This window comes from Aristolochia californica, unplaced genomic scaffold (genome assembly GCF_029961685.1).
Source record: "Aristolochia californica isolate CCGP_79_NKW_82.1479 unplaced genomic scaffold, dmAriCali1.0.hap1 SCAF_4, whole genome shotgun sequence".
In the NCBI taxonomy this organism is placed as follows: Eukaryota; Viridiplantae; Streptophyta; class Magnoliopsida; order Piperales; family Aristolochiaceae; genus Aristolochia; species Aristolochia californica.
Window position 1 is genome coordinate 7718225 of NW_027182103.1, and position 72089 is coordinate 7790313.

Genomic DNA, 72089 nt, shown 5'->3' on the forward strand with positions numbered 1-72089 from the left:
GTTTTGTTCTCTCATAGAAGACTGAATTTGATGTGATGTGAATTGCAACCTGATTATCGCAATATAGATTCGTATGAGCTTCTTTGTAAAAATCCAGTTCAGTTAGGAGAGATCTGATCCATAGGAGTTCACTGACTGTGTGTGCCATGGCTATGTACTATGCTTCTACACTAGACCGTGCAACTATATTCTGTTTCTTGCTCCTCCATATAGCCAAGTTTCCTCCAATCATCGTACAATATCCCGAAGTAGATTTTCTATCATCTGGGGATCCGGCCCAGTTTGCATATGACAATCCTTCGATGTTGAAGTGTCCATGATTTTTATTACCTTGCCCTTTGGTGTGTCTTTGATAAAGACAAAGTGATCTCCAGAGCATCTGTGAAATCCGACCCGTATGAGTGCTTGGCTAAAATTTTCAAACCATGCACGAGGCTATTGTTTGAGACCATAAATAGATTTTGCAGTTGACATATGAACTCCCCCTCAACTACATACCCAAGTGGTTGCTGCATATAAATGTCCTCCTTTATATCCCCATTTAGAAAAGTATTTTTGACATCAAGTCGATAGACCTACCAGGAAGAGTTAGTTGCCAGAGATAATAACAAACGTACCGAGTTTAATTTAGCCACTCGAGAGAAGGTTTCTTCATAATCAATGCCATAACATTGTGTATAGCCTTTAGCAACAAGGCGAGCTTTCAACCGAGCCACAGACCCATCCGGATTGTGCTTCACCATAAATACCCATTTGCAACCGACGGGTTTCTTATCTGAAGGAAGGGGGACTAAAGCTCATGTATGATTTTCATAAAGGGCCTGCATTTTTTTATCCATAGCCGACTTACACCTTGGATGTTTGAGAGCCTCCTGGTAGAACTGTGGTACAGGTACGGAGGAAATAGCCGATAGAAATTGACAAAAAACAGGGGATAGACGATGATGACACAAAGTTTGTTATGGGATGAGAAGTAGAAGGCAGGGTGCATGATCTGGGCTCTTTCCTAACTACAATAGGATGAGTATCATATTCTAGGCCAAAAATAATCGAAGAAGATGGACTTACCTCGGTAGGATCCAACAACTCAGCAAGTGTGGTGTTAGCCAGTGTTTCTGGGGGCTGAGTAGTTTCTACAGCACGGGGCACAATCGACCGAGGAGAACCTGGTACTGAAGATAAACCTAGAGGAGCATTATCAGAATAATATGGAGAGTCTTCAAAACATATGATATCCCTAGACACAAGTAAACGCTGAAGAGAGGGATTATAGCAAACTTAACCCTTTTGTGTGTGAGAGTATCCTAAGAAGATACACATCACATATTTGGGATCAAGTTCACTGTGCTTTGGGGAGTAAATATGGACAAAACATTGACATTTGAAGGCTCTCAAGGGCGGTGAAAAAGGATCATCATCAGGCAATAATAGAGAGTAGGGAGAGTTTTTACCAAGAACGGAAGAGGGTAACCGGTTTATAAGAAAACATGTGGTAAGAACTACATGCACCCAATAAAAGTATGGAACTTGCATGGCATATAATCAACTGTGAGTTACCTCAAGAATATGACGGTTCTTCCGTTCGGCTACACCATTTTGTTGAGGGGTGTAGGCACATGATGTCTGATGAATAATGTCATTTTCTTAACAAAACGAGTCAAGATCTTTGGATGTGTATTCTTTGGAATTATCTAACCGAAGGACTTTAATTTTCTGCCCAAACTGAGTGAGTAACATTGCATGAAAAGATTTAAATATCAATGGTATCTTAGAACGCTCTTTAAACAAAAATAACAATGTGGTATGAGTGAAGTCATCAATGAATGTAATAAAATATTTCACTTGTGACACTCAAGGGTCTCCATACATCAATATGAATTAACGAAAAAGGAGAGACTTTTAATTTCTGGACGAGGTGAGTATGTAGACCTCTGATGTTTACTCATTTGACATGTTTCATAATAAAGGTCCGACCGCGCTTTAGGAAAAATATGATGAAGAGATTGGGTGGACGAATGTCCCAACCGGTTGTGCCATAACCTAGTTTCATTGTCATAGGTGGATGCAATGTTTATTTGTGCACATTCAGGTAGTAGAGCCCCCTTTGTTCACGGCCTCCACCAATCACCCGGTTCATTGTAAGATCATGAAACACAAATGAAGTGGGTGAGAAAGTGATAGAGCAATTAAAATGTTTCGTGAGTTGACTAACCGATAAAAGATTCAAAGGGAAAGTTGGAACGAAAAGGATATCAGTGAGTGGAAGTGATGGTGTAAGAAAAATGGATCATTTCCCTTGAACTTTAGTTTGTGAACCGTCAGCAATGGTAAAAAATTTATGTGAAAGACATGGTGAAATTGAGTATAGTAGATGTCTTTTACCTGAAAGATGTTCAGAGGCTCTAGAATCAATTATCCAGGATGAAGAGGAGGCAGAAAACATACCCGAAGGGATGGTGGCAGCGGTTGGTGAAGAAGTACTTTGGGAGGACTCCATCATGGTCTTCATTTTCTAGAATAGTTCATAGTCTTTATCAGTAAAAGTATGTTTTGCAGTTGTTGTGGTAGAGTGCTCTGCTTTTGTATCACTCACTAAGGCTTGGTTAGCCTTATTCTCATTAGCTTTATCACATCTTTCACGAGAGTGGCCCAATCTACCACATATAGAGTATTCTTTCAGATGAAAGCATGTGTCTCTAGTGTGACCATATCCCTTACAATGGGTGCATTCCTTCCCATCTGTTCGGTCAAAACCAGTCCTTCCACCTCTTCTTCTTCCTCCTCTACAAAAATCTGCCTCAGCCTCGGCCTTGGTCAGATTGTGTTCCCCTATGTCCAGAGTACATAGCTGATGGTATTTTAGTAGTAGAGAGAGAAGCGTCTGGAATATGGACAAGTGTTGCACATACATCATCAAAAGTTGAAACCACGGAAGAGCTAAGAAGGTGAGTCTTAGCAACTTCAAGATGTGGTTTAATGTTTGCAAGGCATATGGCAGTTATCAAGGCCTCTTTCTATTTATCTTGGACAAAGATATTTGTAGGGGTTGGCTGGGCAAGTTTCCGTTCTTGAAGAAAGCCTCAAAAGTGGGCTAAATATTCTTGTATATTGTCTCCTTGTTTGGTGGTAAGCATCCGTTATAAAATATCATATGGCCTTCGTAAGTTGTCAGAGCTTGAATACAACTTGGCGCAAGTCTCCCAAATTTGTTTAGCCGTCTCTAGATGAATGACATTATTGGAGACATGTTCTTCCATACTATTGATAAGCCAACTAATAACCAATGTATCTTCCTTTAACCATTTGGTATAGAATATATCATCTTCATCAATATGTGGTCCACGGTTGGTGAGATGACCAACTAGGTCTTTTGTGATAAGAAACTGAGGAACCGATGTGAACCAGTTCATAAAATTTGATACCCTCTGTAAGGGTACAGTGGTGATTATGAGTATGTCACTCTTGTGACTCATATTATCTTCAGCCATAGTAGGCAAATCAAGTAGAATAGTTCTCAAATCAAGTAATCAAAATATGACCAAGTGGAAGGCTTTAACCAACTCGGTTAATGGAGATGCTTAGCATAAAAGCTAAGTAATTCATTTTAATAGATAATGACTCATAAAATGCTCAAAATAATACTTCTTTATATGGGAATCTTGTTCCCACAGATTTATTAAAAAAATCCAATACGCACTGGTCTCGGTCAAAGTATTGTGCAAACTGACAAAAATTGCCTTGATAATCTCTTCTAATCAAATATGATCCAAGATGCATATATTCTCATAATTTCAAAAGATGAAAAAAGGCATAAGGACATCTGTAAACCACCTCTTAATACTGAAAACCAGTAGCATAAAATTAATAATATAAAAAATAAATATTTATCTCATGAGCTTCAATCTTGCTTCATAAGGAGCCTTCTATGAGTAGCTTTTAATCATATCTTCATAGAGCATAGTGGGGATCCTAAATTGGTAGTTATGATACCATGTTGAATTTAGGACCCCAAGAATAATACCTCGAGCAAGGGGAGAGAGAAATAAAAAATAAAAAAAGAGAAAGGCTCTCTGGTAGAGAGAGAAGAGAAGGAAAATAAAGTAGATTAGAGAGAGAGAGCACTTCACACAAGAGAGGAGAAAAAACCAGAAGAGACTTGCTTGCTATTTCTGAGTTACAATCACCCCTATTTATAGTTGAGGAGGTGATAGAGTCCATGTACAACTAACCTTAGGACTCCTAATTACATTCAAACTAGAACTCTCTATGATAAGCCTATCATTATAAAATTACACTATCTATTTGAGAGACTAATTTAACTCAACTACCAACACCTTCTTTAAGGACGTGAGTCAAGCTAGAGAGCCAGCTCATGGTCTTATATTGTAGGTCCCACATGGTCTTCCAGCTCATATAGATAGAAGTATCAGCTCGTGGTATCTTTGTGGGTCTCACTTGATCTTCTAATCTTCTATTCTATTTCAGTGCATGTTGCTTATCTCTTAGCTCCCACTTTGTATGAGGACTCTTATTGACACCTCTCGAACTCATGGTGGGTCCCACCAGCTTGTGTAGCCATGGAGGGTTCCACATTGTAATAGAGAGATAATATGCTGATGTGAAATTTTTCTCGTATGAAATGGCAGTCTACTTCAATGTGCTTTGTTCTCTCATGGAAGACCGGATTTGATGTGGTATGAGATCTGCCAAGGGTTATGGGTCTTCCAGGCATTACTGTAGGGATAGTAAGAAGACATGGGGAACGAAAACGAAAGATCAAGCCAAAGGAAAGCTTGAAAACCCTAGAGCTCGTTGAGGAGAACTCTAAGCCAGTTTACACTAGATTTAACCTAATTCTTAATACTTCAATGTTTGTGTTTCTCATTACTCTTACCCCTTAAATAGGGTTCACCCTGCTAGGGTTTACAATAAATATTCTAAAAATACCCTTATAAATAAAATATTCCAAAAATCCCCCTATAAATAAAATATTCCAAAAATACTTATATGACCTAAAAATAAAATAAAATAAAGTAAATTAAAGAAAACAACTAAAATAATGATGCTATTACGTGCATAACATTACACCCCCTGGAAGACGAGTTTGTCCTCAAACTCGGAAGTAGTGTTTGCGAGCCTGTGTCGATGGTGCCATCCCTACGCAAGTGTCAACCGTAGTATCGGAGAGCCTCCAGCCAGAGAAAGATTTTGTTTTTTTCCAAGTTGACCTGGTCCAAGTTGGCCTGGGTTGACTCAATTCGGTCCGCCCAGTCCGGCGTGAGAGTTAACGTACTGCGTTGACTCTGACTAAATTTTCCTAACTTAAGAAAATTTAATCGGAACTCGTCTTCTTCCTTTGGTAGCTCTTGAACAATGCGGCCGGCGGATCCTTTCCTCATGACACCGACGAAGGGAGGCGACGGACGTCTCCTTCCTCTCTCACGACACCGACGGAGTCGCCTGATTTTTCGGTGGCGAATCGCAACCCATCGGGGCTTTGCCGCCTGGATAGTTTCCGAGACAAAGGGCTCTCGGAAACATGTAAATCGTTGTTGCTCAGCCCCCCGGAATCGAGATCCCTTGCAGAAAAGTCGCCTACGGCACTGACGAAATCTCCTGCTTCGCCAGTGGCAAAGCAAAGCCCGTTGGGGCTTCACCGCTGGGAGCATTGCCGAGACAGAGAACCTCTGTTTCTCAGCCCCCCAGAACTGAGGACCTGTGAAAATTTTGCCTATGGCGCCGACAGAAGTTCCTGTTCCCCTCCGATTTTAGATTTGAGGTCACCCCCAAATCATCCAGTGCCGACGATTTCGGAATTTCCTCTGTTAGGAAATCACACCCCCGCTGCAGCTTCGGTTCGGAGAGACGCACGACGTCCATTGGGAAAGGGTTATGCATGCAATAACATCATTATTTTAGTTGGTTTCTTTAATTTACTTTATTTATTTCAGTTTTAGGTCATAGGGGTATTTTTGGAATATTTTATGTATAGGGGTATTTTTGGAATATTTTATTTATAGGGGTATTTTTAGAATATTTATTGTAAACCCTCACAGGGTGAACCCTATTTAAGGGGTAAGAGTAATGAGAAACACAAGCATTGAAGTATTAAGAATTTGGTTAAATCTAGCGTAAACTGGCTTAGAGTTCTCCTCAACGAGCTCTAGGGTTTTCAAGCTTCCCTTTGGCTTGATCTTTCATTTTCATTCCCCATATCTTCTTACTATCCGTACAGTAATGCCTGGAAGACCCGTAAACCTTGGCAGATCTCAGATCCTCCCAAAGAATCCTTATGTCAGATCCGGGACTGTAACAACTGGTATCAGAGCAGGAACACAAGGATGAATTCTTCATCCATGACAGAGACCAAAAAAAGTGAACAGGAGTTGCAGGAGTTTATTGGCGCATGTCAAGAGAGTTTCAACAGAAGGTTGCACGAGGTACAAGCTCGCATGGAGAAGGTATAAAATTCCGCGGACAAACTATGCAAAGAATTTGGAGAACCGCGAGCATTGTATGAAATTTTCATGGAATGTTGGACAATGGAGCCATGCGCTGCCGCAAAACAGGTCACACGACCTGAATTCTTCGAGCAAGACAGCGGCACAGAAGACTGAGTGGGAGCTCTCTTGGACGAACAGAAGAAAAAGTATGAAACCGAGAGTCCTCTGTCTCGGAAAAGCTCCCCAAACGTCCAAAATCTGACGGCGAGGACACCAATTTTTAAAAAACGGAAGGGTATTCAGCTCACCCTTTCCCAATGGACGTCGTGCATCTCTCCGAACCGAAGTTGCAGCGGGGATGTGATTTCCTAACAGAGGAAATTCTGAAATCGTCAGCACTGGACGATTTGGGGGTGACCTCAAATCCGAAATCGGAGGGGAACAGGAAATTCCGTCAGTGCTATAGGCAAAATTTCTAAGGGTCTCTGTTCTGAGGGGGCTGAGAAACAAAGGTTCTTTGTCTAAGCAATGCTCCCAGCGGCGAAGCCCCAATGGGCTTCTCTTCGCCACCGACGAAGCAGGAGATTTCGTCGGCGCCGTAGGCGACTTTTCCACAAGGGATCTCGGTTCCAAGGGGCTGAGCAACAACGATTCACATGTTTCTGAGAGCCCTTTGTCTCAAAAACTATCCAGGCGACGAAGCCCCGACGGGCTGCAATTCGCCAGTGGAAAATCAGGCGACTCCGTTAGTGCCGTGAGAGAGGAAGGAGACGTCCATCGCCCGCCTTCGTCGGTGCTGTGAGGAAAGGATCCGCCGGCCGCATTGTTCGGGAGCTGTCGAAGGAAGAAGACGGGTTCCGATTTAAATTTTCCTTAGTTAGGAAAATTTAATCAGAGTCAGCGCAGTACGCTGGTTCTCACGCCGGACTGGGCGGAACGAACCAAGTCAACCCATGGTACCTCGGACCAGGACAACTCGGAAAAAAAAACTCTTTCTCTGGTTGGAGGCTCTCCGATACCACGGTTGACACTTGCACAGGGATGGCGCCATCGGCACAGGCTCGCAAACACTAATTCCGAGCTTGAGGACAAGCTCGTCTTCCAGGGGGTGTAATGTTATGCACATAATAACATCATTATTTTAGTTGCTTTCTTTAATTTACCTTATTTATTTCAATTTTAGGTCATAGGGGTATTTTTGGAATATTTTATTTATAGGGGTATTTTTAGAATATTTATTGTAAACCCTAACAGGGTGAACCCTATTTAAGGAGTAAGAGTAATGAGACACACAAACATTGAAGTATTAAGAATTAGGTTAAATCTAGCGTAAACTAGCTTAGAGTTCTCCTCAACGAGCTCTAGGGTTTTCAAGCTTCCCTTTGGCTTGATCTTTCATTTTTTGTTCCCCATATCTTCTTACTATCCCTACAGTAATACTAGGAAGACCCGTAACCCTTAGCAGATCTCAGATCCTCCCGAAGAATCCTTGTGTCAGACCAGGGACAGTAACATATTGTTGCCTGATTATCGTAATATAGATCCATAGGAGCTTCTTTATAAAATCCCAGTTCAGTGAGAAGGGACCTAATCCATAGAATCTACTAACTATGTGTGTCATGGCTGTGTACTTTGCTTCTGCACTAGACCGTGTAACTACATTCTGCTTCTTGCTTCTCCATGATTAGAGGGAACCAAGTTTCCTCCAATCATTGTACCATATCTTGAAGTAGATTTTAAGTCATCCGGGGATCCGGCCCAGTCTGCATCTGAGAATCCTTCTATGTGTAAGTAAGTAACCATGGTTCTTATAGAGAAGCCCTCTTCCTGGAGCTCCTTTCAAATATCACAATATTCTTTCTAGGCCTTGCCAGTGACTGAGTGGTGGTTTGTGGATGTATTGACTTACCACACTTACTGCATATGATATATCTGGTCTTGTTACGCATAGATAAATAATTTTTCCCACAAGTCCTTGATATTTTCCAATATCCACATCCTCTCCAGTACTTGCACATAATAAGTAGTCCAAGATCTTTTGTCTTGAATTCTGTACATATTTTTTCCTTGGTTTCTTGGATACCCTCAGGTTCACTACTAGTTAAAATAATATCATCAACATATACTACCAAAATTACCTTGCCTTTAAGCGTGTTTTTAATAAATACGGAGTGATCTATCGAACATTTGTGAAATCCTGCCCGTATGAGGGCTTGGCTAAATTTTTCAAACCATGCTCAAGGAGACCGTTTCAGACCATACTGACTCCCCCTCAACCACATAACTAGGTGGTTGACGCATATAAATTTCTTCCTTGATATCTCCATTAAGAAAAACTTTTTTCACATCAAGCTGATATACCTGCTAGGAAGAATTAGCCGCCAGACATATTAAAATATGTACCGAGCTCATTTTCGCCACCGGAGAGAATGTTTCCTCATAATCAATTCCATAACACTGTGTATAGCCTTTACCAACGAGGCGAACCTTACGGTGAGCAAATGACCCATCTGGATTGTGTTTCATTGTAAAAACACACTTGCAATCGAGAGTTTTCTTAGCTGATGGAAGAGGAACTAGAGCCCATGTCTGATTTTCATATAGTGCCCGTAATTCTTGTCCATTACCACCTTACACCCTGGATTTTTTAGAGCCTCCTGATAGGACTGTGGGACTGATATGGAGGAGATAGATGAAAGAAATTGACAACATAAAGGGGATAAACCATGGTGAGACACAAAATTGGATATGGGGTGAGAAATGAGGGTCTAATGCAAGTTATGGGTTCTTTTCGCTAGGCAATGGGTTGAGTATCATATTATGGGCTAAAAACAAAAGGAGAAGATGGACTTACCTCGGTGGGATCCATAAACTCAGCAAGTGTGGTATCAGCCAGTGTGTCTAGGGGTTGAGATTTTTTCGTAGCACAGGGCACAACCGGTCGAGGAGAATTTGGTACTGAAGATAGAACTGGAGGAGCATTGTCAAAATAGTAAGAAGAGTCTTCAAAAAAAGTGACATCCCTGGACACAAGTAAACGTTGGAGAGTGGGATTGTAGCAAACATAGCCCTTTTGTGTGCGAGAGTATCCTAAAAAGATACACTTGATAGATTTGGGATCAAGTTTATTGTACTGTGGGGAGGTAATATGAACAAAATATTGACAACTGAAGACTTTCAAGGGAAGTGAAAAAGGATCATCATGTGGTAAAAATAACAAGTATGGGGATTTATTACCTAGAATGGAAGAGGGTAGCCCATTTATAAGAAAAATTGCAGTAAGAATGGCATGCGACCAATAAAATTATGGAAATTTCATGGTATATAGTAAACCGTAAGCTACCTCAAGAAGATGACGATTCTTCCGTTCTGCTACACCATTTTTTTGAGGGGTGTAGGCACACGATGTTTGATGGATAATGTCATTCTCTTGACAAAAAGGAGTCAAGGTCTCTGGAAGTATATTCTTTGGCATTATCAGACTGAAGTACTTTTATTTTCTGACCAAACTGAATGAGTACCATATCATGAAAGGATTTAAATATGGATGGTATTTTAGAATGTTCTTTAAAGAGAAATAACCAAGTGGTACGAATAAAATCATCAATAAATGTAATAAAGTACTTGACTCGGGAAATATTTGAGACACTCAAAGGTTCCCATACATTTGTATGAATCAATGAAAAAGGAGTAATACTTTTAAGTTCTGGACGAGGTGAGTATGTAGTCCTCTGGTGTTTGCTCAGTTGACAGACTTCACAATTTAACTTTGAGCATTCTTTAAGAGTATGAAAAAACACGATGAAGATATTGTGTGGATGGATTTCCCAACCGGTTGTCGCATAGACTTGTCTCAATTTTACTGGTTGAAACAGTATTTATTTTTGGCACGTCCAGGTTGTAGAGCTCCCCTTGTTCACGACCTCCACCAATCACCTGCTTAATTATAAGATCCTGAAACACACAAGAAGTGGGTGAGAAGGTGATGGAGCAATTAAAATATTTTGTGAGCTGATTAATAGATAAAAGATTCAAGGGAAAAGTAAGAACAAAAAGAATATCAGTGAGCAGAAGTGATGGTGTAACAGAAGTGGATCCTTTCCCTAGACCTTTATTTTGAAAGTCGTTAGCTATTGTAACAAATTTATGTGAGAGACCAGGAGAAACTGAGTGTAGTAGATTTTTGTTACCTGTGAGATGCTCAAAGGCCCCTGAGTCAATTATCTAGGATGAAGAGGAGACAGATAGTGTACCGAAAGTGGTGGTGGCAATAACAGTTGAGGAGCAACTTGGAGCAGAACACATCAGTGTTTTCATTTTCTGGAACAAATCATACTCATCATCGGTAAGGGTTTTCTTTTTTGTTGATATAGTATCCTGGTCCTCCTTTTTATCACTTACTAAGGCTTGATTAGCCTTCGTCCAGTTCGGTTTGCCATGGACTTTATAAGATGTCTCTATAGTGCGGCCATATCTTCCACAATAGGTGCATTCCCTATAATAGCACGTATCTATCATATGGCCATATTTCTCACACTTAGTGCATTCCTTGCCATCTATTCTAACAGAACCATTCCTTCCCCTCATCCTCCTCTATAATTTCTACACGGCCTCGGCCGCGGTCGGATGATGTTCCCCTATTCTCGGAGTACATAGCGAATGATACTTCAGTAGCAGAAGAAGAAGCATCAGGAATACGAATTAATGTGGCACTCACATCATCAAAAGTGGGAATAGTAGAAGCGCTAAGAAGTTGACTTTTAGCAACTTCAAGATACGATCTAATGTTTGCAAGGCATATGGCAGTGACTAAGGCTTCAATCTGTTTGTCTTGGACATAAACATCCGTGGAGGTAGGCTGAGCTAATTTCCAATCTTGAAGAAGGCCTCTAAAGCGAGCCAAATATTCATGGATTTTTTCTCCTTGTTTAGTGTTAAGCATTCTTTGGAGAATATCATATGGGTGTGTAAGTTGTCGGAGCTAGAATACAACTTAGCACATGTCTCCCAAATTTGTTTAGTAGTATCAAGATGAATAACATTGTTGGAGACAGGTTCTTCCATGTTGTTCATAAGCCAACTAATAACAAAAGTATCATTTTTTAACTACTTGTTATAAAAAAATATCTTCTTCATCAATAGGTGGTCCACAGTTGGTGAGGTGACCAAGAAGGTATTTTTTATAAGAAACCTGTGAACTGATGTGGACCAGCTCATGAAATTTGATACCCCTCTCAAGGGTATAGTAGTAATTCTGAGTTTATCACTTTTGTGACTCATATTTTCTTCAACCATAATAGGCAATTCAATTTAAAAAAATTCTTCAATCAAATACTAATAAAAAAACCAAGTAGAGTTCTTCATCCAACCCAGTTCATGGAGAGATTTAGCATAGAAGTTAAGTAATCATATTTTTGAAATTCAATGAATAACCACTCATAATAGGCTCAATACCAATATTCTTTATCAGGGAATCTTGTTCCTATAGAATTATAATTTTTTATGCATAAATCTAAACATAAACTAGTCTCAGTTAAAAAAAATTTCAAACTGATAAAACTGCCTTGGTAACTTCTTCTAATCTGAGATACATATATTTCCATAATCTCATAAGATGAATACAACCATAAAAACATCTCTAAACCATCTTCTAATATCCAAAAACCAAGAGCATGAATCAATAATATCAAAAACAAAAAAAACTTATCTCATGAGCTTCATTCTTGCTTCATAAAGAGCCTTCTATAAGCAGCTTTGATCATACCTTCTTAGAGCATTCCTTTGACATGGGGATCATAAATTTGATGCTCTAATACCATGTTGAATTTAGGACCCCTTTACTGATATCTCGAGCAAGGTGAGAGAGGGAAAAAGAAAAGGAGAGGGAGAGAGAGCTCTCTGGTAAAGAAGAGAGAAGAGAAAAAAAAAGTTTAGGCAAGAGAAGAACTCTTCACGAGAGAGAAGTGGAGAACCACTTCAGCACAAGCACCTCTATTTAAAGTAGAGAAAAGTAGTAGAGTCCAAGTATAATTAAACTACCTTCTCCTAATTACATTCAAACTATAACTCTTAAAGATAAGTCTATCATAATAAATTAACTCAACATAATTAGAAGACTAACATAACTCAAACTAAACCTCTTCTATGAGGATGTGACCATAAGACAAAGATGCTAGCTCATGGTCAACTTTGTGGGTCCATTTTGATCTTTCAATTCATGTGGCAAGGGTACCAGCTCGTGGTATCTTTGTGGTTCCCACTTGATCTTCAAATCTTCTTATCTTCCAACTCATGCAAAGTCGTGTGATGACTCCTCTTGGCATCTCACATCCTCATGGTGGGACCCACCAGTTCATGAAACCATGGTAGGTCCCACATTCTAACATTATACAAGCTGGTGTAAGTCCTTTTATATATTTTTCTTTTTGAAGCATGTAGCCTTAAAAGCTTTGTAGTCAAATACAGCCTATAAATGAAGAAGATACAACCTCAAGGTATGGGGTATAGCATTGAAGTTTTTTCCTTCTGGCTCAAATTCGTTCTTACAACTCTCTCTCCCCCTCGGTTTCTTCGCTCTTATCCCACAAGATCTAGAGTTCATCTCTCTCTCTCTCTCTCTCTCTCTCCTTCCCTTGAAATCTCTTGTGTTTATGTGTTGATTAGGCGTTGATTAGGAGAGAAGAGAGGAACTCTAACTCTTGGGTGAGAGTAGAGAAGAAACCAAGGGAGAGAAAGAAGAGAAAAAGAGAGAGAGAGGCATAAGGACGAATTTGAGCCAAAATGAAAAGACTTGAATGCTCTACCCCATGAGGTTGTATTTATAGTTGTGAGAAGGTGTTTACAATAACTACAATGCCCTTAGAGCTACATGCTTCAAAAGGAAAAGGACATAAGAGCACATACACCAACTTGCATAATTATAATTTTATGCCATCTCTATGAAAGTCCTCCTTATTTACTAGTCATGCCACCCCTAAACACGTGAGTGTCTCTTAACACATGGCAAGGAATTTTTTTTGACAAGAAGATTGCTGAACTCAGCAACATTTAGGTCGTTATAATTAGGACTATATTTTTTAATTTCATTCTATAAATACTTAAGAGCCAATGGAAAGTCTAAAGGCTAAGATTTCTTTACATATGGGACATGCGCTTAAGGAGAAAATTGGACTTCTTTGAAATTGACTTATTTTTAAGCAAGATTTGATTATTTGATTTGATATTCTTTTGGATTTAGAGAATTTTTTTATTAAGAATGATATGAGAATCCTTCTAGATTGCATGGACCACGTGGAAGGTTTATTCTTGTTTAAGTGCATGCATAAATTGAGGTTCAAAATTTAAGAAAAGTAACAATCGGTATGTGCTCTCATTGGTTCATTTGTTGCTCTCTTAGCTTAATTCTGGATTGTAGCACCTTATACATGAATCTAGTTTGATTCTCTCTTAGTTTTACTTCATCTTTGGCTTTAAAACCAAAAGGACATGTGGTTATGGGATTGTTGTCCCATGTCAAAGAAAAAGGGGTGCTGAAATTTCATCAAGTGTGATTGATTCTTGAAGTGACCTACTCAAAATCCCCACAATTCTTCTTAAGAGGGTATCAAATTACTTGAGTTGGTCACAATCCGTTAAGCAATTTTTCATCACTCATTACTTGTTGAGTCACTTGAATAAAATGAAGAAGATACCATATACACCATGTAGCTTAAGGAGGATACACTTGTCTTTAGTTGGTTGATTAACAACATGTAGCTTAAGGAGGATACACTTGTCACTCATTACTACACTGAGATTTTCTCTCCAGTAGTGAAATTGACTACTATTAGAACAATGTTTGGACTAGTGGCAAATGAAGACTTGCACTTAGAGCAGTTAGATGTAAAAATAATTTTTCTTCATGGTGATTTGGAGGAATAAATTGTTATGGTCCTGGATCTGACACATGGATTCGTAGGAAGGAAGAAGAGGAAGACGAAAATCAAGCTAAAGGGAAGATTGAAACCCCTAGGTTCGTTAAGGAGAACGCAAACCTCTGAGCTCATTGAGGAGAACTCAAAACCCTGTTTAACCTAAAATCAATGCTTAACTTTCTCATTACTCTTACCCCTTAAATAGGGTTCACCCTTACAAGGTTTAAGATAAAATATTACAAAAATACCCCTATAAATAAAATATTCCAAAAATGCCCATATGGCCTATTAATTCTTTAACTGAAATGAAATAAAGTAAATTAAAGAAAAAAATTAAAATAATAATTTTATTGTGTGCATAACATAAATTTACATGATGCAGCCATAGGGTTTCAAAGCACAAGGAGAAAATGGTGTACAAACTTCAAAAAAGTTTGTATGGTCTTAAACAGGCTCCAAGACAGTGGTATAAGAAGTTTGACATCCTTATGAGTAGTATTGGTTTCTTGAGGTGGCAGGTTGATCATTGTTGTTATGTGAAGAAGCTTGATGACTCCTACATCATTCTACAGCTATATGTTGATGACATGTTGATAGCAGGTGCTTGCAAATAGGAAATAAATAAGTTGAAAAGGGAGTTGTCCAAGAAGTTTGCAATGAAGGATTTGGGTGCTGCAAAACAAATCCTTGGGATAAGGATTACTAGGGATACTGATGTCTTGAAACTGTCACAAGAATAATATGTGAAGAAGGTACTAAGCAGATTCAATATGAATGATGCAAAACCAATGAGTACTCCTTTGGCTAGTCACTTTAGGCTATCTAAGAAGCAATCAACTTCTACATTGGCATCCAAGTTTATTATAATTTAAGCTTGTTGTTCTTCCATTTTTTTAGTTATTATATCGGTTAAGCTGTTGTTACTCTTGACTCTTCCCAAAAAGCTTTGCAAAAGATTGTTTGAGGGGGTATCGAGAAGGATTTTTTTTTATGAGGTTGTTGGTCTTTGTAATGGTTTTTTGGTATTTAATTGGCTTTCTTATCCTCTTTGGTATCTTACCTAAAAGATGTGAGGGAAAAAGAAAAAAAAAAGGCCAAAGAAGGCATGAATCTATCATCCAAAGCTGGCCCATAATAAGAAAGGGAAATTTCCTTCTTAAAGCCATCTGAAAATTGGTTGTTTTAAGAAAATAAAGTGTCACTATTTTGGCTGATTTGGAACTTTTCTTTATTAAAATATTAATTGGTGTTTATTTCCTAATCAATTTAAGGAAAGAAGAAGAAGAGATTGTGCTAATTTTTGCTTGCTAGGTGGTGCATTTGATAAATAAGGATGTTTCCCTCTTTGAACGATTTGATTTGATTTCAGATCTGGATTCTGATTTAATTCAACTTTCATTCCATATCTGATTTTATTTGAGATAATCCCCTAATTAGGAAGATTGTAATCCTCTCTAATTGGCATGAACAGTATGTGATTAGTCTCTCATTCCTGTTTTAGTGCTTGTTTAAAACATGATTGTAACTTACCTATTCTCTCGCGATTGAAGACTCTTCTCCAATCCGATTTTGAGTTCATGTGTGATAAAAGTATGAGATCTATCTTCTATGGTACAACACTTGAACTTCTCTTGGTAGAAGATTTATGGTGCACACTATTTGAGTTCAACTTGCTCCACTCTTCTCAAATTAGTTCACATATTTGCATTAGTTTGCCTCTCAACCTACTTGTTGGCTTTCAATATTGCACATAAGAAGTTGTTTACTTGTTGATTATAACGGTTGAAGACTATATGGGAACCAAGAGTGATTTCCTTTAAATAACCACCATACCCTTGAGAGGGTTACCTAATTATCTGAGTTAGTCCCAATAAATTAAAAGGTTTTTCATTACTCGAGACTTTCTTAGGCCACTTAACCAAACCATATCCACCCATTGATGAAGAAGATAGTTCATGTTGATTTTCAGGACTCCATGGATTACAGCATGGAGAAAGAAAAAAAGGCACATTGAAGAAAAAACATGAGGAATAAAAGAGTTATGGATTTGTGTTCAAACCCTCCCCCTTAAGCTCTATTTATAACTTATAAAAGTATAATATTACAATTATGTCATTCACCCTAGTAAGAGTGAAGAAGAGACAAGAAACATAAATTAATTACATAAATGACACCCTAATTACATCATATCTTCCAACACTCCCCCCCCCCCCCCCCCCCCCCCTCAAACTGGGATGTAATGGCAGTGATCCTAGTTTAAAATAAATAACATAAATTTAGTAATAAGTTCCTCCACCACGGTGTCCCATGGATAAGTATGACATTGGGTACAAACTCTCAAAGGGAAGAAATGGGTGATAAGTTGAAACTAACCTCAAATGATTTTGAACAAATATAGTGATAATAATCACTAAAGTGGGTAATGTTTGTCATTCATATGACGTGATAAAAAAATAAAAAAACCCAAGGGTACCAATAAAAACACCCATATATATAAAAGGGACCAACCAAATCAACACTCCAAAAAGGGTTGGCCAAAGGGGTAAGTGAAAGTCAAATAAAGGATGGTAGGAGAACGACTGCCAAATTAACCAAAGGGTAATGAGTAATGATGAAGCTAAGATGTTGAGTCACCATGTGCTTTATTTTCCAAAGAAATTCAAATTCTACATTATACGAACCAATGTCGACAACCATCAGCAAATAATGAACCCAAGGTCAGTAACCGATAAGTTCTTCTTCAGTAATAATGTCTCAATCAAATAGACACAAAGTAGTAGAGGAAATGAGCCAATGCCCAAATAATGAAAGTCGTTAGAGTAATAAGGACACATGAAATAATCCACAATGAGTTCATAAGGAAGTCGTGCACCAAATAATAAAAATCCAAGATAATAATCAAACTAAAGTTAAGGATCCGAGTAAAGAGTGAGTGAACCCGAGTTAAAAATTGAGTTACATCGAGTTGGTGTCAAACCAATATAGTTGAGTCATAGGAGGAATCAGTATAGAACTCAAGACCCGTACCAATATAACAGAAACAAAGAGCAAGTGGGTCTGAGCTGATGCAGTCCGAGTTTACCTTAATTAACCCGGGTAGAATCAGCAAACAGTATAGTTCTCTACCAGGTTCGCATACGAAATACCTCCAACTAAGGTATGACTCGAGTAACTCCCGTATATGGATTAATAACTCAGTAACCTGAGCTGGTTAAGAAGAAGAAGGCTGACTCGGGTACCCAAGGTCGCTGGTTCAAGATGGTCTAAGGTGCCATTGTCGGGTAGGAGAACAGCAATAACTTGGACAGTAGCTGCGATGAACAAGCAACTTCCTAGTTTTAAAACATCCCAGCCAAGCAGCACCGGGAACCAACAATATCGGATGAATTTCCGTCAACATATAACGGGTTGGATGACAGCCCAGCAATGTCGGCAACATCGGAAAAACCAGAGTAGCCGAGTCTTCGTCCTCCAGAAAATAGCAACTTAATTGCAGAATGATCACACACCAGCGAAGTAGACATCCATAGATTTTCTGAAAAATAGCAGTGAGTGAATACTACTTGGAAGATAGCATTAAGATCCAGGAGAAACAGCAGCGAAATAACAACGAAGGAAACTTTTCGACCGATGACAAACTCTCATCAGTGGAAGAACAACGATGAACCAGAGATAGCCGACGAGTCTCTGAATTGTCAAATCAGTAACAGCAACGAGGCAACATCAATGTTCGGGATGACAACAAATAAGGAAACGAAAAACAGCAACTTCGGCTCGGGATGGAAATGCAGTTCTTCCAGAAATAGATGATCGGTAATCAAACAGTTGGGGATTGATCGAATCGCTGGATAAATCTCTGAAGATAACTTTCTGTCAAATTAATCAGTCAGTGAAAAATCAGAACCTCCGCTATTGCAAAACTTCCGCCAGCGTATAAGTCTGCCACCAACTGGATGACAGCGGAGACAACGAAGTAGAAGACATCAGAGAGATTACCAGTGAAGTAAATTTTTTGGCAATGAAGCGGAATAACGATAGTCCAGCAATCAGTGCAAGATGACAACAATCAACGGAATTTAATGAGGTCTCGCACAGGGGAAGACGGACCAGCGAGATCAGCAGCGATAAAAAAATGAACAGAGTAATGGTAGCGAGCAGGAGATAGGAACCAACGGCAGCAATGACAACGATTACCAACAGAAGCAGTAATACAAGCAGAGTATCAAGGGGGAGATTGATCACTGAACAAAAGCTCCTCCGACGGCCAAAAAACAACGACAATGTAGGGAAATCATTCCAACAAAGAGCTTCGGTTGTTGGGCATTGGTACTAACACCAGCATCTCCGATGATTCCAATGACCATACCAGCCGCAAGCCCAGTGAGAATAATATCGATATGATCCTCAACAGAGATTAAATAACCTGGGCTGAACAGTATCTCTCAGGTCACCGGTTCGGACCCGGTAGAGTGAATTACTAGGCAAATTAAATTCAAACAGTCCCTCTCTCTCTCTTTCCTTCCTGTTCTGCAGTGAAGAAAGCGGTAACTGAGATTAGTATTAGAATACCAGGAGGAGATTACAATCCCTGGAAGAAGGTTGTTGTGCAAGAATGAAGAGCCATGGCAGACGACGGTAGTAAATGACTCGTAATGGGCACTGGTAATAATCCGAGCATATAGCAAAATTGGAATTCTGAAAAACTCGTAGCTACGAGTCCTGAAAATCAATAATTTGATACCATGTTGATTTTCAAAACTCTACGGATTACACCTTGGAGAAAGAAGAAAATACATGTTGGAGAGAAAAATAGGAGGAAGAATAGGATAACGGACTTGAGAATGACAAGTTGCTAAGAATGATACCTTAGTCATCAGTTGGCTTATTAATAGTATGGAGGAGCATGTGACCAACAATGTTGTTCACCTTGAAACTGAAAAACAAATTTGGGACACTTATGTTAAGTTGTACTTTAGTATGAAAAACTTACAAAAGTTGTGTGATGTGTTCCAAAACATGTTCAATACAAAGCAAGAGGACAATTCTACATGAATACATGGCTCGATTTAGAGGAATGATTCAAGAGTGGAATATTGTTCAACCTTACTCCACTGACATCTTCAAGAAAAGCAGTAAGAAGCCTTATCAACTATTATTTATCTATCAAACTTTAAGTCATATCTTGAAGTGGCTAAGACTCAACTTTTCAACTCCTCCACACTTTCATCATTTGATGACATCAGTGCAACATCACTTCGTATATCAGGTCTTTCTTCCACCACTCATAATGAAGTATCATTTGCTATGCATTCAGGAAATAGGGTTACATCTTCTACCACCCGAGGGTGTGTTAGAAATTATAGAGGAGGTCAAGCAAGAGGCAGTAGAACTGGCTCTGGTTCTTCACAGTTAGAAAATCGCATGTGCACTCACTCCAGTGGATTGAGCCATTTGGTAGATAACTGTTGGAAGCTTTATGGCAAACCAGACTGGGTCATTGCCAATCAAGCCTCGGTTCAAAATGAGAAAAATACAAACCGATCTAAGTCATAAAGTGGCAAAGAGACTATCATCGATGATGATTATGAACTCTTGTAGAGGATGAAAACTCTGATGACATCCCCTCCTACATCTTCAACTATTGTTATTTCTACCACAAGTTCAGGTATAATTTATGCCACTTCCTCCTCTTCATCCAGGATCATCGACTCAGGAGCTTCCTAGCATCTTACAGGTAATAAGAGTCTATTACATTTTATATCTCCATGTCTACTAGATAAGTTTGTTACCATAGCTAACGGATCCCGCACCAAAGTTCTTGGGAAAAGATCCTCTTCTGTTACACTACACTTCTGCTTACTAATGTCTTATTTGTCCCTTAATTTTCCTTAAATTTGTTATATGTAAGCCAGTTAAAAAAATGGTTTAATTGCTCCATCACCTTCTCACCTTCTTCCTGTATTTTTCAGGATCTAACAATGAAGCATGCAAGTGGTGGAGGCCATGAACAAGGGGACCTTTATTACTTAAACTTGCCTCTAGTCACTACGATTTCCAATTCTCAACCAAAGGCAAGATTATGGCACAACCGGTTTGGCCATCCATCCGCAACATCTCTTCGACACTTACTTCTATCTTTGAAAATTATCAAATTTAAATTGTGAAGTATGTCAATTAAGCAAACACCAGAGGACAAAATACATTGAGGTAGACTGCCACTTTATAGAGGAGAAATTTCAGGTAGGTATCTTATCTCTCAAACATGTTCCATCACAAGTGTAGGTGGTAGACATTCTTACAAAACCAGTCACATTAATGATTTTAACCACTACATGCGGCAAGTTGGGTTTCTACGATGGTTTCTCTCTCCCATCTTGAGGGGGAGTGTTCGAAGACACCTCGAAGTGGCATCAATGTAATTACCTTCCCCATGTCCAAGAGATGGCAAAGGAGGTAATTTAAAGGTCTTCTCTTAAGGATGACACAAGGGTATAATTATCTAAGAAGATGTATGTCTACTTATGTTTTTTTTCTTTTCAAAGCTTGTAGCCCTAAGGGCATTGTAGTCATTATAAATTTTCTTCCGCAAATATAAATAGAGGTTGAAGGCAAGGGGCAGATCATTAAGTCTCCCCTCTCCTTTCTCAATTAATCCTTAGATTTGTCTTCTCTCCCAAGCTCTCTCTCTCCATCTCTCTAGCCAAGTTCTCTCTTCTTTCTCTCTTCTCCTACTCTTCCTTTTCTTCTTCTCCTCTTTCACTACCTTAGTCGAGGACCTTGTCATGGGATCTTAAACTGAACAATATAGATCAGATTGACAAGAAATTTTCTCCTTATGAAACTAAACTTTGATACCTTTCATCTAGGTATAAAATTTCTTAATAAAATATACTTATTTTGAGATAAATAATCGAATAGATTTCAAACTCTGTAATCTAGCCGAACTGAGTACTCTTTCTTCTTTGGCCAACATCATCATACACTCTTCTGAGATTGACATCTCCTTCTAGAAAACTCATACTGAGAATTGCTTCGATAGATGAGAAAATATACTTACATATCTTTATTTTGATATATAATTCTTCATATAAATTCTCATTATTGATGTATAAAATGGCTAGAAAGTTGAAGCTTTCTACTACTTCTTGAACTACTCTTGCAGTCAAACCATTGCTGCTTCAATATCGATTTCTCTTTGTGAAAAAATCCGATTGACATTTTTGCATTGGAAAGTAGACTCGAATATTTATGTCAATATAAAATTTTATAATATTAAAAGTTTAGTATGGAGGTGTGAACTCAAAGAAAACAACGGGTACTAGGACAAGAAAGAAATAAAGAAAAAAGATAAAATACGAACCTAAAATACTAGAGATGTCAAATCATAAAAGGATCACATTATCTCTATGGGTTGACTGAGCCAACTCACAAAACCCCCTCTGATACCATATTCAATTTCTATAAAAGAGAAATAATTCACTAACTTGTTGTAATTTGAGTACATGAGCCTCTATTTATAATAGAGGAAATAATTAGAATCCAATTATAATTAAACTACCACAATCCCAGTGACACCCAAAAGTTAAACACTAAAAAATAAGTCTTAGAACAGTTGAAAAAATTATCATAAATAGAAGATTGACATAACTAAAACACCTTTAATTGAGAATATTTTGCGAGACCTTCTCCTATGAGACTCTATAAGATGCCATCATATTAATTCTTGGCTTGTGAGACTTCTCTAATTAAAACTTTCCCAAGTTGGACTCTCATTATTCTAGCAACTTACTTGAAAAACTACAAGTCCTCTAACAATTAGTAACAATCAAAATAATTTCCTAAATCATTAATAGCTCTTTTGTTCACATGACTTCATACTAACTAAACTTACTTTCCCAAATCACTATTAACACGTGCACATGACTTGCACCAACCATGCGCCAACCTCAAGTCACTTAATTACAAAAATACCCCCTTGCATGCATTCTTTATAAAAAAAAACCCTAAGTTACCTATTATGCCCTAAAACCTTGACACAGTGACAACAAACTCAAACTTGAAAGAATGAAATAAATGTGAATTTATGTAAAAATTTATCAAAATATTTGATTTCATAAAGATAATAATGATTTTTAAAATTAAATAACATTAAGTTCTTAAATTAAATAACGATGGTAATTTAATTATTTAGTTAATTCTTAATTAAACATATAAACAAAGTTTGATTAAAATAAAATTTCACCCAATATTTTTGGGTCTTTGTGAAAAGATGATGGGAGGTTTTCAATTATTTTAACTTAGATCAACTATTTATATCATTTGACAAGTGTTTTCAATTATTAACTAGGATTAATTATTCGTACCAAACCATGAGCTAGTAACTTAACAAGGGAATCATGAGAACAATTCATGACTTGGGTTAGGTGGAAGGACGAGGTCGGAGAAGGAGAATGGATTCAGGTTTTTAGAACCCGTCTTACACCCAATATGGGGTGAGTTGAATCTCAGTTGGACTCCCCAATGTTTAGGTTTTATCTAGATGATTTTTCACTAAGTTAGATTTGTTTTTTGGACCTATTTTAGACAAAGTAGTATATGTTTAAGCCCATTAATATTGGATTTGAGTTGGATTTGGGTAATTCGTTTTACACTGCATTATTTAAACAATTTTAAAATAGTTTTTTACACTAGTATGACCATTGAAGTTATACAAAAAACATCAAGAGAAGATAGAATAATATTAAATACAAAATGACATTATGTTTGATTTTATTATTAATATAAAGTAAGCAAAATTGTTAAACATCTAGAGAAAATTTTATATGTGTGATCAAAGAATGATATATATATATATATATATATATATATATATATATAATATCTTCATATACCAACACTAAGGCCCATAATTCCAGACGAACCCGGTAAGGTCTGGAATTATTGCCAGGCTTAATAAGGCCCATAATTGAACTTTCAACAATAGAGATTTTTAAAGGTTGCTTGTTGTGACACCAAATTTTTGCTATTTAGGGTTCGGCATTCTCTCCTCTTTTAACTCATCTCTGTGATTGGTACGATGACGCGCTGCAATCTGCAGGATATGTTGAGCGCTTTCTTTTAAGTTTTTAACCTTGTAAAGGAAGGAAGGACTGGGCTGGCGACTGGTGTACTTAAGCTTACCATTAGCTTCTCATTGTGGACAGCTCTCATAGTATTGCATGAAGGTTAGTTGTTAAATTTTCATGTCTTATTTTTTTTCAGGGATGAAAAATGGAAAGTTGAGATGAAGAATGATGAAATAGAAAAATGCAGGAAAAGATTGGAAAAATCGTCTTGTTCTGTTCTTCTATAAATAATACCTGAAATTGCCTTGTCCTTTTCTCTTCTCGCTGATTCGTTTTCGCAGTTCTCCTTCTCTCTCTTCTGTGCTCCTGGCGCTCCCACTTTTGCTCTTGCCGGCTGATTTGATCTCGGTTGAGTTCTTTGGCTCCTAACGGGAGACGCAAATGCTCGGATCTAGAGGTGACTATTTTGCTTCCTGCTTTTGGTTCTCTTTCGGATGATTTTATCGTGTGTCATTGCAGAATTTCTGTTTGTTATAAAATTTATTGTTTTGTTTCATAAGATAGCTAGTTTCGATAAATTATCTTACTTGTTTGACAACTTGATCCTTGTTTCGGGCATTAGATGCACTGAAGGATTCGATAAGCATTGGTTTTATATGGTTTCTCTGTTAATTACACCTTACGAAGTGGGATGCTATTCTTCTTGGCATCTTAAAGAGCTGGTATTTAGGTTCGATTGAAAGTTAGATTCTAAGACTTTGCGCTTTACAGGATTAGAGAGTTGTGTTTGTAAGGATTTTTGTCAGAAACATTCTTAACATGAGACCAAAATCCAAGATCTTCAAAGGAGAGATTGCCTCTTATGGAGATTACTGTTGAATTTGAATTTTCACTCCTGCTCTTTAAAAATTCGTGAAACAGATGGTCAGGTGATGCTAACGAGGGGACATGCTTTCTTCTGCTGTTCTTTTTCGATTTTTTTTTTTTTCGTATTTCTGATTATTGATGAATCAAGATTGGGATAATGCTCTATTATGGGGGTTGAGCTTCTATTTAACACTATCACTTTCTGTACTTCTTCTAATCTAATTGAACGTGGCAGTCTTTTGGATCCTTTAGATGGTTCAATAAGTAGCAGAACAACTAATTTATAACTGCACTTGTGTGCATGTTCTAATTTAATCTTGGACTCTACATGTCCTTTTGCATAAATGAGATTATTGGTTTTCTCGTGAGTAATTCTTGATGGTTGAAATCAAATTGTGCTTTTTGGGACTCAACAGGTCATTATTGAATATGAAGATGTTCGAAGTTTGATGCTTTAGTTATTGCTGTTTCTTGTTGGCAACAACTCCTGTGGACTTCTTTGGTGCCATACTGGCAGTGGCAGGAATTCTGTGTGATAAAACATTGATGGAAGGGTTCAAAAGACTTTTTCTGTATTTCTTTGAGTGATTCTAGTCTTTAATCCCATGCATTAACATCTTGAGTACTGAAGTACTTTAGCAGTGTTGATAAGTGAGGGGTCAGCAGAGGCTATGAGCAATTTTTGTTTGACATTACTTCTTTGTGACTTCATTCTTTTCTACTCTAGTCTTGAACGAATTTTATTAATTCAATTTTTGCATTTTTCTAGGAGAACCTATGTTCTGCTTTGGTTTTGCAAGGCATGTTACGCCATGAGAATTTAATACACTACTAGTGCAGTTTAGATAACATGAATAATAACCTTGTCTCATGCCGCTGCTGTGGTTGATAATTCTCAGTCCTTCATACCATTACATAAACAGATTAGTGGTGAATCACCTGTTTACATGTCTTCAATTTCATCAATGGGAGTGAAATACGTAATCTTTTGGCATTGAACTTGCAATCTGGTGATCATATCTTTAAAAAGAAAAAAGAATAGGATTTTTGGTACTACTGCCAAATTGCACAGCACCAAAATCATCTCTTCATTTTTTTTAGTGATCGTTGTTTTTAATCTTCATGGAAGAATTAGAACTTACAAAATCACCAGCCATAACAGATGTGGTTGTTGCACCAAATATTAGGTCATAGATCAAAAGCTGCTTTCAAATTTGAAAATTTCCTTCCTTTTTCCTGAAAGCAGGAGCAATGATCCCAAAAAAGTAATGGCACAATTAAAATTACAAGAGAGAGGAAGGCAAAAGCAGAACAAATCAATAGGAAGTCATATTCTGCTTGATAACTTGCAAAGTAAAAGATATTAAAGAAAAAAAAGATTTTGACTCAACAATTAGCTTGGCAATGCGATTCTTTCTGATGCCTCTTTCCTGAATTCTGCCTTCCCAGGAATCCCCTTGTAACTACAAGAGATTCTTCTCCTTTATAGATGCAGGATTGACTGGATCCTCAATCTCTATTGCTTTCTTTGTGTTATCGAATCTTGAACTTTTGCTGGTTATTGGTTGCCTGTGAGGGACTCTCTGCCATTTGTGAGTGTGACGCAGAAAGAGCTGGCTTGAACTTGAACTCTCTGTTGGTTACTTGATATCTACATGCTATGTCTCTGTTGTATTACTTTAATACTACTCCTTCACATGGGGGCACAAGCAGTGCATGTTTGGCTTAGCTGCTACTTTCTGGCCTGCTCCATTACTTTTCTACAATTCTTCTATTGGCTTTCAAAAATTTGTGAAAATGTAAAGGCAGTTGTCCTTTCCAGCTTTCTCTCGAGTAAAAAATAAGAAGAATTGTATACTTATGACAAATTTAAATCGGTGAGATATCAAAAAATCTTTCACCATTTCCTATTTTGGCACCAGAAACTGATATGCTTCCAAGAATCAAAGAAAAATGATAAAAGAGAAGTTGAGAGAGAGAGAAAGAAATGTGTGTCAAGTAGTACTCCAATTTGAGAAGGAGCAGTTCTCCCAGATTCTGACAGAGAATAGAAATAGGCCGAATTCGTCTTCCAGAGTAGCAGCTCGAGGTCACCTTTTAATTTCTTCATACAATTGGGCTGAATGACGTTTTTTCCCTTACAAGCCTCATACTAGCCCCCCTCCCCTCTTTACAACCAGTCCATAACATAAGTGAACTTCTGAAATTACCCTCCTACTCAATGCCTCCTTCCAGAACATAAAATAAGTGCTAAAAAAAATAAAAAATGATAAAGTAAAGTAAAGAACTTATGAAGAAAACTAACTGTCACACTGCGTGGCCCCCCCCTCCAAGAAAAGAACCTTGTCATCAAGTTTTGAGAAATCTGGATACTGGCTTTGAAAAGCCTCCTCATCTTCCTAAGTTGAGTAAGGAGCAAATGTTGCCAAGCAACCAGCACTTCAGTGAGAAGGTGGCCTCCAGCCTGAACTCTCTACTGCTGAATAATTCTGTCCATTTCCTCTCTGCTATGTTACTTTTGGCTAAAGAACGTGGATGGCTCCATTCAACCAGCAGCTCCTCGGCTTTCAATATTCCTGTCCTTCAATATGCGGATGACACTTTGATCTTTGAAGTTGGGACAATTGCGGCTTGCTTCGTGGAAGGGTTGGTTGCTTAGCAAGGCTGGAAGGTTGACTTTTTTAAAATTTCTGTCCTATTTGACATAAGGGTAGAATTTAAGGCTGACATTCACTTGACTTAGTACCTTTGTCCACAGATGAAAGAACAACACTTTAAGCTCAAATAGCTAAGCCTTCTCGACAGTAGGAACATATTCATCTGCTAGTAATTGAGCTCGAAGAGTGTTACATTCAGGTCCCAATTCATGTAGAAATTGAGCAGCATGCATCTGATTTTCTTTCTTTCTTAGTTCCCTTAGTAGTAAATTGGTGTTAGATGCTAAACTCCTGCTGAATATCTTGCGTACCACTTATATACTCAATCACACTCCTAGTCCCACGCATCATAGAGTGAAAATGAGAATACAATTCATAGATTCTAGACAAATTACTCTGATGAGAGTATAATGCCTTAAGAGTGTTCAACTTGCCTATTGTTGTCTTAGAGGTCATGGCCTGTGAGCCAACCTTTTGGCTCCATATTATTGACCAACCAAGTGATTACTTGATAATTATTAGGCTCCGAGTCATCAATCATGGCATCTGGAGGATCATCCCTTGGATACTTCAATTTCCTCATGGCTCCAAGGTACGTCTGAACAGAATTTGACCCATTCATCTTTTTTTTTTTTTTTTTGAAAAAGTGTGTAAATAGACTATAAAAGAGAAGAGAAAGTACAAACAAACCTAGGTCGGAGGGCCTTCCTCCACAACAAGGTTTTGGATTGATCCAATAATCTTTATAGAGGTTTTTTGAATTCAGGTGGAATCCTTACTTTCTGTCTTCTCTAAGTCCCTAGTAGGTGTAACAACTTCACCTTGATCTGCCATTAAGTAATTCAACCCACACAAAACGACATGTCACAAGATTGTGAAGCTAACTAACCAAATTCAATAGCAACACAAGGATGGCAGCAACTAGACCACAATTCAGCCAATTATTTGGTAATAGCAACAAAGTTGACAGTAATTAGAGCAGTTCATTGAAGGAGACTCAAAGGTGGTCATTGGATAGTGTGAACGTGCTTCCCCTCCTCCATGGTGCCATTGGGATATCTTTCGGGAAATTTTAGATTTTTCCTCACTCCACACTTGTATTTGGTCTCACATTCCGAGATGTGCAAATTCGGCTGTAGATGTGCTAGCCAAGCAGGGAGCGTTCCTGCAATCTCTGGTTGTGAGGGAGTTGCTCCCTCTTCCTTTGTAAATTTTATTGTTTATATATAAATACATCTTTATCAAAAAAATAAAATAATTGGAGCACTTCATTCATTCAAAAAAAACTTAGAGCACTTCAACTTCAGATTTTAAATCCAGATTCCAATTTGGAATATAGAGCTCCATATACTCATCCATAAGCACAGTTTGGAAGCATTAGATAGTAGTAATCAGTCTCAAATCAGCATAAGCTCAAGAAAGACACAAAATACCCAACTAGGGCAACTACAAAACCCTAGAAAGGCACAACACATAATTAGCTATTTAGACAACACACAAAGCTATGAACCAACAGGTTCACACATACAGTTAAAGGAAAAAAATCTAACTTTGAGAGTCAATCAGCAAAAGAGATGAAAGATTCCTCTTTCCTGAGTAGTTGCAGCTACTAGAGGGAGAAGAAACGATTAGAATTTAAACCCCTTTCTTGATCTACTACTCTGGTACTATGTGGAAGTCTGGAGAGAAGAGATTTTGGAGTATGGATAGAGAGAAAAAGCTGCGGTAGAGGTAGCAATTCATTAAAGGTCCAAAAGTAACCCTTTTATTAACCACTTAAGTCAATGTTATAAAGAATGAGAAAATTGCCTCTCTAGTCCAGCAGACTCATATGCATCAATAACAAGGGACAACAAAATAAATAATAAATGACTTTTATACCCTTCTATTTCATGACTCTTTGTGTAACCTAGAAGGATACTATTACACTGCGAAATGACTAAAACATTAACGTCAACAATATCCTTTTATTGGAGGAAGGTCCTTTTAGCTAGGTATTGTACTCTTTTCCTCTCTTAATAGTTTATACATCCTCATTCTAAAAAAAAAAAAAACAATGTCCTTTTACCTAAAAAACCAAAATAACCATGAAACATGCTTTTCTACAAAAAATACAAAAAATGAGCTTGAGCCATCCATTTTGAGGGGTCCACAACTGCTGGATAATATCCACTCTAGTGGTCACAAAAGAGGCAATTCCTACCCGTTGGGCAAATGATGAAGCTGAGGAATTTTACTTGACCTAAATAAATGTAGTGAAAGGTATTTTCAATAAGACAAGCAGTTGTTCAAGTTTTCCATGTCAAATATTTTCAAGTTGTGTGTGTTCTAGATATTCTAAGGGATTGCTGGGATAGCTTGCAACTCATGACCCTCAAGGAAGGAAACACTTTTGCCTGAACAATTGTAGGAATCAAGAAGGAAGGGGAATGGAGGAAAAGGTGATCAATTGTTTCCTTACCTTGATTATAGTGCTTACACTCTGGTTTCTTGGTTGTGCATCCTTGTCTGTTGATTTTATCAACAATGAGGGTTAGGGGTGGGCATGGGTTGGTCGGATCAGTTTTCCCTGAAACGTCAAACCTGAACTTTACCCAATAACTGTCCTAGCAACCCCGTCCCCATAAACCCGACCCATCCCTGCCTAGTCCCTACTTCGTTTTATATCCCCGTCTCATCCCCATGGTTCAACAGACTGCAGGGTGAAACCTAAAACGCCAATCTCCGGGTTTTTGGGTTGGGTTGGGTTCCCCATGAAACCCGACGCGATGCCCACCCCTATTGAGGGTCCTACCTTTAGCCACACACCAAATACAATGAGTGATTTCCAAGGCTGCAGGAATATTCCAAGTGATTGCCTCAAGAGCCTGGGTGACACTATCTCTACATGTCAAATAAAGATTCATCAATGCTGTTATTAGGGTGGTGGAAAAAGAGGGCTGATTAGATTGATGGAAAGTGGTGCAGGTGCAAATTTTAAATGCCCATTAATTGATGTCAGTTATTATGGATGCCATGAGCATGTGTGTATCATTGGGTCTATGAATTGAAATGGTAAGTCAGTCATGCTGTTGGAGATTGATTAGGGTATATAATGGCTTTTACCTAATTTCCGCAACATATATAAAGGTTGTTACATTCTATTTTTTTTATATTTTTCATTTTCTTCTTTTCTTCAGAACGGTAATTTTGGTTTTTAGCTATATGATAATTTATCTCAGTATGCAATCCATTTTTCTAAATGCCTTTCATACGTTTTTCCTTGACTGATATCATATCTTAGCAGTTGTATCTTTTACTTTGCAGCTATAAATGTTTTGGTATTACAACAAGGTAACTTGGAGATTTTCGGATTTTTAAAAAATTGTACAGTCTAAATGGAGTTTGTGTAACTTCATTTAATTATTTTTTGTGGTTACGTTTCTAAACCTTTTTCTGTAGTCTTGTCATTTTTATAAAGCTTTTGCATTTATTTTCTCATTGTAATTTTTCTTTACCTGTATATTGTGCCTGAGCAAAATTAACCAATTGGAGTTCTTTTGTGTCGTTTTCCTTGCCTTCTCCATGCATTTTACATTTCTACCCATGGGGTTATAGGACTCTTGAGGATGTCTTCTTTTATCTTGTATGCATGTCTGTGATTTGAGGATATTGTCTTTGTGCATGTATATCAAGAACATTGAGACTACTTTTATCATCATGCTTGCACATAGTTGTGAGACAATTGTTAACTGTACATTCTACCCCTTTTATTGGTGCAATATGTTTTTTTTTTTTGAGAGGTGCGTGGCGCGATTCGAACTCACGACCTGATGCACTTGATGTTATGAGAATACCACTAGACCAAACGGCCTTAGGTAAAATATTAACAATAAAAAAAAGTATTGGTGCGATATGTTGCACATGAAAATGTTGCTTGTGAGATATACTTCAGTTTGGTATGCTGCTTTGGTAAGGGTTAGTCATGTAATGATCTTGTTTGCCCCCTGCCATGTGCATCTGAACGTCATTTTTTTGCTTAGGGATTGCATTCATCAGAAATTGGAATTATGTATCATGCCTTGTATTTTAGAACCTCCACTATTATTTCAGGAAAAAAAGAAAGACTTCTGTATAAAACTAAAATATACAAATTATAAACTGTACTTTTTAAGTTTGTACCCTTCGATTATTGTTCTCAGACTTCTTTAAATTTGATTGTATGTTACTTGGTAGCAATGTTTTGGTTGTAGGGTCTTGGCATTATGGGTTGGGAACTGGTGTCTTTTTGGGGCTGCAACTTTTACGAAATTTTCAGGTCAGAGTGCTAGTTTAGTGATTCTGATTTTGTCTATGATGTTACTTACCGTTAATACTTTAATCTGTTTGTCTGGTGTTAATTATAAGTTTCGTCTACCTGTGGATGGATGTTTTCTTCTTTGACATGTAATCATGGAACTGCTGCCAAGTGCTTCACAGTTGCTTGACATTGTTCTTTCTTGTACAGATCATATGATCTTCAGGATCATATCACTATAGGACAAGTGCTTCATACTGCTGCTGCCATTTCTCGGGATCAAATTGTTCATTTTAGATCGAAAAATGTTCTTGATGGGGTAAGCAGTGGGGCGAAATGGTTTTATATCTCAAAGGTTTGAGGAGATGGAGATACAAGGAGATGCAGAGCCATCAGAACCCGGGCCTTCAAATGTCAGTTGGTGGCCCTCAGGTTTCATGGAGAAATTGCAATCTGTTTCTCTGAGTTCCCAAAATGAATCTTTAAACATCAAACAGCCAGAGAGCATCTCTGAACAGGATGAATTGTCATTTCAAAGTGCCTCACAGATTTTGTGGGCCACAGGAAGTTTTTCTGGAGTGGTCCCAAATGGTTTTTACTCTGTTGTACCGGTGAGTGATCAATTCTACCCGTATCTCCAAGTGTTTGCTGTTAGTGTTCATTTTGTTTGGAAAAATTCAATTACACCACATTCTCAGCAATCTCTGGCAGCTGAACTTATAAGAACTCAGGGCTGGAGGTTTAGCAAGATAGGTTTTTTTCAGGTACCCATCCTCTTAAACGCATTTGAGAACATGAAAGTGTTAAGAACTTACTGGAACAGCAAAAATTTACCTGTGAGAGAGCTTGCAATTGACAATTTGATCTTAAAGAATCATACTAATGACATCATAAGTTGATAGGAACAGTCATTTTGTAAGATTTGAATGCTCTCTGTACTGTTAACCTGATTAGACCTTAGGCTTTATATTTTATAGAAGAAAGAGAAACCATGAGAGAAAAGTTTGTGCAGAAGAGGGAGGAGCAATGAGAGTAATGAAATCTGAGGAAAGGCTGAGAAGAGTTAGAGAGAGATTGAGTGATTTCTTTCTCTTAAATGCATAATGAGTTAGAAAGATTGTGGGAGTAAACCCGAAGATCTTGAAGTCAAGATTGAACCCAAATAAGCTTGGCACAAGTGCTGGCCATGGCCCAGAATTCAGCCTTGGCGCTAGAATGGGACATAGTGGGTGCTTCTTGGTAAACCAAGAGTCACGATTTCCATCTAAGAAGATACGAAAACCATTCGTGGACAGGCAAGTAGTAGGGCACCTTACTTAATCAGTTTTGGAGAATGTGACGAGATCTAAATTTTGAGGCTTTCATAACCATAAACCTAAGTCTAGAGTGCCTTTAAGATTTCACAATTCATTCAATTAAATTGGTTGAAATCAGTGGGATGTTCTATAATTGGGCTACTAAATTTACTGTGTATGAAAAGCATCAAAAGAAACTGAGAGTTGGAGGCCGCAAAAATCCACAAGTGGATTGATCAACTCTAGGAATTGTCATAGGAAATTGCATAATGGCTTATCAATTGTTTATGTTGATTATCCAATGCAATTTCTTTTAGACATAATCAAGTTCGATTAAAGTTCGGTTGAGGTTTCCATCCTTGAAACCGATTAATTTTTGTGAGCAAACTGGTAGGCATTGATTCCTCCATAGAAGATTGGTAGTGGGACCGAGTTTAACCGATACTAAAGTGGTAATGGAATAAAGGAAGAGTTAGAAGAGTGGCTTTAGGCGCATCTGGTTGAAACTTGAGGATTCTCCTTGCTGCAAAAAGGGTCAGGTTGAGAAGGAGAAAGAATAAATACATTTTCTCCCAAGATCATGCCATGGGCTATCTGATACTATAAAGAAGGGAAGAATGAAAATATTTAACTAAGAATTGTATGATTAGTCTTATTGATTGAACTAGATTTATCTTTGTCTTTTATTTAACTCTTTGGTACCAATATTTGGATGTTGGCTACCTTTCCTCACTACACATTATGTTTCCTACATTATATCCTGATTCTTCTTGTCAAAATCCCCATGAGCTGTAATATTGTAGGAGGCAGTATTTGAATATCTTGAGCATGGCCCAACATGAGAGATTCATGCAATAGATTATTGAATAGTATCTAGCTACTAATTTATTCTTTTTTTTTATAACCACTCAGTTTGAGTGAGCCCAGGTAAAATTGTGTGTGTTGGCCTATGATGAGAGAGAAGGTCATTAGCCATCTGTTAAGATAGAAGATGTGTTGAATAATGTACCAAAAAATTAAGAACATAATATATGAATTAGAGGCTTCAAAATTCTTGTTTATAATCTGTGAAATTCATAAGGGTTATCTTCCTTTTTTATGCACCATGTTAATCAGGTCACTTTTTTTTTTTTTTTTTTTTTTTGAAAATGGCAAAAATTTCATTAAGAAGAGCTGATTACAAAAGAAAGAGAGGGGGCTCAAGCCCCAAGGTGAAAAGAGTTCCCTGAAACCAAAAATGAAAAATGTTTAAGTCACTTTGTTTATTTATTTATTTATTTTTGATAAAAGAATTTATATTTTTATTTTAAATTAATATAGGCTTCTGAGTTGTAAATAGTTTCATGTCTGTTTTTTTTTCTTTTCTTTTATTTTTTAAAATGGTGATTAACTTTGATTGGTCGGATAGATAAATACAAGACGAGAGTACAATCAACAAACAATAGGAAAGGAGATCCCAACCATGAGAGAGAGTGTCAAGAAATTCTATTAGCTAGAGCATAAGATGTATTGTTAGCAGCCTTCATTGTGCTATCTGGATCCAATTAAGAACCACCAATGTCTTCGATGTCCTCATAGATGTAGCCAAAGCACCAAGGAGGGGAGCTTCTTTTAATCAAAACTAGTTGCTATGACAGAGTCCCTTTCTACTATCATCCGGAGAAAGAAATTTTGTTTATATAGTTTTAGCACATTAAGCAGAGTCTTAATCTCAGCTTTGGCAGATTCTTGTCTTGCAATAGGACCTGAAAAAGATAGAAGAATTGAACCCTCATGATTCCTTGCAACTCCTTATCTATTTACTTGAGTTGTCATATTTCATAGTCTTATTGCTGAGAATTAATATCATACAGTAGTGAGTTAGTGATAATTATTTCAAATTGTATGATTATCATTTCATACTTGGCTACAAAGTTCAACAAATTATATATATACTTTTCATATCCATTTTCTCTTATGAAATTACAAGACCAAATGTTCTGCGGATGCTATTATTTTATGCATTTTCTGTTCATCAGAACCTGACCTTGATGTTCCAGGAAATCTTCATACTATTCTACCCACAAAGAGAGAAAATGTTCACACTCTAGGCCTTCCTCTAAAACAATTAATGAGAACACTGCTGATACTCAAGGTTCTCACTTCATGCAGGAAAGGAGACTTAAGGAACTTTTTAGTCATGTTCCTTCTCCAGATGAGCTTTGCTCATTGGGCATGGAGGGACTTAAAGCTGATGTAATTCTTGTAGATGCTGAGAAGGATAAGAAGCTGTCTATGCTAAAGCAGCTTGTTGTAGCTCTGGTTAAAGGATTGAATTCAAATCCAGCTTCTATGATTAAAAAGATAGCAGGATTGGTGAGTGCTTCCTTGGATAACCAGATAGGCATTGATCATGTACATTTATTATGCAATTATGCTCAACCATCATATGCGTGCTGCTTCAGAAATGAGTTTTTGGTTTTTGGCTGTTGCATTCTTGTTTGCATGTGTGTCAGCATTATGCCACATGTTCTTAGGGTTGTATGCCATTCTGTAATTTAAAGAGGGAAGATTGCTTTTAGTGATTTTTTCTGATGTGTGATTCTTGTTGTTATGGTCCCATTGACAATTCCTGATGAAAAGGCCTTCAAAATTTTCCACTTTCTTATCTACCAAGAATTCTTAGTTCATAGTCTCAGTGAATGCCATGTGTCAACACAACGAAGCTAGCGTAGGTGTACGGGACTGAAGGATTGTTGGTTTTCTGTTTGTTGACATATCGACATAGGTAATCGAAATATTGTTGAATGCTTTTCAAAGAAACATATTGACATTGGTAATTAGAGAACAGGTTTCTGATTTCTATCGACGCCCAAATTCTGACCTAAGTCCAGCAAGAGCTGCACTGGAGGACATAAGTCACTTATCAGACAGTCGAAGTGTGCAACTTTTGGGTCAAATACGACATGCTTCATGTCGACCTCGAGCAATTCTGTTTAAGGTCCTTGCTGATACCATTGGTTTTGAGAGTAAGCTTTTGGTGGTAAGATATTTATTGTCTAATTCAAGAGTTAATTGCTCAGAATATTTTCCTGTTAGTCTTCTCTTATCTTCATTTGAGTCTAGATTTTCTTTTATTGTTGACTTCTTTTTTTGGATGATCTTTTGTTTCATTTTTTACTCCGCCAGGGTATACCAAGTGACAGGTCAATTGAGTGCACAGACTCTTATAAGCACTTGTCTGTGGTTGTTGTCTTAAATTCCATGGAACTGCTTGTTGATCTTATGCGGTTTCCAGGCCAGTTAATTCCTTTTTCAACTAGAGCAGTCTATCTTTCCCATATCTCTGCTGCTGGAGAAAGTGATTCTGCAGAGAATGACTCTTGTGATTCACCTCTTGAACCAAACAGTCCTTTATATGGACTTTCAGAAAAACTTGATGGGGAAGGGTAAGCACACGAGATTGTAGCGACTTAATAGATTTTGGTGGGTAATTGGTGTATTGGTTTATCATGCATTTCTTTGTATATGTTCTAACTTTCCAAGTCCTCTATATTTTCACAGTCCAGAGCCTGATGATAGCATCCACTCGTTACACCAACGGAGAATTGAAACATCAGCAAATGTGTCAGGTCCATCAATGAGAAATGTAATGTTGCGGCCAACAGCTTCTCTAGATGGAAGGTTAAGGTAGTTCTCTTTGTTATCTTAACGAGTTCCTTTTCATTCTTGCAGAAATTTCTAGATGTGGTTTTTCTGTTTTCCCTCTTTGCATTCCTCTTATTTTGCTTTTTCTCTTTCTTCCTTTTCCTTGTTCCTTTTGTTTTTTGCCATTGGATCAGTTTGTCACATAGTGAACCCAATATTGCAAATGCATTTTGGCGACGAAGCCGGAGGAAAGCTGTGGCTGAACAAAGGACGGCTAGTTCAAGGTCTTATTATTTACTTGTGCACAAGATGTTTTCCATTTACATATTCAATGGGTTGTTGAGTTTGACGTTTTCTGCATTATAGGATTCTCGTATTTGTTTTTTGTTCTTTTGTCGTGGTAAATCTGATAAGTTTTGATGAAATGCTTTTGATTATGGTGTTGAAATGGCTGAAATCCTTGACACAAACTAAATGTTCCTATAAAAATGCCTCGTGAAGAAAAATAGCATACTTGTAGGACTTAATTAACTTGCTGACTTTAACATTTTGGGCATGCTTTGTACTTTTGCTTTTCTTATGTTATTGGTTATTGTGATGCTGTACTAGAGTGCAAAATTGATAGGTAGTCCTTCATGTAGATGCTCTAATTATTCCATTATGATATTCTGATACTGGTCTCTGGTTGTTCTTTTTGTCAAGAGAATTTTGCCGTTGGAAACGTTTGCTGCTTGAATCACTTGTATGAATTCCTTTATATGCTTTTTCATTGTCTATATCTCGAGGAGAAGCATGGTGAGATGAAATTGGTTAAGAGAGAGAGTGTGAGATTAACAGGGAATGAGAGAGTAGGAAGTGAAGAGTTATTGCGGTTGATGGTGTAGGGTGCCACCGGCTTCGGGGTCAATGAACATCAATGAAGCAGCTGCGTAGTAGCAGCTCAATGAGAGAGGATGTTTTCCGGGAAACAAAACAGAACTAGGAGAGGCACTGGACCATTTTCACTTGACAAAGGAGGAATAAACTGCATCAGGCAAGTCTACTGCAAGCTCAAAGATATTTCACAATGGGGTAGTGCTATTGCAGATTGACAGGCAGCATTCATACATCCAAGTTTCTTCAATTAAGGGAGAAAAGCAGTCCATCTTGATCCCACTGGAGATTGGTAATCTCTTCATTCAGCAGTTGAGATTGGTTTTTCCAGGTGAGGATTATCATGTCTGCAACAAGGAACTCTGGATGGGATGCTCCCTCTACATTTTCTTAGTATTCCACTACTGTTGGACAAAGTGTAAGATTGTACACATGTGCGACTCGAAGATCTTGGCTCGGCTATACATCCCTAACCTCCTCTGATGGTTTCAGTTGGACACTCTTTCTGGAGGCGCTTCAATCCATTCTACCTGATAACCATTCAGAGCCACCAGTTCGTCATCAACAAGGTACCACGCCTACTCCTAGCCTAGGATCTCTAGTTCAACCTTGTTCTATCGCTGATGTAGTGGCCATTGATTATCGAAGACCTATTGCAGAATTTCAAACTTGGTAGACCCATTCTTTGTCAATCATCCCTGATCCTGCTGACTACACTCTATCTCTAGATTCAAAACTCTTGGGCGACAGTAGACTGGGAATGGTCTTCTGTTAGGTGGCAACAATGCACTGGAGTTTTAGGAAATGGTTGGAGCTTGGCAATTGGTTTGCAACAAACCGCACTCTATTGGCCACACCACCGGTTCCCTTCTGAGGCCGCAAGTGATGGCTAATCTGTCTTGCAAATGCAATCGACTGCAGTACTATAAGAAACACTTGGATGCTGGATTCCCTCGTCCCTTGTAAATCCATTTCATTGTGGTCTTCAGCTGCTCCATCTGGTTCGTATCGGAAATGATTGAGAATCACTGTAATTCTGATTAAATTCTGGTTGGAAAATCTATGCTTTGGCTGAAAAAGTTAGTGAGTTCATTAAATTTGACGATGACACCTTGCATTAGTGGTGCATGCATTTTGGTCCGATTATGATTAATCCTTATTCTAGCAACTTGGCAGAAGCTTGGATCAATACACACACCAATTGCTGTTGGAACATTCGCTGTTCATCTGCAAATGGAATCGGGGCTAAGCATGAAGTTGTGCAACTACTGCAAGAAGAAGCGCGTCAATTGGGTGGCGAGTCTGCTTGATACCACCTTGTCAACTTGAATTAGTGATGAATCATTCCACCCGCCGCTCATGCAATCACTTGTAGAGACAGAATCTCCTCACATTCAAAATTGAAACTTTCAAAACTTCAAATCGAGGGAAGTTGTACCTACTCTATTACCTAGTGGAATCTTTGAACCTGCCTCTGACAACTTTGCTGATAAATCTTTGTCCCCCCCTCAAGTTATCAGCCCCCCTCTAGCTTGACAATAACTGTAACACCACCTACTTCTCGGGCATACATCTGTCCCCCAATTTTGCTCCTACCCAACAATCCCAAACATCCATCTACATTAAACCCTGACACTGCCCTAAACAATGAAACCACATCTAGCACCAGAGTCCCACTACCACCTTCAATTGATACCAACCAAAGCATCGAGCTGCAAGATCCACTACATCCAACAAATATCTGTGAACGTGAAACAGATAAAAATAGCATACCCTTCCGATGGCCCTAGAATATCTTACCCCTCCCTTGTCCTTACCACCTTTTCGCATACCTACACCTAGAAGAAATTAGGCCAATCTCCGACCAGACATACACCAAGCTATCCTCTGCCCAACCATTCTCCCCTCATAGACCTTGGACAAATCATGGCCTCCTCCCCGTACTACAACTTTTCTTCCTTACAAAATCTCTCTTTTCCAAAGAGTGATTCTGCCAAGCATGCCAAATTTAAGCTGTTATCTGCTAGCAGCATTTGCAATGAAGAATGGGGTGGAATCAAAGCTGACAACTTTGATTCTCTCCAGCAAGACCAGATAGTTATGGCATGCCCGAAAATGAGAGGCCTCAAGACTGCTCCTCCAGTAAAGTCACTTGTAAGAAACCACCTCAGCCTGTCTGTCTTCCCTCGGCTCTATAGTTTGGCTAGAAATCCAAATGCCCTGTTGGCTAGTTTCATCACCAATAGCAGTTTGCAGAATATCATCTGGAATACTTATCCAAGAAGAGCGTTGAATGATGTCAATACTAGTAATCTTACCGTCCTCCATGATCAATACTACACCAAAGCCAACCTTGTTCACCATGGGTCCCTCATCCCCTGCCTGACATGCTTATTTTGTGGTAGTGTTGATGAAACGATGGATCATCTATTCATAAATTGCAGTTTCTCTTGGCACCTATGGAATTTCTTTTTCAATCTCTTTAAAATCTCACTATGCTTTTCCCAACTTGCTTGGTGACTTGATCACTCTTGGCATGGATCTTCCTCTTGCTTTTTGTCCCTTAGGGTATTTTGGTACAAAAGGAATCAATGGCAATTGCAGCAAGTCTCTACTACCTGGAGTGCAGTTACAAACTGGATCACCAATCTCACTATTTCTTGGCCTGCTTAATTGGAGCTATTTGATGACATTCACTGCGTTAACCACACAAGTATCTGGGTGTAGGTTGCTTCCCTCTCCGGGCTTGAGATAATCCCTCTAGTTATTTGGACTCCTCCCAAGTTGGATTATATCAAGCTCAGCTTTGATGGTTCCTCGCTTGGTTATCTTGGCCTCTCCAACTTTGGGGGAGTTTTTAGGAATGTCTTGGGGAGACACTGGTGACTTATGCTGGGCCTCTAGGTATTTCTGACACCTCTATGGAGCTTTGGGCTCTCAAACATGGCTTGCTGATCCTCTGAAGCAAATTCCAAGGGCAACTTCACATTGAAGGGGACTCTAGCAATGTTATTACTGGTGCTTTGGTGCCAAAGATTCCCCTTGGTGTCATTAGCCTACCTTCTTCAAAATTCAAGATATATCTCATCATGTTGTTTGTAGATGGACTCATGTTTATAGATCTGCCATTATATTGCTGAGGGAGGGGCCCTTCCCTTTTTGTCGTAATTGCCTCCGGGCCTTTTCATTGAAAAGGCGCCTTTCTCGAGAGTTATTTTATTAGCACAAGCCAACTCTATTATAGGGGCTATAGGAATTACTATATTGGAGTTTTCTTAACATGAGCTCTTGTGTTCAAGTCTCATAAGGTGCTTGGGGTAGTATATATGTGGTCTGCCCTATATTTAAGGGAAAAAAAAAGAATCTATCATGTAGGAAGCTAATAGAGTTTGGCTATTTGTGTTGAATTTCTAGAAAAGAGAAAAAGTTTTATTGACTTGTTGTAATCTGAGTACATGAGCCCCTTTTTATAATAGAGGAAAGTAGTAGAGTCCAATTACAATTAAACTACCTTTGTTCCAATTACATCCAAAGTATAACACTTAAAGATAAGTCCTAGCATAATTAAACAACTGAACATAAATGGAAGACTGATATAACTAAAACATTTTTAAATTGACTCTTCTGTGTGTCTCCTGTAAGACTTCACCATATTAATTCTGGCTCTATGAGACTTCTTCCTGTGAGAGTCATGTAAGAGCCTTCCATATCTTCTCTTCAACACTCCCCCTCAAGCTGGAGTTTATAACTTCACCAGCTTGTAATGAAAAAGATTCTTGGTCTTCAATTTTCTTTGCTGCAAAAAATTCTTCATAGATACAATAAACTTCATCTTTTGTGCTCCTCCTTTCTAGAATATTTTGGTCACATAAAAATTACCACAACATGTGGAACAAAATACCTCTTTTTTGTATTTATTCTTCTACTTCTCCCCTTCAAGCTGGGGAAAAAAAAAAACAGAGACCTGGCGTGGACAAAACACAATATGGGAGAAGAAAATCATTCCTAGCCGTACGATAAAACTCCATGCACTAGTCAAAATAGTCATAGTTTGAAACACACTTTGCTCAATTTTAAAAGAAAACTAGCCCAACTTTAGGGCTTAAAAAAGAGACTACTCACTTTTTAAGGGTAGTTCAAACACAAATCACCTCTTGGGTGAAGAATAAGAAACTTGACCCAAGCTAGATGTTGGGCATACTCCTATACTTTTTAGGGAGTGGGACTAGGCATTTCTTTGAAGTGATCACAACACAAGATGATAAACTGAAGAAATACTTGAGGAAAACAACTTTTGCCAAAAGGAGGCGATTATGCAATACTCATATCTCCACAGTGACCTTTTTTTTTTTTGGAAAACTAGGGGAGACTATACCGGTACAACTTAATAAACTTGTAAAAGTATAATTTTTTTTCATAAAGTACTTCTTTTGAGGTAAAGAATTTGCTAGATTTTGGAATCTGTAATCTAGCCAAACTAAGTGGTATTTCTTTTTGGGCTTGCATGACCATTGACTCTTCCAAGATTAATATCTTCATATTAAGAACTCAGATTGAGAATTGGTTGAGTAGTTAAGAAAATAGACTTACAGATTTTTCTTTTGATATATAATTTTTCATATAAAGTCTCATTCTTGATGGCATAAAATAACTCGAAATTTGAAGCGTTCTGTTGTTGTTTGAATCTCTCTTGCAGTCTGACCTTTGCTGTTTCAAATATTGATTTATCTTTGTAAAAAACTCCGATTGCCAAAATTCGTTTTGCTTTGGAAAGTAGACTCGGATATATTTCTGTCAATATATAATTTGAAATATGAAAAGCTCAGTATTGAAAACAACAGGTATTGGAACTGAAAAGAGAAAAAAAAAAGAATACGAACCTAAACTACTAGAGATGATAGATCAAAAAAGGATCACATTATCTCTGTGGGTTGACCATGTGAACTCACAAAACCTGCCCTGATACCATGTTAAATTTCTGGCAAAGAGAAAATCTTTATTGACTTGTTGTAATCTGAGTACATGAGTCCCTATTACAATTAAACTATCCTCGTCCCAATTACACCCAAAGTCTAACACTTAAAGATAAGTCCTAGTATAATTAAACAACTGAACATAAATAGAACACTAACATAACTAAAACACCTTTAAATTGAGACTCATCTTTGAGGCTCTTGTAAGACTCTACCATATTAATTCTAGCTCTATGAGACTTCTTCCTATGAGAGTCATGTAAGAGCCTTCCATATCTTCTCTTCAACAGGATTTTCTATGGCTTTTGCTATTGTGCCTCTCTTATGTATTAAGGTTTGAGATTTTTTTTCTATGCTACACAAAAGTATTGCTGCTCCTGCTTGCTTATTGAAATCGATACATAATGTCAATTATTTAGCATAGTTCTCAATTTTATTTGATGACAATATTTTCCTTGTGCAGTCCAGAGCATCCATTGTTCAGGACACGTGGGAGGTCCATGCTTAGTGGTGATAGGCAATCATTGAGAGAATATGCAGAAGGAATGAGTGCATCGAGGTTCTTACCTGGACTAAATTTTTGTTTCCATTCCAATCATCTATACAAGTCTCTGGAGAATTTTTAGCCCTTTTTTCTGGAAAGGAGATGAAGTAACTCAAGAAGACCTTGTCTTGTGCACCCTTGTAAAAAGTTGAGATCTTTTCAATAGCTGACATTTTGTTTTTAGAAGTATCTTGATTTCTGTTTAAGTTTGTAACGCATAAAGTCATGGTTCATAATGTGTTCAGTGTGAAACTCATTTTCTCATAACATTCCTGCAGGTCGGATGGTGCATCTTCGCCAGACACTTGCAGGATAAGAAGACGGAGCATTAGCATTACTCCCGAAATTGGTGATGATATTGTGAGGTTGATGCTACCCTTTAGACATGTGAATTTTTTTCAGTTTTACTCATTTTGATATATTTAGAAATTGTTAGTTCTGTCCTGTTGTTTGCAATTAAGCTTTTTCTGACATGTTCTATTCGTCATCTTGTTGGTTGGGTGACTTGGGTGTGTTTGGCTCAATAGTCTCATGGGGGGTTTTTATTGTCAGGTAAAGGGTGTGTGAGTGTGTCTAATCAACATTTGTAAAAAAATCATCTTTTTGGTTGGTGGTAACTATATATAAAGAAAAAAAAACTCTTTATTGGTTGGTGGTATGAAATTATTCAATTAGCTTTACTTTTGTGGGTTCTTTAGAGTGAGAAAGCATGAGCTTCCATTAATATTGTGAAATTTTCAGAACAGAAGTGTTGGAGAGATTAGGCTTTTGAATCCCCTCTCTCTTATCTATAATTTAAACAGTATTTAAAATTACAATTAAGTCCATGTTTCCTTTGAACCTAGGAATCTAGTTTCTATAGAAAATACTTTTCTAGAATATTAAACAAGCTAAAGAAACCTGAAATATAACTTCTAACACTTATCAAGCTAGAGTTTTTTTATATATATTTATATTGAAACCCTTTACTCTCTAATGCGGCTTCCTCACACAAGCATGTGATTTGGAGCCAAAGGACCAAGTCTCAAGTTGGAGTGTATAGCTTCAGATTATTCCTCACCTTAGCATATTAAGACTGTGTTTCAGCCCAAGCAACTTGGATGAATCAGACAAAACTTGCACAAATTCCAAGGGGCTGGGCTGGGTTCACCATGAATCTCCACTGGATACTGGTACTGATCAAAAGTGGAGAAGAAGCTGAATCTATTGAGCAATCTCTGAAAACCTGTCATCTGCTTGAGAAGCAGCTTCTTGGTGAATCAAGCTTTTTTATCCTGTGGTAATTCTCTCATATATTTATAAGCAAAGCAAACTATTTTTGGTTCAGCAAAGGTCTTTTTGTTTTCAATGGATGATTTCAAATCCAAGTCATTTGGGGGTGGGAGGATGCAGATGGAGAGCTACTGAAACATGTTACCTACTTCTGGGTATTATTGAGGTGTTACAACACTTCTTATACTTTATCTGTTTCAGATGGCTAAAGAGAGAGATGTAATTCAAAGAAGGGAAATCTACCAGGTCCTCATAAAAAAGCTAGAGCATCAATGACTTAGAGCTGCAGAGGAAGAGGAGGGTTAAGCTTCATGGTTTATGCTATTGAAGGAAGGATGAAAGGCTCCTTCAGGAAGAACTTAGGCCCAATTGGCTAGACAAGGACTGCTCGAACTTAGGCCCAATTGGCTAGACAAGGACTGCTCGGGACACTCGACAGAGATGACCTGTCCAAGCTGGCTGAACAGATCATAAAGCTGTGAATCTGTGATGTTCCCCTCCAAGAAAACATTAACAATGAAGAAAGATAATGCCTACGTATATCAGAAGATGATTGAATGGCATTATCTTTTGAAGTTGATAAGTTAATTAACTGATCCTGGCGACATGCTCTGATACTATTTCAAATTTGTAGAACAAGTAATGGAGAGATTAGGGTCTAGAGACCCCTCTCCCTTGTTTATAACTTAGATAATATTCAAAATATAAGTCCTTTTAAACCCTATGAATCTAGTTTCTATAGAAAAATACTTTTCTAGGATATAAAGTAACTCATAAACCTAAAATTATGACTTTTAACAAATATTATGAATCACTAGTGATTGGTCAACAATAAGACCTTGCATTGAGTTTTTTTATTACTTTCTTATTCATCTGTGTTTGATTTTCAAAAAGAAAATGATTTATGTATCTGCAAGTTAGATAAGAGTTTCTTTCTATGGATTACAATTTCTGGGAGGACTAACCTCTTGAAAGAAAATCTGTTTTTCTTGTCTTTTTATGTTCAATTGCTTCATGTTTAGTTCGACCTCCTCATTTTCACTAATTTGTATGTGTCAATATTGAAGCATTTAATGCCTATGTGGTTTGCAAAATTTGAATTTTTCTGATAAAATATGAGTGAAAATATTGAGAGAAATAGGGTTGAGAGAGAGAAGAAGAATAGAGGATGCGGCAGCCTTTTTTGAGAAGGCTTAAGCTCTGGATTAGGGTGAGGCATGATCACCACCAACCCTTTTATATTAACTTAAGTAGGTTGTAGAGGAAAAGACTCTACCCCTCTGACATACACACCTTATATCTCCATATAAACGAGTCCAAAAATTATGAAAATTGGCCCATAGGCATTTCTAAACTTTTTGAAACTAATGATACTCTTCTATATACAATCTGAATATTTTGAAATGACCAACATACCCTTCCAATACATTTAACAATATGCTCACTGTGAAATTGCGAAACATATACATATACGTATGTGTATATATATATATATATATAGAGAGAGAGAGAGAGAGAGAGAGAGAGAGAGAGAGAGAGAGAGAGAGAGAGAGAGAGAGACTCCTCTTCCCTCTTTATAACTTAAAATTAAATATTACAATAAATATCCCTACTCCTTTTAAACCCTAGGAATCTAGTTTCTGAAGAAAAAAGCTTTTCTGAAAAAAAAAAAAAACTAAAATTTCTAGCTATTAATATTAACTATTGAATTATTCACACCTCTTCTCAAAAAAAAATATTAACTATTGAATTATTCAATTCTGTCTGAGTCCGATTCCATCCTAGATGTTGTTTGAGTTTCTTCTGATGTAGATACTTTTTTAGCTATCTTCATTGTTGATTCATTAAGGTCATTAGATACTAATATAGTGGCCTCACTTGATGCTCATTCAACTGTGTTCAGAGCTGTGCGGGCGATGAATGAAACACTAAAACAAAATCGTCTTCTGAAGGGACAAGTTGATGAAGGCTCAACTTCTTTTGCTAAGAATGACAAAAACAGTGTACGTTCATTTCTGCCACAGGTCTGGTTTCTGTAAGTTTGTTCTCTGTTTTGACTTCGTAGGGTGTGTACATGTCAATTTTGCTCTTATGGGTTATTGTATTTTCTTGTGCGTGATATTGTTGTAACTAGGTAAATCCTTAATGTCAATTTCAGCCCTTTCTAACTGGAATGGCGCTGTTGTCTTCCTTTTCTGTTTAATGTGTTCTATTAATCATGTTGATATGATCCTAATGAGCAATCTGGCGCTCTGCTTCAGGCATCGAATTTTCCCTTTGATGGTCACGGTGAAGCATCTGGAGAGAGATCAGCTTCCTTTGATCTTTTGAGGGAGATTAATTCAAATCAGAAGGCTATATCATTACCTTCATCTCCTCATGAATTTAGGGGTCAGACTTCTGAAAGAAGTGGAACATCAAACTTTCTTGGTAATTCTGATATGGTCTCAACATGGAATAAAGTGCTACAGTCATCATCCATCCTTAACAGGCCCTTGTTACCTTTTGAAGAATGGAATATTGACTTCTCAGAGCTAACCGTCGGCACTCGTGTTGGAATTGGTGAGAACAATCAGTAGTCTTAAATTTGTTTCTCATATCAAAGTAAACATGTCCATTTTAAGGCTTTCTCGAATTACTTTACTTTTCTGGTCTCCTATTTCATTGACATGGATGCTGTGAAACATGAAATTTCCACATGTATCTATGTAGTCTGATAAATGTGCAAGAAACTGAACAAAAGTTTCTCTTACTCATAATGGTTTTGGATGGAAACTGCAAGGCGAGAACTGAAAAGGATGGGATAGAGAAGAATAAAAAGAGAAAAAGGAAGTAGTGGTTGAATATGCTTTTCTTTACCTCCACTATATCCATAATCTAGTAATAGAAAATTGACTGATTTCTAATAAAACTCAATTCCATTATTTGAAGTTCACTCAACTTCTTGCTTTACTTGAATTGAGTTTATTCTCGTATGTTTAATTCTGCTAGTGCTTGGATTAATGAGTGTAGTTTATTTGTTTACTACTTAGATATGTACTGAAAATTAAAATATGCTCTGTGTGGATGAACGAAGAGAGGTCATGCTGACATTTCTCATTAGGCTAGAATGACCTGAATCTACAAGAAGCACATATTTAAATGCTTTAGTTCTTTCTTTTCTCCTTTCTCAGGATCCTTTGGTGAAGTTTTCCGTGGCATATGGAATGGGACAGATGTTGCAATCAAAATATTTCTGGAGCAGGATCTGACAGCTGAAAATATGGAAGATTTCTGTAATGAAATATCAATTCTAAGGTCCTTAATTTTTTAGATCTATTCAGTAGCTCAGTAGTTCCTCTGTATCATCCCTATTTTAGTAACTTTGCTCTGACTTTTCCTTTTTTCGTCTGCAGCCGCCTTCGGCATCCAAATGGTAACAATCTGACCATATAATAGTGCAAATTGAGTTCTGTTTCTGCATGGATTCTGTTATGGTCAGGTGGCGCCAACCCTGCGCCTATACCCCAAATTGGGCCTCCACGGGACCTCAACAAATTTCTTTTTGATTTGTTGCGCATTATTTCTTTTTCTTTTATGCAAATTTTTGCTTTTATGGATAGTACACAATAAGTATATATTTCAGTAGAATATCTTTGAAGTAATTGCATTCTATTGTGCAGTGATACTATTCCTTGGCGCATGTACTCAGCCACCCCACCTCTCTATGGTGACTGAGTACATGGAGATGGGATCTTTGTATTATCTCATCCATATGAGTGGTCAGAAAAGAAGGCTTACTTGGCGGAGGAAATTGAAGATGCTCCGTGATATATGCAGGTTTGTTCATATTGTGCAACTCTTGTTTGGATGTATTATCCATCATCTTCCTTACTCTGGATTCAAACCGACGGACTTGTCTTATTATTATTTGTTGTGTTTTTATTTATCTTTTTGGTATATTTACATGGACATGAAAATAATGCTTACTTCTTGTGCTCCCAGTTTTTTGTGCTAGTAGGATATTTACAAGGTCTTTGAAGTCAGCTTATCTAGGAATATTTTTATCAACTTCTGTATTAGACTGGGATATTTATCTTCTGTTATTGAAGCCGCACAATTGGCTGATCTCAGTACATTATCCATGTGTGTTGAGAACTAGCCATGATCTCCTGATAGATCAGCCAATGCTTCCAAAGAGGTGGCTTGGTTGTGGAGCACCAACTAATAACATTGGTAGAGTCTCTCAATCCTAAGAGATCCATTGATGGGAGCTTTTGTGGATGATGAGGCGTTGCCTAAAACTGTGAAGTTCGATAGTGGTAGAGTAGGAGGCAATGGAGATCCCTTTGTGATTCCTGAAGGTGTCACCAATGTCCACAGGAGCTAGGTTTGCACAAGCACTCCCATAAAAAAATTAACTTGACAACTCCTCTTTGCAGGGGCTTCATTCCAGGTTAGTACGGTACCAGGACGTTGACATTTGCACAATAAAGCATAAGTTATTCCTGATTATTCCCCCTGTCAAAGACTCGAAGAGCTTCTAAGTATTGGTCCAGGATAGGATGCTTCTTGAGATAATTTTCAGCGACTCTTTCAATGCTACTTTGCTTGTTCTCAAAGCATTTGAAGTTCCTCTCAAGGCACAGACTCCAGGGAATATGAGCAATGCAGCTTAAGAGGAGAGTTATACTGAGCTTGGAAAGACCAACACTAGAAGACAAAGTAATAAGGTCATTGGAACATTGGGGGAGACAGGCCTGAATACCTATATACCCAAATTCTCCAGGCAAGGGGCTACGAATTAGCACATGATTGATACTTTCGTCTTCAACTTCACAAAGGGAGCACAGTATTGGAGGTACATCTGGTCCCCTTTTCCTTAGGTTGTCATATGTGAGAATCGTTCCCCTGGCTGCACTCCAGATGAAGAATTTATTTTTGTGGTGGGGTGTGTGTGTGTGTGTGTGTGTGTGTGTGTGGGTACGTTGGCCCATCATTTTGGACACTAATTTGGTGGATGGGGCCTTGCCCCTTTTCGATTTGAAAATTGCTTGCTTGGAGGAAAGGAATTCGGAAAGAAATTGAACCATGGTGGCCGGAAATTAAGGTTGAGGGTGCCATCGGGTGGAGATTGGTTCTCCCAAAGTTCATCTAAGGAACTGGTCAAAGCAAAAGCATGCTGCCGCCACTGCCCAGCATGCCTCCCTCCTCTCCCAAATTGCCCAACTGATCTTTGCCGAAGAGTATATGCCCCTCACACCTGCTGAATTTGAGCAAATGTTTTTGCTAAACAGTGAGCTATAGCAGCAACTGGAAACAACGGGCTCAATACAAGTGGCTGGCTAAGGGGAATGGTAACACAAATTTTTTCCATTGCATCGCCTTAGTCAAGTGGCATGCTAACCGGGTTACCTCCCTTTCTATCAATGGGGAGTTAACCTTGGATAGAACCAAGATTCCTAATAATTTGATTAGCTCTTATGCTAACCTATTCAAAGAGGAAATAAACACAATTCTTTCAGATCTCGGCCACCTTGGCGAGTTTAATGGAGCTCTCTTTCTTTGAAGAGGAGGTTGAGGAAGCTGTCATCCATGCCATGTGATAAAGTGCCTGGTCCGGATGGCTTTAATGGATAATTCTACAAAATGGCTTGGAGCTTCATCAAAGGGGATGTTCACCAGTTTTTGTCCCACTTCTATGATAATGGCATCAGAAACAAGGTTGTGTGTGCGATGTTTATTGCGCTGGTCCCCAAGAAGAACCAGGTTGAGTCCCAAGAGATTTCAGGCAAGTAGCGTTGTCTCAAGCCCATAAAATGTTATTGCGAAGCTGTTAGCTAGAAGACTAAATGTCGCTATTCACATGGTTACCTAAGGAGCAGCGTGCTTTCTCAATGAGCCGGAATATACTCGACTTGGCAATGACAATGATTGAGATTATTGACAGTTTGAAAAAAGAAAGGGGACTGAGGGTTGCTCTTAAGCTTGAGCTCAAAAAAATTTTTGATTGGGTCAATAGGAACCTGCTGGATTCAATGCTTGAAAAGATGGGGTATTGCCGAAAGTGGAGATTCCATGTGAAGAGCTGTTTCACGTCTGCATCCTTCTCCCTTCTTCTTAATGGCCCAGCTTGCGCTTACTTTAGAAGTACCAAGGGCATAAGAAAGGGGACCCGCCTTTCTCCCCTTCTATTCAATGTCATTGGAAAGTCTCTGAATGGCTTAATCCATGTGACAAGAAGAACTGGGTGACTAGAGCCTACTTCGAGAGCTACAACTAGGGGTGGCATTGAAATGAGCTGGTTCGCGAGCGGCTCAAGTTCGGCTTGGTTCGATTCGATTTATCTAGATCTCGAACCGAATTCAAGATCCAAATAAGGCTCATTTGTGTTAACGAGCCGAACTCGACCGAACCATGGTTCGGTTCGAAAGCTCGCGAGTTGGCTCGTTAACGGGCTCAAGAGTAGGTAGCGAGGGGGGGAAAATTCTTCCTCCCCTCGTCACCGTCGAGCCCCTCCCTTCCGCTGCTATCGCCATCGATAGCTGCTTGCCGGCCACCTCTGTCGCTGTCGGTTCGATTTCTTCCTCTCCTCATTTGCCTTCGCCTCTGTTTTCGTCGTCACTGCTAACCCCCTTCCATCCATGTCGTCCGTCTTGGCGGAAAACCAGAGATACCTAAGTTAAGGGGAGAGATAATCCCCCCCCCGGAAGACGATTTCGCATGTGCGAGATCATTAGCAAGTGAAAAAGAAAACTTTTTCTTAAACTCCAGTTGTCCCTTCCTCATGGCTCTTGAAGAAATTGAAAAGACATTTTAGTAGAAATATGTTTCTAGGGACTATTATTGCCTCATGTTTTTTGTAAACATTTTTTAATTGAAAATTCTTATTAAAAAATCATATAATTTTCTAAGTAAGATTTTCCTGCCAAGATGGGATAGAAAACTGTATAGAAAATTTTTCAATAAGTATTTGCAAGTTGATGCTGTAATACTTTTAACATGAGGCAATTTTCCCTAGAAGAGGCAATAAGAGGTCCTTTTAACTTTCCTAAGAAAATTTTAAAATATTTCTTGTAATTTTCTAGTAAGTCACTCAATAGTAATAAGATTTTATTTAAAAGTTTTTTTGGAAATATGTATCATAGGAAAAGCATTTCTAGTTTTTCCTAGAATATAAAATTTCAACCAAGTGCATTAAGGAGGCCATAGTAAATTTATGGCTAGATTAAAAAATTAAAAAATAAGCTAGACAACATTTGCGGTAAAAAAGATTAATATTGATGCGTTCTGATCCATTATTGAGATTCAATCCCAAATCTCCCCTATGATTCTTTTTTTAAAATGTATGCATAATTTTATATATAATTTATTTGACATATATTTTATGTATAGTATTAAATGTAGGTTAAGTTTGAACTCGGTTAAAATTATTAGGCTCGAGCTCGATTACAATTTTAGGCTAGAGGCTAGGGTCGGCTCGAGCTCAAATTCGAAATATTTAAATCAAACTCTACTCGAACAAGGTTCGGACTCAGCTGGATTCGATGCCTCCCTTATGTCCAATTTTAAGTAGAGGTCATGACCAATTTTATGTAAAATGTATGCATAATTTTATATACAATTTATTTGACATGTATTTTTAGAAAAGTTTTAAATGTATGGAGCTCGAACTCGAGACATGTATCTTTTGAAAAGTTTTAAATGAATGTTGAAGCTCGAGCTTGGCTCGAACTCGGTTAAAATTATTGGGCTCGAGCTCGATAACAATTTTAGGTTCGAGCCTGGGCTCGGCTCGAGCTCGAGTTCGAAATATTTAAATCAAGCTCGGCTCGATGCCACCCCTAGCTGCAACATATACATACCCATTGTCCAATTTACAGATGACATAGTTGTCTTCTGTGAAGGACACGAAGACCAAATTGTGAGGATGAAGACAAAACTTGAACTGTTTGAATCAGCCTTCAGCTGGAAATTGGATGAAGTCCTCTCTTCAGATTAACATGGACAAGGAAGAAGACTTGCCTCAATCATTGGATGTGAATATGCTACTGTTCCTGTGACTTATCTTGGTCTTCCCCTTATTGTCTTCAGACAGATAGGCAATATGCTACTATCTTTGTGTCTTATTTGGGTCTTCCCCTCATTGCCTTCGGACTGCATAAGCATCTCTGAACTTCGGTGGTTGAGAAGATGGAGCTTCAACTCTCCACTTGGAAGTGTAAACTAATTGAAGGCTGGAAGATGTATTGTGTTGAACTCCTGCATTTGGGGGTCTTCCAATGTATTTTCCCCCCTTTTGTACTTGTCCAGGTTGCACTGCAAATAAGATTGAGAGAATTAAGCAACGATTTCTCTGGAAGGAAGTCTCTGATGGCTTTAAGCATCACTTGACTGAGGTTTGAATCCAAGAATACAGGAGGGATGGGAATCTGTGCTACCAATCAGGCTATGTTGCTTATATGGCACTGAAATTTTAACATGTGCAAACAGGCTGCTTGGTGAGACATCGGTGCAAAGAAGATGGGTATTCAGAGCAATACTTGGTGTCTGGATGGAGGAAGGAGGTGAGGGCTGTCTGCTATTTGGTATTGTATCTTCCCTTTGTCTGCCGCTTTTAAAAAAGGAGATCAAATTCTACGTTTGTAGGGGTGACTCAGTCAAGTTCTGGGGTGATTGGTGGCTGGGTGAGTGCTCCATTCAGGATCCCCACCAGCTTCTCTTCAACCTATCCATGAAACCCACCATAAAAATTAATGAAGCAAGAAGGATGGAGTCTCATAACATCTGCTGGGATCTCCGTATTTGCTGGGGCATGAATGACGAGGAGGCTGCTGAAGTTAGGAGACTCATGGGGGAGCTAGATTGCTTTAGCATGCCCAGGCAGAGTGCGGACAGAATGATTTGGACCCTTGATGATAGTGAAGAGTTTATTGTCTCATCAGTTCTTGCGAAGATCTGAGGTTGGAATTAGGTTGTGAAACGACATGCTTCTATTGTCTGGTTTACATGGTTTTTCAAGTCAACTTTTGAACAATATTTTGCATAGGCATAGGGTTTAGGGTTGGTCTAAGGTTGCATAGACATAGTTCCTATCTCCTTTGAAACATCTGCATAAAGATAAAAATGATGTTTATATATATTTTTCAGATAAACAGTGTAACAATAAGCCTTTCAGATGTTTCTTACACAAAAACAATGAAAAGCATGACTTTCATGTAGTGAGCATCAATCGAATGACTCTCAACAATTGAAGTTTTCAAAGTAATAAAACATCTATAGCAGCACTCTTTAAGTATAGAAAAGCATCATACTTCTAGTGTCTAGAACCTCATTGCTGCCCCATGCTAATGGACTTAACGGTACTTAATAAAGCCAATTTCTTTGGCATTGCTGCGGAAGCACTGCCTGCAATACATCAACCCATACTTCCTGATGAGCCCATGCCCATCTCCAAAGACCCGACATGCACTTGAACCAGCGCCATAATTTTTTGGATGAGAATTCCACGCATTGGAATGACCCATCTCTTCAATACTCCAAAGAAAAAGATTTCAAGAACGACGTCGCAAATGTCAGTTGTGAACTCGTTGCCCTTGTGCACAAGAAAAGGGGGGAGCACAAGCAACAATAGGAGAAAAAAAAATAATGTTTACATTGTGCCCCCACTATATATATGAGGGCGGATCCAATTCGAAAGGCTATTTGGTTCGAAACATGCAAAACAGCTATCTCCCGCTCCCCGCTCCGCTTTTTTTCCCGTTCCTGCTCCCTGCTCCCCTTTCTTTCCCTCTTTTTTCATTTCTCCTCTAAGCCATAGCTTGCCTCATCCCTCCCCATCGCTGTCGACTCCCGCAGCCTCGCCTCCCTGTGTGCTTCCTCCTTCACCCTCGCCCTCGCCCTTGCCTCCATCTCTTTCTCCGTCGCCCTCGCCTGTGTCTCTTCCTTTGTCTCCCTTGCCCTTGCTCTAGCCCTTGCCCTCACCCTCGCCTTCGTTCTCGTTTTGCGCCATTGATCATGATCGGACCGTTGAGATAGCCGTTTCGCATGTTTAACACCAAATAGCCTTTCGTATTGGATCAACCCTCCTATATATAGTCGGGGCACAATGTAAACATTATTATTTTTCTCCTGCTGCTGCTTGTGCTCCCCCCTTTTCTTGTGCACAACGACAACGAGTTCGTAGGGCTGATCCAATATGAAAGGCTATTTGGTATGAAATGGCTATCTCAGCCATCCGATCTTGATCAACGGCACGAAACGAGGGTGAGGGTGACAGAAAGGAAGCGACGGAGGCGAGGGCAACAGAGGAAGAGACAAAGGCAAGGGCGAGGGCGAGGGTGAAGGAGGAAGCGCACAGGGAGGTGAGGGCGAAGCTGCGAGGGCGACAGGGAAGGATGAGGTGAGCTATGGGTTAGGTGAGAAATGAAAAGAGAGGGAAAAAAAGCTGAGTGAGGAGCGGGAGCGTTTTGCGCCATTAATCATGATCGGAGGCTGAGATAGCTGTTACACATCAAGTAGCCTTTCGAATTGGATCAGCCCCCCCCCCCTCTCTCTCTCTCTCTCTCTCTCTCTCTCTCTCTCTATATATATATATATATATATATATATATATATATATATATATATATATATATATATATATTCAAAGAAACTAGCATGTTTTAAACATTTTGTATAGGTCATTGTAGCTTGTTTACAGTGTGATAGTGATTTTGCCTACTACTATAATGAAAATTAAGATAAATAGCCCTTTACTGTCTTTGAGTTGATGGTGTCTAAAGATCTATGATTCAGATTGGATTATCTAAAATAAAAAGCGGTAGAGTTAATACTTTATTGGATTTCTCTTTGGACCTATTTCTATTTTGTTCGCTGAGAGTCAATTTGTTATTTATCTCCTCAAATAGTTATTCTTTCTGTGGAATGATGTGGGTTAACTGGGAATGTTATTTTAGCCAAAATACATAACACATTAATACAGCATTAGAGGCACTAATTTGCTGCAATCTTGCCGTACATTACGGTTATGGTGGTTAGATTTTAATGGATGATAATGGAACTGGTGGGAGTTTAAAAGACTTGGAAAATCTGATGGTTTTTTTGCCTGTTTATTTGTTATAGGGGGTTAATGTGCATACACCGGATGAAAATTGTTCACCGTGACCTGAAAAGTGCAAACTGTCTCGTGAACAGACATTGGACCGTCAAGATCTGTGATTTTGGGCTATCAAGAGTAATGACTGATACCCCAATGAGGGATTCCTCATCAGCGGGAACTCCTGAGTGGATGGCTCCTGAATTAATACACAATGAACCGTTTACTGAAAAATGTGATGTATTTAGTCTTGGTGTAATAATGTGGGAGCTCTGCACTCTAAATAGACCGTGGGAAGGTGTACCTGCAGTACAGGTAAGAAAACTTCTTGTAGTTTGCTTGCTTTCAAGTTCATCATTGAAGACAGTTATAAAAACTAGTTTCAAGTAAAGTTTCTTCAGACAAAAAAAGATATGAACTAATTGATTACCAAAAATTATGTGTTGGTTTGCTGGAGTGTGATCACAGGGAGGCTGCTGAATGAATGTTAATGCTGCTATGAGACCTGCACAATCTGCAAACTTGACATGTTGCTTTTTCTTTGAAAGATATTGTGATTTTGGTGATTTATCGAACTTTTATTTCTGTACAGCCTCCCTGCTCTGTTCCATTTGACAGCAGTGTGAACTTTCTAAGACAAGTTTAGAATCTACTGGATGATTGAACTATAGGGTCACTTATTCTGCAGATATTTTTAGAAAAAAACAATGCTAAAGTTTGAAAGAATTTTATCTTCTTCAGGTAGTTTATGCAGTCGCCAATGAAGGATCCCGTCTGGAGATTCCTGAAGGACCCCTGGGAAAGTTAATTTCAGGTCTAGTACAACTTCAGTTGATATCCACATTCTGTACTGGAGATTATTATATAAACCACAACCATCTTCGAAAAAGAACATGTAAACCGTTAACCATGTTTCTGTGATTGCAGATTGCTGGGCGGAACCAGAGGAGAGACCAAGCTGCGAGGAAATTCTCACTCGCTTGCTTGATTGCGAGTATACTCTCTGCTGATCTGATGTTTGTGTGGAGAGTGATTTGTGAAATATTTGGACGTGTGAATCGATTTAAGTTGTATAGTCATCTGCGTGTTTTCTGTATTCGTGTAACACATTTCATTAAGCAAATTTCAGTTTTACACCACTTCCATCCCCCCAAGGCTGATAATTCTGTAACGCTTTTAAAAAAAAAAAATGAAAACAGAAAAGAGATACCGTGGCGAGAATGCAGCTTACCTCTGACACAACTTGACAGGCAAAATTCGAAAATTACAAGGTCTGAAATGTCTATTCCGGAACTTTTTTAAACAACATTTAGGGCCGTGTGCGCTTAGCCCCAAGGCCATAGGGGGCTGCAGACTTCGTTGGCGTGTGCGCTTGCTAAGGGGCCTTCTTTGAAGCGCTCCTAGAAATCCTTTCTTTCTCGTCCACTCAAGGGGGTGCGGACACACCTGCGTGGATTACAGGTGACGGTTACAAGAATGGTGGGGAAGTGAACGGTACCTGACGACATTAAGGGTCCTGGTTTTTCTGACTTTTCCAGTCTGAGCTCTGAAAGGACCGCTTTTTGGCCCTTGGATCTATCAATAGAGGGAGCAAAAAAGGGGTTTTGCTCCCCTTTTTTACAATATGAAGAAAGAAATAAGGGTCGAAGTTTAGACCGCTCACAGTAGTTCTACCTACAGACGTTGAGGGCACAGCGGAAACTGATGAATTTTGAGTGTTGTTGGGCATGGTGAAGTTTGGCATGGGGTTTGTCAACTTGTTCTAGTCATGTAGATGACTAGGGAATTATCCAGATGACTTTGGCGCTGCTCTTCAAACCCTTTTTTTTTTTTGTCTCTCTTGCTCTCTCGATCTCTTTCGTCTCTCATCACTTCTTTCTCTTCAAATTTTTTCTTCAGTCTCTTTGTAGCCATCTCTGTTCTCTTTGCTCGATCTCTTTCATCTCTCGTAACTTCTTTCTCTTTGAATTATTTCTTCAGTCTCTCTGTAGCCATCTCTGTTCTCTTTGCTCCCTCTCACTTCTCCCTTCTCTCTCTGACTCCTTCTACCTTCTCCCTCTTGTTGTGGACGTCCTCTCGGTCTTCCTCTCTCTCCCTCGCACTCGCTTTCCCTTTCGGCCTCCCACTCGCTTCTCCCTCATTCCTATCCCTCTCGGCCTCCCTCTCTTCTCCCTCTCGGTTTCCCACTTCTTTCTCTTTGTCGTTACTCTCTTTCTCCCCAAAATTTCTTCCGATTTTGTTCGATTTCCCCCAATTTGATTTCAATTTTTGACATTTTGGCGTCAATTTCTTTTATTATGCTTTGATTCGGCTTCGATTTTCCTCAAATTTCAGAAGGTAAGCCTAAACTCTATTTTTTTATTAATTTAATGATGTATTTGATTTAATTTTAGTTTCTGTGCGTAATTTGGGGATTTAGGGTTAGGGTTTATGGAATTTATGGTTCAATTTCGTCTTTATAGGGCTTAAATTTTGGGATTAGGGTTAGGGTTAGTGTATTTAGGGTTTAATGCTTGGTATTTAAGGGTTTAGGGTTTAAAAAAATAGGGTTCTCAGTTTTGGGGTTTAGGGTTTAGGGTATTTTTAGGGTTTAGGGTTTATTTTTGGGGTTTAGGGTTTAGGGTTTAAAAAAATAGGGTTTTTGGCTTTGGAGTGATAGGGTTTGGGGTGTTTATTGTTTAGGGTTCATATGGAGATCTACAAGGGGTGTTTGATGAATTTGGACATGTTTTTCCATTGTTTAGTGCATCTGCAAAGGAAATAGTTGATTAATTTTGGAATGTTTTAGAATGTTGTTGAAATTTTTTTGAAATACTATGGAATGATTTTGCCATGTGGTGAGGAGATTTGCATGTTATAAATATCCACCACATGGTTTTTTCTTTTTTGTGGTTTTTTTTTCTGTGACGCGTAATGGTTATCCTATAAAGTTTTTTCCATGAGGACCATCTCGGATTTAGATTATAAATGGTTTTAAGAAGACAACCTAGTCCTTGATCATATGATATTTGGACCTTCGAAGAAGATAGCAAAATGTTTGATCTCTTGGTCGAGCAAGTCAATATAGGGAACTAGTTGCCCAATGGGGTTTGGAAGCATGAAGTAAATATGGAATGTGTCAATAAGTGCAATGAAGACGTAGTCAATAAAAAAATTGTTGAGCAATTCAAGAATCGAACAAGATTATGGAAGAAAGCATACCAAACGGTAACGGGTTGTCTCAAGACTAGTGGGTTCGGTTGGGAAGCAACTACACAACGAGTTATTATATGTCATTTTGTAGGGCAAGACTACATAAAGGTCTATAAATTATGATGTACTGTAAAATATTTTGTATTTTTTCCCCATTACTAGAACTTTATTCCAAGTCGACTAAATGATGTTTTATTCTTGTAGGAGCATAGAGATGCTGAAAAATATAAACAACAAGGCTGCCCCCTTTATGACAAATTGGCTTTGGTAGTGGGAAACTCAATAGCCATGGGGACAACTAGTATAACTTCTGTAGATCTAGGCGATGAACTCTTCCATGAGTCGGATCCTATCCAGATGGACGAGGCCGAGGATGTCGATGTAGTTAGGGAAACTGCATCGCAATTCATTAGCGGAAATTATTCGACAGCTAAGCAATCTTGAAGAAGTGCGTCATCTTCAAGTCGTCATAGAAAGAGAAGCGAATTGCCCATTGATGGCAGTAGTAAATTCATTGATGTAGTTTACCGTATCACTCAATCATTGAATAGTGTTACGAAGCCTAACGAAAGCGGTGTCGAAAAAGATTGTGTCAATGCGCTCAGGGAAATCCCGGACCTGTCGGATGACATGAAGCATGATACTTCTGAATGGTTGGATACGCCAAGTAAGAAGGCCATGTTTACGATGGTGACAATGGAAGAGCGGGTCGGATGGCTTAAATATTGTACAAGAAAATATTTGTAATGCATTTTAAGTACAATATTTTCTTTGGGAAGATTGTTATGTATTAATGACTATGTTTGAATTATAAAGTTACAAGACTTATCAGTATATTATTTTTATTTTATATGATTGTTGTGTTAATATATTATGTGGATGAATATGGTGGATGAGTATGGACGTGGTTAATTAAAGATTTTCATGGCTATGAATATGATTGTTGAGTATGGATGAATAAGTTATAATTGAAGATTGATGTTGATTTTTGTTTATGACTTTTAGGAAGATTAAATTTGTAGATTTCTATGGCTATTATAACAGACGAAGAAAGGGCCACAACTTTTGTTGGATTGACATGTATTATTGTCTTCATATGAAGATACTATCTATGACATTGTGATAGATGTGTACCACATTCTCGTGGGATTAATGGTCCGTTGTATTTGCAAAAGGCACTAGACAAATTGCCTGTTAAATATCAAAAAGTTTAAAGGATGAATCAAATTGTATTTCGCAAATTGGCAAAAATACTTGATAGCAGAGGGTTTTTATCAACCACAAAGCCTATCTCAGTGGAAGAACAACTTGCCTATTTTCTCCTAACTGTTGATCAACAACAATCCTATAGTGTCACAACAGAGATGCTTGTTAGATCGAACTGGACCATAAGTAGGTATTTCAACAAGGTGTTGGATGTTATTCTCAAAATTCACTCTGATTACATCAAATGGCCTTCAAAACGCACACACTCGAAGATTTTAAACAATTTAATGACTGCAAGGTAACATCACTTGCCCTCTAACTAAACAAATTTAGATTATTGTACAAAGTTGGTCAATATTAATTGAAATTATATAATTAGGATTGTATTGGGGCTATTGATGGAACTCATATTAAAGCAAACATCCCACTTGAAGAACAACAAAGGTTTTGGAACAAAAAGGGTTATCTCTCACAAAATGTGATGACAACATGTACATTTGACATGCAATTCACTTATGTACTTGCCGAATGGGAGGGATCAACAACTTATTCTCGTTTACTGAATGACGCATTGACTTGCCGAGATAGACTATTTGTACCTAAAGGTAAATAATATATTTTTATGCAGTAAACTTTTTTCTATTTTATATTCATTTATTTTATATAGAATATAATTTCTATTGTAGGTAAATATTATCTAGTCGATGTTGGTTATGCAAATCTTCATGAATTTTTGGCTCCATATCAAGGAACTCGATATCATCTGCAAGAATTTGGAGATAATATTCATAGAAATGAAAAAGAATTATTCAATCGAAGAAACTCATCTTTGCGGAATACTATTGAGAGAACTTTTGGTGCTTTAAAATCTCAATTTCAAATGTTGAAAGGCGCTCCTCCGTTTTCTTTTAAGATGAAGACAAAAATTATAATTACTTGTTACATATTACACAATTATATACGTGGAGAGAATTACAATGATATATTTGAATTGGAAGATGATGATTCGGATGACGAGTTCGATGGAGGAGGTGATGGGGTCCAATTAGGAGCAACAGATGATATAGACATTGATGATAGCGATGGTATTGTGGAAGAGGATACCCAATCAACAAGCTTTCGGAGGCAGCTTGCATTAGAAACCACAAGTGCCGCGCAATTTTGAGATGAAATAACGACTTGTATGTGGAATGATAAATGAGTATTGCATCTTATTGCTTTTGAACATGTGTTGTTCTTATGTACTAAACTTGTAATTTGATGATTTTAGTACTAAAGGTATGAACTCATTATTAGAATAATCTCTCTTAGGTTATTAATGAAATTGTATATTTATTTATGTATTATTTTTATTAAATTTTATTACTACATTAAAGTAGATATTTAAATATGGTAAATAAAATATAGTTAAAATATGCATTTGATCAATTAATTATTTTAAAATTTGTGTAAATATATTATTAAGTAATACCACATAAAAAATCCATCTTCTATTATTAATAAAATAATTCTTTATTTATTCATTATATTTATTTTTTAATTATTTTATTATATTAGTGATTTAATAGTGGTAATTAAGATATTGTTAAATCAAGCATTTGATCAATTATTTTGGTTTAACTAACCCATTTTTTATTTAATAATATCAATGGTTTTAAATTTAATGAAAACATATTATTAATTAATAATACGTACAAATATATAGTGCGTTAAAGTTATGATTAGATCAATTTTCCTATTAAATTATTCCTTTTTATGTTAAAGTATATCATATGTTATTAATAAATTAATAATTGAACTTATTGCATTCGTTTATGTTATTTATAGCGTTATTTACTTATTTTTTTATAATTAATCATGTGTGTATTTCATTGGCTCACGTAATTACTGTATTAATATACTATAAAATTTAATAGTAAATAATATAATATCTAATTCAATAAATGATTATATTAATATATTTTAATTATACATTAAATTACTTATTCGTGTAGTAATAATGCGTGTTTTACCTAATTTGGGGTTTAAGGATTATGTTTTAATTAAGTATACTGTTAGGGTTTAGGAATTCTCTTGTTTTTTATATTTTTCTCATGTTGGGGCACTAACATTAGAAACTGTTTTCCAGTGCACATAATATCGTTCACACTAACACCAAGTTTGAAGATGAAGTTCATGTATAAGAATGAAATAAATTTGAATCAGGAGATGAAGATGAACTTCAAATTTTTATTTTGTTGACTAAACCCCCTTAATATAAAAATTGTCGAGCCCAACTAGATGGGTCATCTGTGACTTTATAGGTGGAAAAAATGGAGTTAGACTATGCAGGGTTGAAGAGGCTCGACTTAGCTTTGGGGTGCCTATCTACTCTTGCCCACACGAGGCTTGTATGTGGGAGCTATTGTAGGTCCATTAGTTGGAGTCTGCTGTGGCAACAACTGCTGTATTTTAGCCACCGTTGGTATTTTGATGCCTTGAATTCTGTTTGAGTTGATTGAAGATACCTTATAGTCATTGAATGATGACATCAATTCCACTGGCCATAACAATTTCAATTTGAGAATTGAGTACCCTGTGTGTTATGGCTGGAAATTGATATACATGGATGACCAAAAGATTTTCATGAGGATGTGTTATTCTTAGGAATAGAAAAACTCCTAACCTGAACTCTAGTAGTTTCCTTTCTTTTGTATCGGTTGTTGACCTAAGTTGACTCATCCCTGAATTTTGAAGATAAAAAAACTTGAGATATGTGAGCTAACAACCTTGCAATTCATAGTATTTCAAATACCTTTCCTTCAAGTAACTCAATTATAAGGTTTATGAGGAACAATTGACAAATATGATGGAAGATCTTGAGCTTGAACGAAGAGTTAGTCACATTGTAGAAGCACCATGGAGAAAAATGAGATCTAAAGACCTAGTGTTTAGGTAAATGAGAAAATTCTTAAGAACTCTATCTATGTAAAGGTGTTAGCCATCTGGTTTCCAAACTTAGGCATGAATTTGTTTATAGAGCTTATGATATGCAAAATAATTCCTAAACCGTGTTTTCCAAGCTTATACAAATGTTTTAGAACCTTTTATTCACTAATTTTTAGCCTTAATTATACAATTACTTTTATTTTTAAACATTGCAAATTAACATAATCAATCTGCTTAGTCGATCATGCATTGGCAATAAGTTTCCAACATATAGACTTGATTGATCAACCCTTGGGGACATGAATGAGAATGTGGGCAAACCAAGTTATAAAGCTTGATCGACCAACCCCTTGGGTATGATCGATCAACTAGGATTTACTAGTTGAACCTCTAAAGCATGATGGATCAACTAGTGCTAGAAGATTGGTGACACTCTAGGCGTGGCTCTCTCTCCCTTAAAGGTGTAAGTTTTCTATTTATCTTTTGTATTTTCACTTTCAAATAAAGGGGTTTTTCTATAGCCGTAAGTGTAGAAAGGAAATTGCCCACTAGAGCTAGGATCTACTAGTATTCAATTCTTTCAGAGAGATTTGGGTTGTGTAATGGGGTATTACACTTGGCTTAAAGAGAGACAAAATATCTTTACTTGTAATTTCAGCTAATAGAGCGTATTAGTAAATTTCTTTCCAGAAAAGGGTTCTAGGGTAGTGATGACCACTACGGGAACATGAAAAAAAAAATTGGCCTCCTCATGGTGTGTGCGTTTTCCTCATGGTGAGAGAAAGTGAGACTCAAAGAGGGATGAGAAAACAAAAGAGGAGTCGGAAGATGGACCGAAGCCCACACAACTAAGGAAGACTTACATACCAAGAGATGGGGAAGATGGGCTCAAGGCCCACAAATCAAGGAGAAGGCATATAAGCCCATATAGTGAAGGCCCATAACCTCTTTTTCCTCGTGTTTTTTCCCACTGAGTCTCTCTTTTTTTCTCCGTGAGCTAAATCTATGGAGTCCTGAAAATCAACATGGTATCATTTTCAGGACTCGTAGTATGGTTTTTTAGAATTTATATCTTTCAGGACTCGTAGTATGATTTTTTAGAATTTATATCTTGCTGTCTCGTTTGATCATTCAAAATTTTAGAGGTGACTTGAAGAAACAATTTTGCAAGAGAAGAGGAGAGTTTTTTGGAAGATCACAATCTCTATTATTCTCCTCTTCGGCCATTTTGCGCTGGCATCATCCTCAATCTTGCCGAAAATACTCTACGACAACAGTCTTGCTAAATCCACTCCAAAATAAAGAGCCAAAGAATTTGCATTTCTTCTCACTTCAGAGGTCTGGAAGATTATCCCACTGGCATCTTCACTCAGGAGGTTCGGCAACAAACCAATAAGTGCTCTACCATGTGAACAGGTCCGCGATTTTTGTCGTCATTCCGAGTTATTGAATCTGATTTATCTGCCGAAGATCTTCTGTTCGCTGGATTATTTCCTCCACCAACAATTTTGGAAAATAACCATCCACAAATCATATGCTCGTTGGTTTATTTCCTTTGGCAAAACCTTCGGTAAATAACCATGATTTATTATCTTCGGGAAATAACCGGTTGGCATCCAAAAATATCGCCAAAGACGATGACACTATTGCGGTGTTTTGAATCTCTTTCAAGGCGTCGACAATAGGAGTTTAATCTTCCTGGTTCATCGCCAGCTTCGTTGCTGCTATTATTTCTGTTTGATCTTCTGCTCGCTGGTTTAGATTTGACTCTTCTCTTGACTCAGAGACTGGTTTTTGAATTTAATCTGCCGATTAATGTATCCCGACTGGCTGTTCGGGGAAGAAGATACTATTTCGGAATTAAAATCATGCCCAACTTTGGAGGCTGATTGATTTTAATCGAGCGATGGTTCTGTCGGAGTCTCAAACCGGACTCTGCCGAGTCGACTTGGACCTGAGTGTTTCTGTCCCGACCGGGTTAACTCGAGCTCTATCTTGGGTTAACTGGTTGTTGTTTTGTCGAGTTAACCTTGGTCAACTGGTTGTTGTTCTGTCGAGTTAACCTGGGTCAACTCAAACCTAGTCAACTTGGTCTGAGTCAATTCGAGTCTGGGTCAACCTGACTCAGCTTACTTGTTTTCCGCCTTGGTTATAAGTGTCAGGGTTTTGAGTTCTATACCTATATCTTTTGTGACTTGGCAATATTGGTCTAATATTTAACTCGACTTGATTTGGTCCTCTGCCTCCGATTGGATTATTATTTTGAGGTATTGGCAGTTCATTACTTGGTTCCAGCATTATATTTGGTGCAACTTCCTTATTTAGTGATGGACTTGCAACAAATTATTTTATGGGTCCTTGGATTTTCATTATTTAGTATGTGTTATTTGGCCTAGGCCCATTTCAGCTGCTATTATTGTGTCTCTTTGGATGAGACATTATTATTGAACGACTTCTCAGTTGCTGACTGTTATCAGCATTGGTTATTCTGATGAAGAAAAAAGCACATGGTGGTCCTAGAATATTATCTTCTAGGTGATTACCTGTTACTCCCCTTAATTGGCATTTATTACTCTTACCATTTGAGAGTCGGTGTCCTTTGGAGGGATATAGTGATGGTGGAGTTTTATTACACTTCTGAGGAATGTTTATAGACCTACTACCTATAGAAGATAGGAGTGTGCCCAATATCCAGTATGAGTTATTTGACTGGAGTATGTAACAATGTCTTATGGGTAGGAGTGATTTTACTCTCATTAATATTATGCCAGCTCGGACTCTTGGAAGAGACCACCAACTTGAAGTTGGAAGATAAGGAGGATTGTCATTTTATACGGGAAGATCTTATACACCATTTGCAGCAAGTTGGTCGTTCAAGATGTTCTCTCACCCCAAACTTGAGTGGGAGTGTTGGAAAATGAGCCCAAACCCACATGACCTAGGAAGGCCCACACATCCAAGAGATGTGGAAGATGGGTCCAAGGTCTACAGATCAAGGAGAAGGCCCATAGGCCCATATAGTGATGACGGGATGGTAAATAAAGAATCATCTCATAGAGATGACATTGATGTAATTAATTTAAGTTCTAGGGGTATTATTGTAATATTATAGTTTTATCAATCTATAAATTGAGCTTCAGGGGGAGGGTTAGGACATAAGTCCATAACCTCTTCTTCCTCTTGTTTTCTCCCAATGAGTCCCTCTCTCTTTTTCTTCGTGAGCTAAATCCATGGAGTCCTGAAAATCAATAACAACCTAATGAGAGGATGTAAACTCTAATATATGAAAGAAAAGGAGGACCATAGACTTTACACATAATTACATCATTATGCCACTTTCTCACTTAATTATTTATATTGCCATTATTTTCTTTAAAACTCCCTCTCGAGCTAGTGAGAAAACATCAAAGATCCCCTTGAAACATGTTTCTCAAAGGGGCTTTGCACCGATCACTCTTTTAAAAATTTATGCTAGTTGATTCTTGGATGGGATATACTATATGGATATCACAGTAGCTTGTAATTTTTCTTGAACGAAGTAACAATCTATCTTGATGTGTTTTGTTCTTTCTTGAAACACTGGGTTGGTTGCAATGTGAATGACTTTTTGATTATCACAATAAAGCTACATAGGTTTAGTTACTTGGAACCCCAAGTGTAGTCATAAAGGTTTTAAGCCATAATAACTCACTTACTACATGTGCCATAGACTTGTATTCTACTTCTACACGATCTCACAACCATAATCTGTTTCTTGTTTCTCCATGTTATAAGATTTCCACCAACTGTTGTACAATAACCAGAGGTAGATTTTCTATCGTCTGGAGAACCTACCCAGGGTACATTTGCAAAACCTTCTGTTTCAATGTGTCCATGCTCTTGAATAATAACCATTGACCTATCTTCCATAGATGGTGTAAATGTTAAAAAATTACAAGCACCAAGAGGCATCCCTACCGAAATGGTGTTCCTTCTCTAGGTGGCATGGTGAAGCAAGAGAATCACCAATGACATCAATTAATTCTGCTAAAGTTGTTGTTATGTTATTGGAGTGTTTGATCAGAGGCTTATTTTCTATGACATGATCAAAGGTAAAAATGAAAAACTTATCAAACTTTTCTTTCGTTTATTGTCTATTCTTTGAAGTGATTGAAATTATTTATATATTTATTGTTTGTTTTTTGTAGTTTGTCTGGTGAGAAGCTCGCTTGTTTGTCATGTCGATAGTAGGGGTTCGCAAGTACATTGATTAACTCCAAAAATTTAAGGTACTAGGAGGGAGAAAACATAAATGTTCTCATTTATTTATCCCTTGTTTATTTGTGATCTTCCCTTGATTTATGTCTAGTAGGCATGTTGTACTATTTAATAGCTGATAATCTTGATAGAGGTACTTGAGCATGTAATGATGATCTTCCCTTCATTTTTTTTTCTTGTTTTTTCTTCATTTCATTTTTTTGGTCTTTCCCTTGACCTCTATTTCCATTTAGTCTTCCCATCTATTCAACATTTTTATCTAATAAAGAGAATTTATAAACTATTGGTTCTGCTTTTGTTTTATAAAAACTCCTCTTTGCGATTCTTTTATTTGGTATTGTCATTCTGTAGATGATACCTATGGGAATAATTCAGGATTTGCCGATGGCCACTCCTAAAAACCACATTTCTGTTTGTTGGATGTTTGTGTGTATGCAATTTAGTTTCTTGTAAGCACAAAGAATTGGATGGACTATAGGCAGTTGGGGTAGGAGTGCAAGATTATTCTTGTCACTTTTGTATGGATTGTCTTTGTAGTTTTGGCTTTTGCCATGTTAGGTGCACTTGCTTGACAGGTCACACAACTCAATAAAATTTTATTTTTTGTTGGGAGAGGAGATCGCACTAGGTAGTCTTGCCAGAGTTCTCCTCTTTTGTAGTGTCTTGTATCTGGAATGGCTGATGATCCTGGGGGGGTTTCTTTTTTTTTTTTTATCATTTGTATCTTCAAAAGATGGTGTAAATTTTAATGAATTATAAGTGGTAGGAAGTGTCCCTGCTGAAATGGTGTTCCTTCCCTAGGTGGTATTGTGAAGCCAGAGAATTACTAATGACATCAGTTAATTCTGCTGAAGTCGTGGTTTAGTTATTGGAGTGTTTGATCAGAGGCTGATTTGATATGGCATGATCACAGGTAAAATTGAAGAGTTTTTCTAATTTTTCTTTTGTTTATTATGTATTCTTTGATGTGATTAAAATTCTTTATTTTATTATTATTTATTTTTTGTAGTTTGTTCGGTTGAAAGCTTACTTTTTATCATGTCAATAGTGCCTGGATAAATGGGTCTTTTTGGGTCATGTATTTATGGATATTGGAAAGCAAACTCTCTTTCCTCAACAGGCGTTGATACATTTCTAGGAAGGCCTGGTTTTGGAGGTATTATTTTGAGGGGATTATAAAAGCTATGGAACAAGACTGCATGTCAAGTATACATGCATTCCTTTTTATTGCTGGTGAAGATCCCTGAACCCTAATACATTTACTTCACATCAGTTGTGAGTTATAACGTCCCAATGAGTAATATTGCCTTCCAATTTCAAGACGTATCAAAACAAAACATGGCTGCAGTGAAAACTTTAAAGGGTTTTGTCTCAAGTATATTTAGTTGTTTCAACACTTGCACTTAAACTTCAACATAGCTTTATCCGTTGGGATGAACACTTGCTTCTGATTGTTTCATATTTATACTTGAATAGGTTTTAAGTATAAATTAAAATTAGATGTTTCGAAATTAGATATTTCAAAAGTTTTTAATAAAGGTTTTAACTGTTGCTTGTTGTTTAAATATTTGTTAACTATTAACTTGTATGAGTGTGTGGAAGAAAAACACAATCTTGTTTACCTTTTAGTTTCCTTGATTTTTAGGATAACAAAATATTAGTTTTGCAATTGATCTTCACAAATAAGCATTTCATATGTTCATCCTTCAAGCGGCTTAAAGACATATCTAAAGAAGTGGCACTTTTAAATCCAATTAAGACCAAGTTTATTGAGCATGAAAATGAATAAATACACTTGGAGAATAAACTTAGGAGGATAATGCAAAAGTTGAAGATTAGTGATTTTTAGTTTAGAACTCTAGAATTCTAGCTAATGTAAAGATCAATTAGAACCAAAATTATAGAAATTATCTCAAGTGTGAATAACAGACAAAAGAGTATTTAGATTGCTTAATTTTTATTAGATTTTTGGGTTAACCTCATTCTTGCACAATAGGGTGAAAAGGGGAAACCCATCCTAATGTGAAGTGTGCGGGTTGGGTCCCACTCTCTTACCATTCCTATCTCGATCCCACTCTCTACCATTCCTATCCTGATAAAAGATGAAGTTAAGGTCACAAACCACCAACAAAAGTATGCATGATTAGAGCTGAAAATAAAAAACTTATCCAACTTTTTTTTGTTTATTTGGTATTGCCATTTATCCCTTTTTTTTTTGTGATCTTCCATTGATTTATGTATAGTTGGCATGTTAAACTGTTTAATAGCTGATAATCCGGGTAGAGGTACTTGAGCATCCAAAGATATGAAAAAAAATGATAAAAAAATTATTTTTTGTTTCCTTTTTGGTATTTCCCATCACCTTTATCTTCATTTGGTCTACCCATCAATTCAACATTCTTATCTAATAAAGAGAATTTTATAGACTAGAGGTTCATTTTTTTTTTAATAAAAAAATCCTCTTTGTGATTCTTTTATTTAGTATTGTCATTTTGTAGGTGGTACCTATGGGAATAATTCAGGTTTTGTCGGTGGCCACTCCTACAACCTATTTTCTGTTTGTTAGATGTCTATGTATATGCAATTTAGTTTCTTTTACACACAAAGAACTGGGATTTAGTATAAGCAGTTGAGGGAAGGAGTGCAAAATTATCGTTGTAACTTTTGTATGGGTTATCTTTGTAATTCTGGCATTTGCCATGTCAGGTGCGCTTGCTTGGCAGGTCAAACAACTCAATAAAATTTTACTTTTTTTGTGAGAGGAGATCACATGAGACAGTCTCGCCCGGGTTCTCCTCTCATGTAGTGTCTTGTGTCTAGAATGGCTAATATCCAGGGGAAGTTTTATTTTTATTTTTATTGTATATTCCAAAGATGGTGTAAATTTTAAACAATTACAAGCAGCAGGAAGCATCTCTGCCGAAATGGTGTCCCTTCTCTAAGTAGCATTGTGAAGCAAGAGAATCACCAATGTGATCAGTTAATTATACTGAAGTGGACATGCTGCTATTGAAGTATTTGATCACAACCTCACTTGCTATGACATGATTAAAGGTCAAACCAAAACTTATCAAACATTTTTTTTGCTTATTATGTATTCTTTGATGTGATAGAAATAATTTATTTATTTATTTATTTTTAAAGATTTTCCAATTAAAAGTTTGCTTGTTTGTTATGTTGATAATGGGGGTCCGCAACTACATTGATTAGCTTATGCAATTTAAGGTACTAAGAGGAAGAAAAGATAAATGTTCTTATTTATTTATCCCTTGTATGTTTGCAATCTTCCATTGATTGATGTCTAATAGGCATTTTGTACTGTTTGATAGTTGATAATCTTGATAGAGGTACTTGAGTATTCAAATATATGAAGAAGAGTGATAAAATTTATTTATTTTTGTTTATTCTTCATTTCCTCTTTTTGGTCCTTCCCCTAACCTTTATTAATAAAAAGAATTTTATAGACTTTTTGGTCTTTTTTTATTTTATTTTATAAAAACTCCTCTATGTGATTCTTTTATTTGGTATTGTCATTATGTAGGATGTACGTATGGGAATAATTCAGGATTTGTCGGTGGCCACTCCTACAACCACATTTCAATTTGTTAGATATTTGTGTGTATGCAATTTAGTTTCTTGCACGCACAAAGAATTGGGATTGAGTATAAAAAGTTGGGGACACGAGTGCAAAATTATTGTTGTAATTTTTGTATGGATTATCTTTGTAATTCTGGCCTTTGCCATGTCAAGTGCGCTTGCTTGGCAGGTCAAACAGCTCAAAAAAAATTTATTTTTGTTGTGAGAGGAGATCGCACGAAGCAGTCCCTCCCGGGTTCTCCCCTCGTGTAGTGTCTTGTGTCTGGAATGGTTGATGTCCTGGGGAGGTTTTTTTTTTTTTTTTTTTTTCATTTGTATCTTCCTTAGATGGCGTAGATGGTAAAGAATTATAAGCAGCTGGAAGCGTCTTTGCCGAAATGGTCTCCTTCCCATGGTCACATGGTGAACCTAGTTACCAATGACATCATCTAATTCTACTGAAGTGGATGTTTTGTTGTTGGAGTGTTTAATAAGAGAATCATTTGCTATGACTAATCAAAGGTAAAACATAAAAACTTATCAAACTTTTCTTTTAGTAATTATGTATTTTTTTATGTGATAGAAATTATTTATTTATTTTGTTTCTTAAAGCTTGCTTGTTTGTTTTGTCGATAGTGGGGGTCCGCAAGTACATTGCTATGCTCCTGCAGTTTAAGGTTCTAAGAGGAAGAAAATAAAAATGTTCTCATTTATTTATCCATTTCTTGTTTGTGAACTTCCATTGATTTATGTATAGTGGGCATGTTAAGCAGTTTAATAGCTAATAATCCACGTAGAGGTACATGAGCATCCAAAGATATGAAAAAAACATGATAATTTTTTTTGTATATTCTTCTCTTCCTTTTTGGTATTTTTCTGACATTTATTTTCATTTTGTCTACCCATCTATTCAACATTTTTTTCTAATCAAGAGAATTTTATAGACTACAGGTTAACCTTTTTTCTTATTTTTTTTTTATAAAAACTCTTCTTTGTGATTCTTTTATTTGGTATTGTCATTCCGTAGGTGGTACCTATGGGAATAATTCAAGATTTGCCGGTTGCCACTCCTACAACCACTTTTCTATTTGTTAGATGTCTATGTATGCAATTTAGTTTCTTATACGCACAAAGAATTGGGATTGACTATAAGCAGTTGGCGGAAGGAGTTCAAAATTATCGTTGTCACTTTTTTATGGATTATCTTGGTAATGTTGGCATAACAGGTCAAAGAACTCAATAAAATTTTAGTTTTGTTGTGAGAGGACATCTTTCGAGGTAGTCACGCTTGGGTTCTCCTCTCATGTAGTGTCTTGTGTCTAGAATGGCTGATGTCCTTGGGAAATTTCATTTTTTTTTTCAATTGTATCTTCCATAGATGGTGTAAATTTTAAACAATTAGAAGCAGCACGAAGTATCTCAGCCGAAATGGTGTCTATTCCCTAGGTGGCATGGTGAAGCAAGAGAATCACCAATGACATCAATTAATTATACTGAAGTGGAGGTTCTGCTATTGGAGTATTTGATCAGAGACTCACTTGCTATGACATGATCAAAGGTAAAATTGAAAAGCTTATGAAACATTTTTTTGTTTATCATTATTCTTTGATGTGATAGAAATAATTTTTTTTCTTTTTATAGATTTTTCAGTTGAAAGTTTGCTTGTTTGTCATGTCGATAGTGGGGGTCCGCAACTACATTGATCCCTTGTATGTTTGTGATCTTCCATTGATTTATGTCTAATAGTCATTTTTTACTGTTTAATAGTTGATAATATTGATAGAGGTACTTGAGTATTCAAATATATGAAGAAGAGTGATAAAAAAATTGTTTTTTCTTTTTTCTTCATTTCCTTTTTTTGGACTTTCCTCTGACCTTTATCTTCACTTGGTATTCCCATATATTCAACATTTTTCTAATAAAAAGAATTTTATAGACTATAGTTCATTTTTTTATTTTTATAAAAACTCCTCTATGTGATTCTTTTATTTGGTATTCTCATTATGTAGGAAGTTCCTATGGGAATAATTCAGGATTTGCCGGTGGCC

The 72089-nt window shown here is 37.4% G+C and overlaps 2 protein-coding genes across 7 annotated transcripts; one reads left to right on the forward strand and one right to left on the reverse strand.

Annotated features, from left to right (window-relative positions):
• Positions 1 to 23400: 23400 nt before the first annotated feature.
• Positions 23401 to 56021, forward strand: LOC137961973 (probable serine/threonine-protein kinase SIS8). 6 transcript variants are annotated; one of them, XM_068808647.1, is made up of 19 exons: positions 23401 to 23580; positions 23763 to 23878; positions 31432 to 31832; positions 34668 to 34871; positions 35347 to 35538; positions 35685 to 35944; positions 36060 to 36185; positions 36338 to 36427; positions 42453 to 42548; positions 42812 to 42898; positions 45709 to 45829; positions 46067 to 46235; positions 46317 to 46367; positions 46979 to 47102; positions 47201 to 47220; positions 47468 to 47624; positions 54909 to 55197; positions 55624 to 55696; positions 55810 to 56021. In XM_068808647.1, exons 3-19 carry the CDS (start codon positions 31587 to 31589, stop codon positions 55890 to 55892), a joined length of 2388 nt encoding a protein of 795 aa, XP_068664748.1. In that variant the 5' UTR covers positions 23401 to 23580; positions 23763 to 23878; positions 31432 to 31586; the 3' UTR covers positions 55893 to 56021. The 6 variants fall into 6 exon arrangements, with proteins under 6 accessions (XP_068664748.1, XP_068664746.1, XP_068664744.1 ...); XM_068808645.1 differs by adding an exon at positions 31161 to 31242 and having other exon boundaries at positions 23402 to 23580; positions 46067 to 46367; XM_068808643.1 differs by adding an exon at positions 31178 to 31242 and having other exon boundaries at positions 23402 to 23580; positions 46067 to 46367.
• LOC137961974 (small ribosomal subunit protein uS14-like) lies at positions 53141 to 53311 on the reverse strand. The gene has a single exon (XM_068808648.1). It carries the CDS (start codon positions 53309 to 53311, stop codon positions 53141 to 53143), a length of 171 nt encoding a protein of 56 aa, XP_068664749.1.
• Positions 56022 to 72089: the final 16068 nt, after the last annotated feature.

Coding starts and splice junctions, on each gene's coding strand:
- LOC137961973 (XM_068808645.1), top strand. CDS start 31,587: ATGGAGATACAAGGAGATGCAGAGCCATCAGAACCCGGGCCTTCAAAT. Junction 35,539..35,684: donor TTGAGAGTAAGCTTTTGGTG/GTAAGATATTTA, acceptor TTACTCCGCCAG/GGTATACCAAGTGACAGGTC. Junction 47,103..47,200: donor AATGAAATATCAATTCTAAG/GTCCTTAATTTT, acceptor TTTCGTCTGCAG/CCGCCTTCGGCATCCAAATG.
- LOC137961974 (XM_068808648.1), bottom strand. CDS start 53,311: ATGGGTCATTCCAATGCGTGGAATTCTCATCCAAAAAATTATGGCGCT.